We start from the raw sequence: 56,085 nt of genomic DNA, 5'->3' as shown, positions 1-56,085 counted from the left end.
GTGTGTCTGAGGCAGACTTTTATTCATTGAAAACATCATCTACTTTTGAAGTCGTGCCAGAGAAATCTAAAAGCAAAATTTCTCGCATTGCCAGTCTTAGCTTTCCATGCATGTAACAAATTCCCCCCAGTCTTACTCACCTCTGCGTATTATCTATATAACACAGAACCATTTAAGAATTTCCTATCTTCAAATATATTTACAGTATTCTTGCTATTAGCAATAATGAAAATGATATAGAGCATTAAAAATGAGCACAGAGGTCCGATGAATATTAAGGTGAAGATATTTGCTTTTCGGCCAGAATGAAAGGAAAATGCAACCCATTTTGTATTCTGCGATTGCTCTATTGGAGAATTGCTCTTTGTGGGTCACTTAGTTGATGTAGACGCGACAAGAATGTGGTCATCTGTGGGTAGAGGTCAAATGTCTAATCACTGGAAAGGGCAGAGCATGTGCTCTATCTCATTCTGGCATCTGGACTTGGCTGTATCGCGAAGTCAGTATAAATAAGGAAATAAAAGCCGTCTGGAGCTCAAATCCAATTCAACAAAAGTTTATGGTACACTTTCCTAGTGCAGGGCAGAGGAACGACAACAGAGGATGAAGAATGAATTACACCATCCTAGCCTTCGAGATGCTTCCAATTTAGTAACAGAAGTAGCATATTTGTTCTAGTTCCTGAAGACATGAATAAACGTCAGTGCAATAAGATAGATGAAGTTTTCAGTCGGAGTTCAGAGAAGGAAAGGATGGCAATGAGCAGAAGAACAGTGGTTGGGAAGCCCAGATATGGGGGCGGTGACGAGTCTTTACTGTCGAGTATATGCAGGCGGATAGTGAATAATTAGGTTGGGAAGTTCCACCGGGCCCTGGTTGCAGGGCGAGTTTGGACAGAAATGTTTTAAAAACTTTGTTTTTTAATGTTTCTTATTTTTTTTTAACGTTTATTTATTTTTGAGACAGAGACAGAGTATGAACGGGGGAGGGCCAGAGACAGAGGGAGACACAGAATCCGAAGCAGGCTCCGGGCTCTGTGCTGAGCTGTCAGCACAGAGCCCGACGCGGGGCTTGAACTCACCAACCGCGAGATCATGACCTGAGCTGAAGTCGGACGCTTAACCGACTGAGCCACCCAGGCGCCCCTGTTTATTTTTGAGAGAGAGACAGGATGTGGGCAGGGGGAGGGGCAGAGAGAGAGGGAGACACGGAATCTGAAGTCAGTTCCAGGCTCTGAGCTGTCAGCACAGAACCCAATGGGGGGCCCCTGAGCGCATGAACTGTGAGATCATGACGTGAGCCAAAGTTGGATGCTTAACCGACTGAACCACCCAGGAGCCCCTGGACAGAAATGTTTTGAAATCAGGAGTGAATGATGAGGACAGGACTTGAAGATAAGCAATATGGTTGTAGTGCGTGGGATGGATCACAGGAGACAGAGACCGGAGGCAGAGGAACTGTCAGAAGGGTAATAGGAGTGTGCAAGGAGAGAGGCCGCAATTGAAATTGAGTAACAGACTAGACGGGATGGGGAGACGTGATAAGTAGAATCCATGTGGCTTGGGATGGATTCCATATGCAACGGAAGCAAAGAAGATGAGAGGTGACATTTCCTGAGCCCCTTCTGTGCCAGACTATGCCAGTGCTTTATATAGACTGTATTGTTAAATTCTTATAACGACCTGAGAAGTAGCTATAATTATCCCCATTCTCCTGAATTAGTAACTAAGTAATTTGTACAAAGTTCCCTAGCACTGGGATTGAAATACTAAGTTTCATTCACTTATTAATTAATTTTTTTAAGTTTATTTATTTTTTAGAGAGAGAGAGTGCAAGCGCGATCAGGGAGGGGCAGAGAGAGAGGGAGACACCGAATCTGAAGTAGGCTCCAGGCTCTGAGCTGTCAGCACAGAGCACGATGCAGGGCTTGAACCCACGAATGGTGAGATCATGACCTGAGTCGAAGTTGGACGCTCAACTGACCAAGCCACCGAGGCGCCCCAAATTCATTAATTTTTAAAACTATTTCCTGAATGCTTGTACTTTGCTAGGCATCCTGGAAGGTGCCAGGGACACAACAGTGAACAATAAAAAAAATGGGTGCCATTCTTAAGGTACCCTTAGTCTAGTAAGGGAGGTAGACATTTACCCAAATACCCACTTGGGGTAGTCTTTTTTTGTTGTTTCTTTTAAGAGAGAGACAGAGAGAGAGAAAAAGAATGAGTGAAGGAGACGGGCAGAGGTAGAGAAAGAGAATCCTAAGTAGGCTCCACGTTCAGGACAGAGCCTGACGCAGGGCTCCATCCCACGACCCCGGGATCATAACTTGAGCCGAAATCAAGAGCTAGACTGTCAACCGACTGAGCCACCCAGGCGCCCTGGGGTCATCTTAAAATATATCCAAAAATCCCCTCCAAAGGTAGAGCGTAAGTTCCCTGCCGTGTACTGTGGATTGGACTAAAAGACCTATTTTTAACAAACAGAATAGAGAAGAAGTGGCACTATGTGACTTCTAAGGCGAGGTCGTAAAAGACATAGTAGCTCCCTTCTCATCTGTTCTCTGGGATCACTTGCTCTGGGGAGAGCCACCTGCCTTGTTCTGAAGAGACTTAAGCAGGCCTTGGAGAGGCCACATGGTAAGGAACTGAGGCTCTACAAATGAACTTGGAAGCAGACCTTCTAGCACCAGGCAAGACTTCAAATGGCTGCAGCCTGGCTGACATCTTGAGGCCATGTCACGAGACTCTGAGCCACAGCCACACCACCAGTCTGCTCCTGGTTCTTGATTAGCAGGAACCAAGAGATGATAAATGTTTACTGTTTTAAGCTAATAAATTTCGAGGTGATATTTAGCAGTAGATAACAAATACATCATGTAAATGAGGTAAGTGCCAAGCAGAAAAGAAACCTAGTTTATGAAAGCGAATCTAACTGAGATAAGGAGGCTGGGATGGTTTCCGTGAGGTGGTAACTCCTGAGGTAAGATCTGGTAGATGAGTAAGAGCTCAAGAGGCAAAGAAGGTGGGTGGAGGAAGGCATCTAGACAGAATGAAAACACGTACAAAGGCCCTGTGACATGTTCAAAGACTTGAAGGAAGACCAGTGTGGCTGAGCATGAAGATATAGGGAGAATGTGATACAAGATGAAGTTGTAGAATAAGGCAGAAACTTGAAGATCACATTAAGAATTTTGGCCTTAATCCTAAAAGCAATAGGAAGCCACTGAATTTAAACATAGGGCGTACCATGTGAACACATTATCTTCTATAGTGACATGTTTTAAGAGTTTTCTTTTTAAAGTTACTTCACTTTAAATTACTGAGAGTGTTGGGGCGTCTGGGTGGCTCAGTCGGTTAAGCGTCCGACTTTGGCTCAGGTTATGATCTCGCGGTCCATGAGTTCGAGCCCTGCATCGGGCTCTGTGCTGACAGCTCAGAGCCTGGAGCCTGTTTCAGATTCTGTGTCTCCCTCTCTCTATGACCCTCCCCCGTTCATGCTCTGTCTCTCTCTGTCTCAAAAATAAATAAACGTTAAAAAAAATTTTTTTTTAATTGCTGAGAGTGCAATATAGGAATATTTATATTGTATATATTTAGCTAGTGGGCTAGATAGATGATAAGTTAGTTAGACAGGGTTATTATATACATTTGATTTGATAAGTCACTTAATGAATATTTTTCTCCTTAGAGAATAATAAACGCTTGGTCAGACTGAATCTACCTTCACAGTCACCATTAATATATTTAAATAGGTGACGCTTATAATAATCCTTCTTTTTAATGAATATTTCTACTATCCACCTGTTTTTATTTTTAAAATTTTTTTATTTAAAAAATTAAAAAAAAATTTTAATGTTTATTTTTTGAGAGACAGGGAGAGACAGAGTGTGAGTGGGGGAGGGGCAGAGAGAGAGAGAGGGAGTCACAGATTCCAAAGCAGGCCTCAGGCTCTGAGCTGTCAGCACAGATCCTGAGGCTGGGCTCGAACTCTCAGACCACGAGATCGTGAGCTGAGCCAAAGTCGGACGCTTCACCGGCTGAGCCACGCAGGCACCCCTAGCAACCTGTTTTTAAATGTTTATTTCATGTTTCAAAATTGCCAAACCTAGAACTGGCAAGAGAATATTCTTAAGCAATTAGAACTTCTAAGACAATATTTTTCAGCCATCTTGTTATTTTTAAAGAATGATAATCAGAGAAGAGAGAGTGAAATCATCTCACACATGAACATAGAAACTTGAAATGCACATAGGTCAAGATTAAATAACCCATGAAGCTGATAGCATGAACCTTTAGATTCTTTGAATACCCTTCCAATTCTAACAGTCTGTGTTTTAAATAACTGGGAATATATGATTTCTCAGGGTTACCAACAAAAGTTCCCTGAAAGAAAAATGTCTTCTACTCAAAAGAGTTTTAAGTTATACTGTTAAAATCATGTCTATTTCATTCTGCTCCCTGAAACCTTGAAAATGTTCCTTCCTATCCAGTCCTTGTGTGTGGGTGGCTTTTAAGAGTGCAGATAATGTGATAATGATAGTGAGGTGATGGCCTGAGTCATACAAGACAGAAAACAGAGTGGGTCCCTGAAGATTTTGTCTTTTAAAAACTTTTTAGTGGCTGCTTTTGCACTAAGGAGTTTAGGATGAGAATTCTGAGCAGAAGGACTGAGCCAGTGTGAATAGAGGAGGAACCAAGTTTTTCAACAGCCAATGAGGGAGAAATTGCATTTGCAACCAGCTGATCTCAACCTATTTTGTCTGTCACTGAACATGTCTGGGCAGTAGCTGTTCTCTCAGATCTGAGCCTTGGAAAGGGAAAGATAAAGAGATAGTAGGATGAGGTAAAGTTATGTGTGAGACAGACTGCCCCCTCCACCCCCCTGCTTCTTAATTGCCTGCTCACTTCTCAAAAATGAAGTAAATACTGAACATGCTGACTTTCCCTATCATTCCTGTAAATAAGGATATGACTCACAAATCCTGCAATCTCCAGAATGCCATAGATTCTATGGTGATTTGATTTAAAAATAGCTGGGAAAAAGCAAGAAATCATGTGTAAGTTGGGATGGTTTTTCTTTTCTTTCTCTTTCCTTTTCTTTCTTTCTTTCTTTCTTTCTTCCTTCCTTCTTTATTTCCTCCTTTCTTTCTTTCCCTTTCTTCTTTCTTTCTTCCTTCTTTGTTTCTTTCTATTTTTTAAACTTAATTTAAAATGTTTATTTATTTTGAGAGAAAGAGTGTGTGAGGGGCAGAGAGAAAGAATCCCAAGCAAGCTCCGCACTGTCAGTGCAGAGCCTGATGGGGGGCTTGATCCCATGAACCGTGAGACCATGACATGAGCCGAAAGCAACAGCCAGATGCTTAACTGACTGAAGCATCGAGATGCCCCTGTTTTTGTTTTTCATTTAACTTGTTGTTGTGTCAAGCCCTATTCAGTCACAATATATATTCTGAGAATATCTGGTTTCCCGACCAAATTTTAGGGATTTCTGCCTTCTGGGAACTAGCATAGTGAACACAGGGGTCAGATCTCAGATCCCAGGTGAGAAGACTCAAGACTCGGGAGTCACTGTGCTCTACATGCAAATCTCCATCTGGTTGTACGTTCTTCTTTTCACAGAGAGAGATGAATGTTGATGGCATTTGAATACACTGACCCCCACCCCCAAACTGTTACAAAACCATTGCAATATTATAAATACAGATATGCAGGGTGCTAATTATAATAATAGTGGTTCAAGTAGCAGTGACTATAAAAGCCTACTGAGCGGCATTCACTGACCTTTAGCTGGCTGACCCAGAGATGGGAAGCAAGGAGTCTCTTTATTATTGGTGCTAAAACCCCCAAAGCGAGACTTTCTGCAAACCTAGTTTGAGTTTGAGATTGAGGATTAAGGTGCAGGTGAGGAGTTTGTATATCCCCCCAAATCTCAGTCCTTCTCTCTGTAATCAATGTCCCTGTAGGGAACAAGAGCGCATTCAAAAGGGGCCAATGAAAGGAGACCTAATGAAGGGAATATTTACCAAGTTGGGGACAGAGTTAAGGGAAGCTGGGAGGATTGGTGAAGCCGTTGGGACTGGCAGCCTCAGGGAAGTCTCTCCTACGCCTTGGAAGATGAAGGAAGGAAGAAGCAGTACTAGGACCTGGCAGGGACTGTTCTGGAGAGGAGGCTCTGCCCCATCACATTCCCAAGAATTTGTGCTTTGGTGGGGAGGTGAGGCCACAGCTTACCCAGGGCTTAGGTGGGAGTAGCCTAGAGGATAGATACTTCGGTCTTTCCCTCCTCCTGTCCTTCTCTCTTCTGCTGGTGGCTCCCACTGGGAAAACCCAATCACAAGTCAGAGGGCAAGGGAACTTTGTTGCTGTGGTCCCTCTAACCAGGCTCCTGGGGCACATACCAGGGTGGAAAAGTGGGGAGAGTGATCCATCTACAGAGGTGCATGGAGAGTCTTTTTTTTAACTTTTTATATTTTTCAAAGAGAGAGAGAGAGAGACAGAGTGCGAACAGGGGAGGAACAGAGAGAGAGGGAGACACAGAATCCGAAGCAGGTTCCAGGCTCTAAGCTCTCAGCACAGAGCCTGACGCGGGGCTTGAACTCATGAACTGTGAGATCATGACCTGAGCCGAAGTCAGACACTCGACCAACTGAGCCACCCAGGCATCCCTGAGAGTCTTTTGCACAGATGACCATCAAGGTAAAAAGGTAGAAATACCTCAGTAGCTAATTAATAACAAACAAACAAAAAAACCCCAAGATGGCCAGGATGGCCAAGTTTGTGATTTTAACCCTGTGTCCTTCCTAGTTTGTCCATTAAATGTCTGGATATATGAGCCAGGAGGACCATCAGCCCCTCCCTTCCTGAGGATGGGTCAGGGGCAGGGTTGTCAGACAAAATATGAGATGTGTATATATATACATATATATATATATGGCATAAGTATGTCCCAATCATTGTGTAAAAAAAAAAAAAAGCTATTTATCTGAAGTTTAATTTTAACTGGGAACTCTGTATTTTAAATTTTTTTTTAATTTTTTTAAAGTTTATTTATTTATTTTGACGGGGGGGGGAGGGGCACAGAGAGAGGGAGAGAGAATCTCAAGGAGGCTCCACACTGTCAGTGCAGAGCCCAACATGGAGACTGAACTCACAAACCATGAAATCAGGACCTGAGCCAAGATCAAGTGTTGGTCGCTGAACCCACTGAGCCACCCAGATGCCTCTGTATTTTGTTTTAAATGGTTTATTTAGTTTTGAGAGGTGGGGGAGAGGAGCAGAGAGACAGACAGAAAATCTAAAGCAGGCTGAGCACTGTCAGCACAGAGCCCGACACGGGGTTCGATCCCCTGAACCAGGGGGATCATGACCTGAGCTGAAATCTAGAGTAAGAGGCTCAACTGAACCCCCCAGGTGCGCTGGGAGCTCTGTATTTTTATTGGCTGAGTCTGGCAATCCTAATTTGGGAGGATGGTGGAGAGAAAGCTGGGCGCGGAGACCCTGCCCCCTCCCAACCTCATCCTTAACTGCTGTTTGTTTAGAAGAAAGTGCTCTGGAAGTTGAATGTGGTATCAGATTTCTGAAACCATGCTTTTGCAACATCAGTGTTTGAAATGTTAAGTATGTAATAAAAAAAAAAAAAGAAGAAAACACTGCTTCATGATCAAATAAATTGAGTAACACAGGGCTAAAAAAAGTTAAAGAGCTCTCAGCTTTAGGATTTCTCCTGGCCTTTATTTATTTATTTAAAGATTTTATTTTTAGGGGCACCTGGGTGGCTCAGTTGGTTAAACATCTGACTTTGGCTCAGGTCATGATCTCACAGTTTTTGAGTTCCAGCCCCGCGTTGGACCCTGTGCTGACAGCTCGGAGCCTGGAGTCTGTTTCGGATTCTGTGTCTCTCTCGCTCTCTGCCTCTCCTCTGCTCACACTCTGTCTCTCTCTGGCTTTCAAAAATAAATAAAGGTTTTTAAAAACTTTAAGATTTTATTTTTAAGTAATCTCTACATCCAACGTGGGGCTTGAACCCACAACCTCAAGATCAAAAGCTGCACACTTCACTAAACTAAGCCAGCCAGGCGCCCCTCCCCTGGCCTTTAATGCTAACATGCATTTGACACCAATAATAGCGTTTTCTTGTTTAATTGAAAACCCAAGACAACGAACAAATGACAAGCCCAAGTTCCTTCTGTTCTACAGTGACCAGAGTTTTCCATTGAAAGGCAATTAAATTTAGCAGTCATTTTGATGTCGATCATGTTAAAACAGAATGTTACTATTATTTCAGCATATTGCTTTAAGGCTTAATTTGCATTTATAAAGGCCGTTTTAAAGCTCCCCATAAACATTTGCAAAGTGATAGTGTTCTATTTAATAAGATATTAGATTGCCCACTTGATTCTGCATGGTTTTGCTTAGCTTCATATGAGGAATCAATTAAAACCAAATTATCATCCAAGCAGGGCAATCCTAGATTTTTCAGAGAGAAACATGAGGGTGAAAATATCAGCTTTCTCTGCTTCACAAGGTTACTTTTGGAAAGAAATGAATTGTTGTGAAAGGTGCACGAAAGATCACTGTGCTGTAGAAGTCTTATTATCACCCTCACTGTAGAGTTGGTGAGCTACACAGGTCTTATAGCTTTCTTTCTTTCTAGTCATAAGTATTTTAGCTAATTTGTTGTCCAATGTGTGATCCTGTTCTGTAATGTGCAATGGGAGAATAAGGGAGGTGTATTGGGATTAGAATCAGTGGCAAAGGGGCAGATTCCATGCTTGTGCCCCGGACCCAATCACCACCCCCTAGTAACAGTGGAAAGATTCTTCTATAATGTGAAAAAGCATTTTTTTTTTTCCACATCATAGAGTAGGTGTGAACATAGAGTCCTGGGTTGGTTTGGAGGTTCTGCTCCATAAAATCTTCAGAGCCTCAAATTTATCTGCTCTTATTAAGGGATGTCCCTCATTATTATATTAAAATTTTTTTTAACGTTAATTTATTTTTGAGACAATGCGGGAGACAGAGTGCAAGCAGTGGAGGGGCAGACCAGAGCCTGATGCGGGACTCGAACTCACAAACCATGAGATCATGACCTGAGCCGAAGTCGGACGCTTAACCTATAGAGCCACTCAGGTGCCCCTAGGGATGTCCCTCGTTATTATAATCTGAGATGCCAGCTGCTCATTGTTAGGGTTCAAGATGGCTACAGGGAGTAGGGACAAGAAGAAGAGAGGCCAACTTGGTGGGCTGGCTATCCTGGAAGCTGCCATGAGATGCTTCTGGGCCATGGGGTCCCCAGATGTTTGGTCAAACATTATTCTGGGTGTCTCTGTGAGGGTGTTTTTGCATGAGATTTACTTTTTTGTTTGTTTTTATTTTGCGAGATAGAAAGAGAGAGAGAGAATGAGCGAGGGAGGGGCAGAGAGAGGGAGTGAGACAGAATCCCAGGTAGGCTCTGTACTGTCAGCAAAGAAGCTCAAACTCATGAATCATGAGATCATGACCTGAGTCAAAATCAAGAGTCTGAGGCTTAACCGACTGAGCCACCCAGGCTTTCTGGGATTTACTTTTTAATTAGTAAAATGAGTAAAGCAGATTGGCCTCCCTAATGTGGGTGGAGCTTGTCTGATCAGTTGAAGTACTGAATAGAACAAAAAGGCTATGAGTAAGAGAGATCTCCTCCTGCCTGCCTCCCTTGAGTTGGGATGTTGGCTCTTTCCTGCCTTTAGACCAGATAAGAGACATTGGCTCTTTCTGGGTCTCAAGCCTGTCCACCTTCACATGAGAACTGCACCATTGGCTTCCTAGGTCTCTAGCTAACAGATGACAAATCTTGGGACTTGTCAGCCTCCATAATCACATGCGCTAATTCCCTTTAATAAATCCCCCCCCCCTCTATCTCCTATTGGTTCTGTTTCTCTGGGGAACTCTGGCCAATACAATCCTATTGCTTGAAACTTAGTATGGAAGAAAAAGAACCAGTATATGGGGTGAAGTGTGTGGGGGCGGATGCAGAAGATTCTGCCACAAGAAGGAAACTCAAACCCTTGAGGGTAGTGGTGAATCAGCAGTGACGGGGCTACGTTGTTTTATTTTGGGAGCTGATTAAAAGCACTGCCATACCAGCAGGTCAGGCTCTCCATTTATCAATTTGGGCAGCAGTGTCCTCTGTCTTACCAGGTGAAAGTTCTTGGAAGATATTGATCATATCCAAATTCCTTCATTTTAAATATCTTTTCAGAGTATGTTAAAGAAATTTTTTACATCCTATTTTTTTTTTTTGAGAGAGAGAGGCAGAAAGAAATCCCAAGCAGGCTCCACGCTGTCAGTGCAGAGCCGTTGGCGGGGCTCTCGCTCATGAATCCTGAGATCATGACCTGAGCTGAAATCAAGAGTTGGGCGCTTAACTGGCTGAGCACCACCCCCCACCATGTGCCCCTCTATCCAGAGTATGTTAAATACAAATATGTCTACAAATAGAAAGCCCTGTCACTTCGTGCAGAGATGCACGTTTGTATTTATATGAATATGTGTGTATAGAATGTGGAAATAGGACATTTGTTCTGTTTCAATGCATGAAATGGAAGTAAGGGTAATTACTTTTCTACAGTGAGTAATACACGCTCAGCTTGTAGGCATTTTCTTTTTCTTACACTGGGTAACGTCTGTTAAGGGTGAAGGATGACAAAGGATGGTTTTGACAATGGTGACGAATTACTCAGTTCCTAGATTGGGGATTTTGAAGCCACTTCACTAGCTAGGGGCAGATGTCACCCATTACTAGAGGTCTAGCATTCGATTTTAGGAGCAGTTATCTAAGCTCGTGTAAGAACTCTTAATAGGAACACGCGTCTCTTCCTACGCTCTGCGCAAAGATCAATTGTACATGACTCCTGATGGTTGTTGCTCAGAGTCGTTTCTTGCCTCCTATTCTTTCCATCTGTGGGAAAAGCATGGGACTGTGAGATCTCAGTTTGGTTTGCTATTATTCTTGGATCCTAGTATAAGGCCATCAGAGTAATAAATAGGTGGAAATTTGAATAAATGCTTCCTTTTAATTTGTAATTGGTTCAAACTTAAAAAAAGCTTGATGTAGCATCAGGGTTTATTGCATAATTTGTGGACCAAGCGTGACATGAAAATTTGGACCCCTTGGTTCAAAAACTAAGAATCTCTGACACTGACAGTAAAGCATTTAAAGCCAGGGCAGGGCCCTTCTGAGTGCAGGTCCTGTGCAACTGCACATGTGGCACATCTATGAAGCCAGCCGTGCTTAGCTCTGTATGATCATCACTTTGATGCCCTTGAAGTCTCCACAAAACTCCCACTTTATCCTCTCCCTCCATGTCCTCGAATCTTCTCTTTCTTCCGAAATCTTTACTTTGTATAACATTATAGGAAATGAGAGAATCTAAAGAGAAAACATTAATTGATTTTAGACTCCCCCCCCCTTTCCTTCCTATCAGGGCTCACAGACATTTCCCTGTTTTCTGACTTCCTCTAAATCGATGCAGTACCCTAGGTTGCTTCCTTGTCATGTATACACACGTGGAGAACATTCGTGGGGCTGTATGTAGGGAATTGATTCCTATCATATAAACTAGGAATAGTCTTCAAAGGCCCTTGACATTTAATATGGAAAAGTGACCTATAAGAATCACGTCATGCACATGTAGTGAAAAGTGAACTAATTACCCAGGGAGATGGGATATACCTGGATCCTGAAAAGATTTATAAGGCAAATTAAAGGCACAACTTTTTTTCTTTTTTTTTTTTAAATATGAAGTTTATTGTCAAATTGGTTTCCATACAACACCCAGTGCTCATCCCAACAGGTGCCCTCCTCAATGCCCATCACTCACCCTCCCCTCCCTCCCACCCCCTATCAACCCCCAGTTTATTCTCAGTTTTTAAGAGTCTCTTATGGTTTGGCTCCCTCCCTCTCTAACTTTTTTTTCCTTCCCCTCCCCCATGGTCTTCTGTTAAGTTTCTCAGGATTCACATAAGAATGAAAACGTACAGTATCTGTCTTTCTCTGTATGACTTATTTCACTTAGCATTAACACTCTCCAGTTCCATCCACGTTGCTACAAAAGGCCACATCTCATTCATTCTCATTGCCAAGTAGTATTCCATTGTGTATGTAAACCACAATTTCTTTATCCATTCATCAGTTGATGGACATTTAGGGTCTTTCCATAATTGGCTATTGTTGAAAGTGCTGCTATAAACATTGGGGTACAAGTGCCCCTATGCATCAGCACTCCTGTATCCCTTGGGTAAATTCCTAGCTGTGCTATTGCTGGGTCATAGGGTAGTTCTATTTTTAATTTTTTGAGGAAACTCCACACTGTTTTCCAGAGTGGCTGCACCAGTTTGCATTCCCACCAACAGTGCCAGAGGGTTCCCATTTCTCCACATCCTCACCAACATCTACAGTCTCCTGATTTGTTCATTTTAGCCACTCTGACAGGCGTGAGGTGATATCTCAGTGTGGTTTTGATTTGTATTTCCCTGATGAGGAGTGACGTTGAGCATCTTTTCATGTGTCTGTTGGCCATCTGGATGTCTTCTTTGAAAAAGTGTCTGTTCCTGTCTTCTGCCCATTTCTTCACTGGATTATTTTTTTTTGGGTGTGGAGTTTGGTGAGTTCTTTATAGATTTTAGATACTAGCCCTTTATCTGATATGTCATTTGCAAATATCTTTTCCCATTACATCAGTTGCCTTTTAGTTTTGTCAATTGTTTCCTTTGCAGTGCAGAAGGTTTTTATGTTGATGAGGTCCCAATAGTTCACTCTCACCATTGTTATTTAACGTAGTGTTGGAAGTCCTAGTATACAGCTCTCTCAATTGTCTGTGTATGTGTATGTGTGTGTGTGTGTGTGTGTGTGTGTTCTTTCAATACTTTCTTGAATATATAACATCTTACTGTGTCCCACATTAAGTAATGAATTAAATAAAACCTTTGCCATGTGTTTATTTAATATTTGTATTGATTTATGTATCATGTTTTTACCTTTAAAAAATTATCTTTTAACTTAATAAAAAAAAAAGTGCTTCCTGAATGGCAGATAAGGATCTCCAAAAATCTGCTTCTCCATAAAGGCAATAAAAGCTGTGGCAAAAGTCAAAATCAAATTTTTCTGTATTCTGAAAATTAACTAAAGAATTACACAATTCCAAGTCGTGTTTATCAAGAAAAATGGCTGACTCTTGGTAAGAACCATCCTCCTCTCCCCTTGAGGACCAAAAGTTGCACAACGTGATAGCTGTGTGAACCAACAGTCTAACTGGAGAGGGTAGAATGGGTTTGGAACTTCCCCAAAGCCTGTCAACATTTGACCAATTGTCAACATTTGACCAGTAAAGCCTCTTATTGAAAATCCCCCTTCCCATGACCTGACTTTATTTGACCTGACTCAGAGCATGCTCTGTACCAACATCCCTGATTCTAGGGACTTGGGGAAAAAAAAATCAATGGCAATTGTTTAAGATTGCAGCTATCTGAGATGAGGTTACTGAGTGGGCCTAATCAAAACACTTAAAAAAGAACAACAGAGAAATGAGAGGTCCATAAGAGATTTTGAAAAGCTCACACACATTCTTGGAAATCTAGAAGACCATGTACATACACAGAAAAGGCCCCAGAAGGTCCTAATCTTTCCTCTCTAGCTTGCCTTGAGGCTCTGCACAAGCTAAGACAGAGGTGTAAGATCCCAACACACAAAGGCTGGGAGAGTTATTAGTCCAAAGCATTTATGGAAATCTCTAGGTAATCATTAGCTGACCACTAAGCTAACCAGGCAGAGACTTCAACAGCCACATATGACAAAGAACACAGACTTTACACAAAGACTGCAGAAAAGTCACTAAGCTGATAAATAAATAAAAAGCAACAATAATAACAAAAACAAAAAAAACAGCAACAAAAAAGCCTGGAGAGAGCATCTGATTTCCAGAGTTGCCACAATATATTGTTTAAAACAGAAAAATATTTTTTCAACAGAAAAATATAAGACACACAAAGAAACAAGAATGTGTAGCCCATGCAAAAGAAAACAACCAGACAATTCTCTCTAACAATGTCCAGACTTTGGACTTTTTAAACAAAGACTTTAAATCACCTAATGAACTAAAGGAAACCATGTTTAAAGAATTAAAGGAAAGTGTGAGAATAATCCAAAACTATAATCAACTATAATCACCTATAATCAATCTTGTAAATTCCATTTACAAGAGCAAAAAAAAAAATTTAGAAGTGAATTTATTTAAAGCACAAGATTTATATACAGAAAACACACAAAATGTCTGAAAAAAATTAAAGAATATCTACATAAATGGAAAAACATCCCATATTCGTGGATCAGAAGGCACTATTGTTAAGACGGCAATATTCTACAAATTGATCTATGTGTTCAACTCAATCCCTCTCAAAGTCCCAGCTGCTATTTTTTTTTTTTTGCAGAAACTGACAGGTTAATATTTATATGGAAACTCATGGAAACAGAATATTCAAAGCAATCTTCTAAAAGATTAAGAAGCTTGTAGGATGTAGACTTCCCAGTTTCAAAACTTATTACGAAGCTACAGTAATAAAGTGGTAAAGACAATGTGGTACTGGCATAATTCAATGGATAAACCATAATCTTTTCACTCTCTCGAGTCCTCGCTTCGAAGATGACCAGGAAAAGAAGGAATAATGGTCATGCCAGAAAGGGCCACGGCCAAGTGCAGCCTGTTTGCTCCACCAACTTCTCCCACTGCATGCCCAAGGAAAAGGCCATTAGGAAGTTCATTATTCTGAACATAGTGGAGGCTGCCACCATCAAGGACATTTCTGAAGCAAGTGTCTTGGACGCCTAGATGCTTCTCAAGCTGTATACAAAACTACATTGCTGTGTGAGTTGTGCCATTCACAGCAAAGTAGTTAGGAATCACCCTCGTGAAGCACAGAAGGACCCCACTCTGATTTAGACCCACAGGTGCTGCCTCATGACCTCCATCAAAGCCCATGTAAGGAGATAAGTCTTTAAGGACTGAAGAAAAACTGCTTTGTGCAAAAAATAAAATAAAATGGAGATTATACTTTAAACACACACACACACACACACACACACACACAAACAACAAATATTTTATCTTTTCAACAAATAGTGTTGGAACAACTGGATGCAAAAGAATAAAGTTGAACCCCTTACCTCACACCATGTATAAAATTAACTATATGGTCTGCAAATATTTTCTCTCATTCCGTAGGTTGTCTTTTCATTTTGTTGAACATGTCCTTGGTAATCAAACTGGAAAGCTGAATGTGTCTTCCCCATAGAAACAATCCTGTGTATACGTCAGCCACTTAGGGGTGGGATATGCTTGGGTGACCTGATCTAGGAGTGGTCCTAGTTATTTTAGAGGATGTGTAAGAAACGGACACAGCATTCCCACTTCCAAACAACTAGCCTCTCAACAAATTTAGATCAGACTCATTCTTCTCTTCTTCAAAGATTTTTTATGTCTGTCCTTCTTTTTATTGTTTTTAATCAAATTGATGCTGCATTCTTACAGAAAACTCCTGAATATATGTTCTGAAAATTTACCTCCTGTCATACACAGGGTAGAGAGGAAGACTGAGCAGGGGTTTTCCTGAATGTGTGGCAATAGTAATGACTCATGCTACTTCCTTTTTCTAACACTTTCTATCGGTGGGGAGGAGAAAGCTCACAGTCAGGCCTGGGATAAACCATCTTTATTTAGAGGGTGTCCTTGGCATAGTGATTGCTTTTTTTCTCCTTTTGCCACAATGCAAAGTGAGGAATTAAAAACGCAGAGCAAGTTGGAGAGAGTTTAGAACTGTAACTCTAGGAAAACAAGAAAAAGTCATCTGTAAAATAAATGCAACATATATTAAAATGAATTCCTTTGCATATGTCATAGAGAAAGTCAAACTTCGCCTATTTCTTTATTCTTTTGTGTGGTCAGAGGTACTAAATGACTCTTTAATCATACAAAGCCAATAAAGAGAACAGAGATGGAGAAAAAAAGGAGGAAGGAGTGCAAAGAAGATGGTAAGTGTGAACACAGTTTTCCAACGTGGGCAGTCCAGAGAGTATCTCAGTTCCCCAAAAGATGTTTGTTTTGTAATTTTATTGCATTATTCTTTTAGATGTTTTCTCTCTGAATGGCTAGAAGTCAACAATTCCAGACTCTAAATCTGTCTGTTGAAAGCAAGGCACTCAAGTCCTTTCCAATTCTCTCCACTCATAAAAAGAGGAATAATTGAGGGTTTTAGACCTTAAGAGATGTCTCGAAGCATTGCCCAGAGATTAAACATCAGCAATTATATAATGCTATTCATAACTTAAAACTGAGGGGAAAGAAGCCAAGTCATTGAGGAAACCAGAGCCAAAAAAAGGATTGCTATTTAGTTCACCCAACCGTGCTGCTTTTGAAATACTATAATTCAGATCATTCAATGAAACTTGTTTGCTTAAAATGTCCTGTTCTTTATTTAAAAAGAAGGGCTTAGAGTAAGGAAGGCATGAACTGCTTTTCCATAAATAGGTATAATTATACCCCACTGTATGTGGTATTATGAAAATTAAACATTTATCGGTGAAAGACCTAACACGGTCTGGCACATGTTAAGGGATTGGTAAGAATTGGCTGCCATAGTTTTTATTATTACTGCTGGTATTATTGTTATTATGATAGAGGTAGATCTGTGAGTGGCATGGAAATTGCTTGTAGTTAGATAACTGATCCGAATCATTCAGAATGTTTATATTGTATTTCACGGACATGGACAGAAAATAGAATAACATTTCAGCTTTGGTGTCAGCGTAGAATTAGTCAGTGCCAGATTCTCAAAAGAATGCTTACGTTTTATGTTATTGTCCAAAATGAATTTCAGTACTGGACTCCTGCATGTGAGACTTTGACTGCAACAACTAATTTATTTACCAGTTAATTTCTAAATCTTGAGCTATTTATCATTAATACGATGTCACATGCATTAAAAGCACCCTTTATTTATTTAAAAAATTTTTTTTCTATTTGTTTTTGAAAGAAAGAGAGTGAGAGAGAGGGAGGGACAAAGAGAGAGGGGGACAGAAGATCTGAAGAGGGCTCTGCGTGGACAACAGTGAGCCCGCCCCATGCAGGACTGGAACTCACAAACCATGAGATCATGACCCGAGTTGAAGTCAGACACTCAACCGACTGAGCCACCCAGACGCCCCCAAAAGCACCGTTTAAATAAAGAATACATGAGAAAAAATGGGACAGACTTTGAAATTTACTAATTGCCTTCTACCTCATCCATCTGGGTTATCTATATCTTTACTTTCAACGAGGCTATTTCATAACCTGTTATTTATTTTTTAATATTTAAAAAAATGTTTTTATTTATTTTTGAGAGAGAGAGAGAGAGAAGGGGACAGAGGATCCAAAGCCAGTTCTATGCTGACAGTGAAGAGCCCGATGCAGGGTTTGAACTCAAGAACTGCAAGATCATGACCTGAACCAAAGTCAGCTGCTTCACAGACTGAGCCACCCAGGCATCCCTCCCTTCACAACCTTTTAGATACAGAAGTTAACTTGTGGAAAATTTATTGTAATGCAAACACTTCCTGTCCGCAAAAATGCAAATTGTATTCCAGTGGATATTGACCAGTTTTGCCAGTTTTGCATCTGTTTGCAAATTCATTTCACATTCTTTATCTGACTACAAACTTGTGGTTCTCTTTTAAACTGGCTACAACATCTGTTGGCCCCTCATTAATTCCTGAGGTAAATAAAATCTTCTATACATGGTTATTTTATGTTGTGTGAAAGTCATAATTTTCTCTTCATTTAAATTTATCCTTTAATAAAAAAAGATTTCTTCTTTAATGAGTATAAGCATCAAATTTATATGACTCCCTGAGGAACACATCTGAAATTCAAGCACATAACCTTCCTCACCAGTGTTCTTGTCAAGGTCAGAATTACACGCTTCTTCCTGCAGCTTCTGGACGGTCATTGTCAGAAAGTCAGTCAAAGACGGCCAAGATTACTAAGTGAAGAATAGAGTCCTGGGAATTTTTTAATAGCCTTTTCTATGGGAGAAAAATCTGCAAAAGTTTCTAAGGCAATGGGCAATGAGTTGCCAGGAAAAATAGGTATTAACCAGAGTAAGTGAAATCCCTCTAGAGGGCTTCCTTGAAAGAGAATTTGGAAGCCAGGTTTGGGTTCAGAGAGGATTCAACCCACAAGAATATATTCATAACTAACACTCTTTGAGGTTTTAAACTAAAATTTGGTTAATGTCTTTTAAGAAAGCAAAACATTGGAAAACATTTTGCTTTCATATTTTATCACTATAGGTGCATCGTTTAAAGTATAGAAATAGAGGGGCACTTAGCTGGCTCAGTCGGAGGGGCATGTGACTCTTGATCTCAGGGTCATGGGTTCACACCCCATGTTGGGTATAGAGATTACTTAAATAAACTTTAGGGGCGCCTGGGTGGCTCAGTCGGTTAAGCGCCCGACTTCAGCTCAGGTCACGATCTCGAGGTCCGTGAGTTCGAGCCCCACGTGGGGCTCTGGGCTGATGCCCCAGAGCCTGGAGCCTGCTTCCGGTTCTGTGTCTCCCTCTCTCTCTGCCCCTCCCCCGTTCATGCTCTGTCTCTCTCTGTCTCAAAAATAAATAAACGTTAAAAAAAAAAAAAAACTTTAGAGGCAACTAGGTGGCTCAGTCCATTAAGCCTCTGAATCTTGATTTCGGCTCAGGTCATGATCTCGCAGTTCATGAGTTCTAGACTCGGACTTAGTCCTGGCAGTGCTGAGCCTGCTTGGGATTCTTTCTCTCTCTCCTGTTCTCTCTGCCCCTCCCCTACTCCCATTCACTCTCTGTCTCTCTCAAAATAAATAAATGAACTTAAAAAAAGTAATGAGTGTAACCTTTAAAATAAATAAATAAATAGACGTTAAAAAAACAAATAAATAAAATAAAATATAGGAATAGAACCATTCAAATGTTCTCTAAGTAGTATGCTGCTAAAATTTCAGTCCTTCTTACTTAATTTAATCTCACATAATTGGAGAATTGAATATTTTACAACTATAATACCATTCTACTTATGTAAGTAATATTTTATATAATTGAAATAATTATGTGGGAGGAATTTAGTCAACCCAACTATGTAACCATTCATGTAGGTCATAGAATTATAAAGATATTTAAAATATATTTCTATGTGAATGCGTAGTGCTTCTAACAAAAGAGGTATCAAACTATAATCATATAAGTAGCTGAAGATTATAAATAATGACCATTTAATGAATATGACTAATTACATTAGTGGGTGTTTAATAAAAAAGGAAGCAAGTATGACAATGTAAGTGTGTGTCACCATGTGGAACATTTAATAAAAGATTACAAAGACCTAATGAGAGCTTTTTTGAATTAATACAGTATCTGTTTTTAAAACTAGTAATAATTAAAAAAAACTAGTAATAATCTTTTATTGTGAGTATGCTTCATATATTGCCTATTATTAATCTGATCAGAAGATGAGATAATTTTGTCAATCACTACTCAAGCATCACTTCCCTTGTGAAGCCATTCCTGATGCCCATAAGGCAAAATGAGATGTTCTTTCCTTTCTGTTCCCACAATGTGTATGCCATAAGGCTCAACAATTGTTATTTATCCATGGATCTATATCTATAGGTGTGATATAATAGAAACAATATAGACGTTGGAGTCAAATCAGATTTGAATCCTAAAATCACCAAATTGTTGGTTGAGTGATCATAGATGAGCAAATTAACCTGAACTTCACTCAGCAAGAGGCACATAACAATCATTATAGCATTATTGTATATGCTTATGTACACAATAGTGTTATATTATTATTGCATATGTTTATATGTACAATAACATTTAGTAATGTTGTGATTAAGACTAAGGGAAATTATTGGGGTGCCTGGCTGGCTTGGTCAGTGGAGCGATGACTCTTGATCTCGAAGTTCTGATTTCGAGCCCCGTGTTGGGTGTAGAGATTGCTTAAAAAGAGTAAAATATTAAAAAAAAAAAAAAGATTAAAAAATTGTATATGTTGCCACCTGGAGCATAGCAGGTGCTCAAAAAAGTTTACATAAACATTTCCACCTCTTACCTAGATGGTAAGTAAACTATTTTATCAATTTCATTATATATTTGCCATATAATGCTAAATAAATGTTGTAAGAGAGAAGTGTAAAAGACTAAATTATAAATGCCTTAGAAGTTGTTAGTATTTCCCATCTTGTTTTGATAAGTCATTGTTAATATTCACTTTCTCCTCAACTTGGTTAGAGGTGCTATTTTGACACCCATATTTGAAAAAAAATGCAAACAATTGAGCAATTTATCACCCTTGCGAAATATCCCTGGTGTTCCTTCTTCATTATTGACGGGGAGAGACTAATGTCCAATGCTACTCAACTGGGTAAAGATGAAACATTTCCCAGGCAGAAAGATCCCATCTTGCCTGCTCATGAAGTCTGGCCTAGGCGAGTGGGGCAGGGGTGCTGGGGGTGCCGGGGCTCTGACACAAGTGGAGTGACCAGACCCTGCCCAACCATCTAGCTGGGTTGCTCACCATTCATTTCCTACCTTCTCACACTAGCCAAACCAGATTTCAGCCAGTCTCTGGACCTGCCACTGACTTTTCACCAGAAAGGTCTTCTGCTTGAACTACATTTCCTCACGTTGTGGTTTGCGTCCTTTGCAACTCAACTCAGTTCCCATTTTGCCTAGAAAATCTTTTTGGGGGGCGCCTGGGCGGCTCAGCCAGCCAAGCGTCCGACTTTGGCTCAGGTTTGTGAGTTCGAGCCCCACATCGGGCTCTGTGCTGACAGCAGGCCTGGAACCTGCTTCAGATTCTGTGTCTCCCTTTCTCTCTGCCCTTCTTCCACTTGCTCACTCTCTCCCTCTCAAAAATAAATAAACATTAAAAATATTTTTAAAAAAAGGAATAAAAAGAAAGTCTTTCCGGAATCATCTTTATTTCTCTTCTATCCCCATTATGCCCCCTATAAGACAGAAGTTATAGTATCTCTTATAGGCCATGTTCCTCTCTTTTAGGATTAATAAATTACAGGCCAAGTCAAACCTTTATTTTAACAAGCAATGCATATATCAGCATTAGTATGCCCCCAATACCCCATGAGATTTATATGTACTATTAGTTGCTTATCTGAAGTTCAAATTTAACCAGGCACCCTGTGTTTTTAAAAAAAAAAAATTTTAATGTTCATTTATTTCAGAGAGAGAGAGACACACAGAGCATGAAGGGGGAGGGACAGAGAGAGGGAGACACAGAATCTGAATGAAACAGGCTCCAGGCTCTGAGCTGTCAGCACAGAGCCCGACACGGGGCTCAAACCCACAAACCGTGAGATCATGACGTGAGCCAAAATTGGACACTTAACCAGCTGAGCCACCCGGGTGCCCAGGCACCCTGTATTTTTCTTTACTAGATCTGGCACTCCTACTCTCCTGTCCTGTGCTACCGTAGTGTATTGTTTCACTTGTCTTGTCCCACACCATGAGTCACAGCTGTTATCAGGCTCCTTTGGGGCTCAGCAGAGTGTCCAGACGCTTTGCTTTATCTACCTCACTCTTCCTGATGCTCCACCACCAAACGCCCAGCACAGGGCCTTAAATGCCATTGAGAAAGCAGAAGCAGTGTCCTCAGGCATCCTTTCATTAGCCCAGTTTAGTAGCAAATATCTGTTAAACTCCTGTACAGTGCTGGGCACGGAAGGATGTTCTGGAGATACAACTTCAAACAAGCCACGGCCATTGCCGTAAAGGAGCTCCCAGCTCACTCAGGAAAACAGGCAGGGCGGAAAGCAATCTCAATGGGTGCAATAAGTTCCAGAATAGGGTGAGGCAAGAACACGGGGGAGGGCACCAAACCCAGTCTCCGGGGGTTAGAGGAGTCTTCTAGGAGAACGAGCAGGTAGGTGGAGACCTAATAATTAATAAGAGTGAACAGGTGATAGCAGAGAGAGAGAAGGCATTCCAGGCAGAGGGAATAGCATGCATAAAACCCGAAGGTAAGAAAGAACCTGGCAGTCATGCTTAATGATTCAATCAAATCTGCCCTTTATTTCAAGCTTGTTTGACCCGTGGATGCCACTGTCCTTTAAGGCATCAGGCTTCTTCTTAACAGTTTTTTCTCAAGGAATTCAGTGATAACAGCTCTTTTTTCTCTCTCACCACTTGAGCCTTCTCTGAACTCCAGGTTGGTTTCTCTCTTCTTGGTGTAATCTGAGCATCGTCTTCAAGGATGTAGAGCTGACTGTGACCGGTCTGCTCTGCTCACCTCACTTTCTCCCATCCAGTCTCACCCCCTCTGCTCCATTCAGCCTTCTTTCCTATCTTTCCTTCTGTTTACTCCTTCCAGCTCTTGCTGCCCCATGGCGATGGATGCCTGTACCCACAGCTACCTTCTAATCCACTTTGAGTTATTTACCCTCATTCTGTGTCTCCTACCAAACCCAACCTATTCCATAAGGTAGCGCTAGGAACACTCGCAGGATTCTAGCTCTAAAAGGGCAATCACGAGAGAAAATAAAATCACATCCCTGATGAGAGGGGCAAAAAGGGAAAGAAGGAGGTTCTTAGGTAAAACCCATTTAAATCAAGCTGCCTCTTCACCAATATTCTTCATATTAGTCAGCTATTTTTGGTCATTTTTTTCATCCCTGGCTTGTGCCTCACACCTAGCAAACTGACGATGGAAGAATTTACCTTTTGTTCTTTTTTTTTTTTTTAACGTTTATTTATTTTTGAGAGGGAGAGAGAGAGAGGGAGAGAGAGTCCAGGTGGGGGAGCGGCAAAGAGAGAGGGAGACACAGAATCCAAAACAGGCTCCAGGATCTGAGCTATCAGCACAGAGCCCCACACAGGGGTCAAACCCACGAACTGTGGGATCATGACCTGAGCCAAAGTCGGATGCTCAACCGACTGAGCCACCCAAGCACCCCAAGAATTTACCTTTTGTCCTAAGTAAATCTTCAGTTATGGCCAGGTGGTAGAACTGAACAAATATGATGAACAGTAACTAGCTTTCTGTGCTAAGTGTGAAGTCAGGAATTTTTAGGGCTTATACAGAGTTTGTGACAACAGGGTATCTGTGTTGGTTAACTTTACGAATGCCCAGGATGCCCAGATATTTTGTCAAAAAGCAGCTTGGGCGCTTCTGGAGGGGTGTTTTGGGATGAGATGAACTTTGAAGCTGATAGACTGAATAAAGCAGATTGCCCTCCCCAGTGTGGGTGGGCCTTACATTCTACCGAAGGCCTGAATAGAACAAAGAGGCTGACCCTCCACCAAGTACAAGACATCTTCCTGCCTGAAAGCCATTCAGTTGGGTTATCAGTTCCTCCTATGGTCCCCAATGCTCCTGTCTTCAGACAGGAACCCACCACTGGCTCTCCTGATTCTCAGGCTTTCACCCTTGGACTGGAAATCTACTGTCAGCTTTCCTGAGTCTCCAGCTTACTGACTCACCCTGAGATTTGGGAACTTTCCTGCCTTTATAATTGCATGAGCTAGTTCCTTGTACTGGTTTTGTTTCTCTGGAGAACGCTGACAAATACAGTGTCACAGGAAACAAAGCAATCAGAAATTATTTTGATTAAAAGATGTGCCTTTACAAGGAAATTAAAAGCAAAAATGAACTATTGGGACCTCATGAAAATAAAAAGCTTCTGCACTGCAAAGGAAACAATCAACAAAACCAAAAGGCAACCAACGGAATGGGAAAAGATATTTGCAAATGACATATCAGACAAAGGGCTAGGATCCAAAATCTATAAAGACCTCACCAAACTCCACATCCGAGAAACAAATATTCCAGTGAAGAAATGGGCAGAAAACATGAATAGACATTTCTCTAAAGAAGACATCCAGATGGCCAATAGGCACATGAAAAGATGCTCAACATCACTCCTCATCAGGGAAATACAAATCAAAACCACACAGGGGTGCCTGGGGGGCTCAGTCGGTTGAGCTTTCTACTTCAGCTCAGGTCATGATCTCGCGGGTTGTGGGTTCGAGGCTTGTGTCGGGCTCTGTGCTGACAGCTCAGAGCCTGGAGCCTGCTTAGGATTCTATGTCTCCCTCTCTCTCCCTGCCCCTCCCCCTGGTCTCTGTCTCTCAAAAATAAACATTAAAAAAAAAAAACCACTGAGATACCACTTCACGCTGGTCAGAGTGTTTAAAATGAACAAATCAGGAGACTATAGATGCTGAAGAGGATGTGGAGAAATGGGAACCCTCTTGCATTGCTGGTGGGAATGCAAACTGGTGCAGCCATTCTGGAAAGCAGTGTGGAGGTTCCTCAAAAAATTAAAAATAGGCCTACCCTATGACACAGCAATAGCACTGCTAGGAATTTACCCAAGGGATACAGGAGTGCTGATGCATAGGGGCACTTGTACCCCAATGTTTACAGCAGCACTTTCAACAATAGCCAAATTATGGAAAGAGCCTAAATGTCCATCAACTGATGAGTGGATAAAGAAGATGTGGTTTATATGTACAATGGAATACTACTTGGCAATAAGAAAGAATGAAATCTGGCCATTTACAGCAACGTGGATGGAACTGGAGGGTATTATGGTAAGTGAAATAAGTCAGGCAGAGAAAGACAGATACCATACGTTTTCACTCATATGTGGATCCTGAGAAACTTAACAGAAGACCATGGGGGAGGGGAAGGGGGAAAAAAGTTACAGAGAGGGAGGGAGGCAAACCATAAATACTGAGACTGAGACTCTTAAATACTGAGAATAAACTGAGGGTTGATGGGGGCTGGGGGAGAGGGGAAAGTGGGTGATGGCCATGGAAGAGGGCACTTGTTGGGATGAGCACTGGGTGTTGTATGGAAACCAATTTGACAATAAATTATATTAAAAAAAAGAGACTGCTGTATAGTTTCACACTTGATGTATATTTGGTTAATACTGACAGCCCAACAATTATACTTCACAGATATCAATTCACTGGCATTTCCTCAGAATATAATCCTTTGCACTTTGATCGTTTTTCTACAACTTTCAGAGTTATAAAATAGCTGAAAGACAGTGAAAGGCAAAGACACAGTAGAAGGGTAGATGGGCAAGACCCAAGGTAATATGTTTCGGTCCCTATCCCAGTGTTTCACAACTTTTCCTGATACAGGAGTGGGCAGGAGAGCACAGAGATGCCACACCGGAATGTGGTCAAGGGGGCTGTTCATGGCCCCACCCTAGGGGGTAAGTTCTTTCGTGCCCCAGACTCTTCATCTGTGGGGAAAGGGGGTGCTTCAGGCGATCACTAAGGCTCCTTCCATTTCAGCAGTCTTCTTCAAAGTGTGGGTCTTGGACCAGCAGTGGCAGCATCACCTGAAAACTTGATAGAAATGCAAATTCTCAGACTCCATCCCAGGCCAACTGAATCAGAAGCTCTAGGGTGGGTTCCAAGAATCTGTGTTTTTACAAGCTCTCCAGGTGATTCTGATACAGTTACATTTTGGGAACCATTACATCCCAGTTTCCTAGGAGATAAGTCTTTGTTATCAGGGGACTCAGTTATCATAACAGTATATTTTCTACTTCCTCCTGAAGTTGGAAAGCATACAATTCTATGTGTAAAAGAGAAAGTCAGTTTGGTTGGAGCTTCTTTGCTCTAAGCAAAACTTCAATCTACTATTTATTTCAACAAAACTAGTTTATTTATTTTTTAAATGCTGGTTTATTTTTGAGAGAGAGGAAGAGACAGCATGAGCTGGGGAAGAGCAGAGAGAGAGGGAGACAGAGGATCTGAAGCAGGCTCTTTGCTAACAGCAGAGGGGGCTTGAACCCATAAACCGTGAGATCATGACCTGAGTTGAAGTCCAGTGCTCAACCGACTGAGCCACCCAGGTGCCCCTCAGCACAACCAGTTTAAAGGGAGGTCAGAGAAGTATTTCTCGAAGCTTTGGGTTTCACGTATTTTGTAGTTAGAAGCTTCTCTCCCAGTTGTCTTGGTGGGTAGAGATGAGACCAGTCTTCCCAAATCTTATTCTGGAAAACATTTCCTCTTTCTCTTCGCTTGCAAAGGCAATGATCACAAGGCTCTGTGTGGCACGATTGGAAAACTTTCTTTAAACCGTTTCCCTGGGTGGGGCACTTCCGTTCTTACATCTGATGAGCCATTCTGTTTCTGTTTGGTTCACAGAGGACTGCTTTGTCCTGTTTGCCACTATCATTTCCTTACAGGTTACAGCTCTCCTGTGCCATATGAAATGGTGGTTTTGGGGGCGCCTGGGTGGCTCAGTTGGTTAAGCATTTAACTTCGGCTCAGGTCACGATCTCACAGTTCATGAGTTTGAGCCCCGCATCAGGCTCTGTGCTGACAGCTCAGAGCTGGGACCCTGTTTCTGATTCTGTCTCCTTCTCTCTTTCCCTCCCCCACCCACACTCTGTCTCTGTCTCTCTCTCAAAAAAACAATAAAATAAAATAAATAAAATAAACATTAAAAAAAAAGAAATGGTGTTTTTCAACATCCTAATTCTATAACATGCCTTCTGCACATCCTCAGCATCGTGTGCTTTCCAGTGTTTTCTATACTAGCATGCTCTGCTCAGCTCCATCTGATTGACTGGGACAAAGGTGATCATTATTTGTAACCTGGTGCCTTGACCATCTTTGAAAACTCTTTTATTAGTGACTTAGCCTTTTTCTTTTTTCTTTTTTAAAGTTTACTATTTTGAGAGAGGGATAGAGAGAGAGAGAGAGAGAGAGAAAGTGAGTGGGGGTAGGGGCGGAGAGAGAGGCAGAGAGAAGATCCCAAGCAGGCTCCGCACTGTCAGCAAGGAGCCTGCTGTGGGGCTCAAACCCACAAACCATGAGATCATGACCTGAGTCGAAATCAAGAGTCTGATGCTCAATGGACTGAGCCACCCAGGCACCCCAATCAGTGACTTACCCTTAAGTATAGGTCAGCAATTACACTGACCAAAGAAGTATCTATGAACTTAACCACTGAGACTTCAGAACTTGTCAATATGTCACTGTTCACAGTGTAGAGAAGTTTCTCCAGGAGGTATAAACAGGTGTACTAGGAAGAAAGCATTGTGTGTGGTCAATTCTCTCTCTTGAAGATTCGTAATGGACATTGTGCTAAAGGCTCCGAGAGTCTTACCGTAAAGAAACTTATCTGTGTTTAACGCAATATTTTCCAAACTTCTTTGAGCATGGAACATTTGTACAACAGGCATATCTAATTATATCCAGCTTGGGAAAGGCAGGTGTAGAAGATTTGAGTTGATGTACAAGACATTTCACAGAATCCAATTTCATTCATTTATAGTCAAATGAGGTAAGATATTTCAGCACCAGTCTTAGATAACAAAACATCAATGCAAATGTGAGTTATATGCTGATTATGGTAACTGAGTCTACCATAGCTTTGTTACTCAAAACCTGGGAGCCTTTTAGAATCTCAGGTCCTGGGGCGCCTGGGTGGCTCGGTCGGTTAAGCGTCCGACTTCGGCTCAGGTCATGATCTCACGGCCCGTGAGTTCGAGCCCTACGTCAGGCTCTGTGCTGACCGCTCAGAGCCTGGAGCCTGTTTCAGATTCTGTGTCTCCCTCTCTCTCTGCCCCTCCCCTGTTCATGCTCTGTCTCTCTCTGTCTCAAAAATAAATAAACGTTAAAAAAAAAAAAAAGAATCTCAGGTCCTAATCTAGATTTATTTATCAAATGCTTCATTTGAGTAAGCTGTGATTTCCATGCCCTTTAAAGTCTCAGAAGCACTGATGGCAGCATTTTTCCTGTTATTTCCTTTTCTTACTGCCTACTCTATCTGGAATTCCTTGGGATACTTCCCTTCCTGGAAATTCAAAATCTTTGCCATCATTTAAACTTTTTTTAAAGTTTATTTATTTTGAGAGAGAGAGAGAGAGAGAGAGAGAGAGAGAGCGCATGTGTGTGGGGGAGGGAGAGAAAGAGAGAGAGAATCCCAAGCAGGCTCTGTGCACAGAGGCTGATTTGGGGCTTGAACTCACAAACAGTGAGGTCATGACCTGAGCCGATATCAAGAGTCAGATGCTCAACTGACTGAGCCACGCAGGTGCTCCTTTGCCATCATTTTAATGCAAACTTTCATTTCTCTTTCCCTTCTCTGAATTCTAATATCCTATGTGATTTGTTTTATACCAGTATTGTGGCGGGGCCTGGGAAAATTCTGTGAGGATTGTAGTAAACTTTTGAAAATTAATAGCATTCCCTAAACTGTTGAACAATATTAATTAGTTTTCTAAAGTCAGTGTCTCTTTCTTTAATTGTAGGAAAGGGTGGGGAGTGTATTAATTATCTCTTTCCATTTAGAAGAGTTCCTAAGAGTTAAGAATATAAATTCTGCATCTATTAAAAATAACAATCCTTGGGGCGCCTGGGTGGCTCAGTCGGTTAAGCGTCCGACTTCGGCTCAGGTCACGATCTCACGGTCCGTGAGTTCGAGCCCCTTGTCGGGCTCTGGGCTGATGGCTCAGAGCCTGGAGCCTGCTTCCCATTCTGTTTCTCCCTCTCTCTCTGCCCCTCCCCCATTCATGCTCTGTCTCTCTCTGTCTCAAAAATAAATAAACGTTAAAAAAAAATAAAAAAAAAATAAAAATAACAATCCTTATCATGATAATTTATTTCCAGATGTCTGCCTGTCAGAACCATGCAGTGGAAGCCACAATAAGCATGATACAGGCGCATATATAGAATTCTCTAGAAAGATTCCTTCACTATGGGCTTCGCTGATCCAGGATGCTGTTGAGGGGTCGCCCTGCATTGGTGGCCATGTTGCTTGTAAAGGAACGATGTGTTTTCAGTCACCCTGTCATCCACTGAAAGTTAAAAAAAAGTCACAGTGAGAATCTATGGGTTACATATCAATTTTTTCACTGCAGGCAGATTAAATAACATGTTCAGGCTGGGCATTAACTAAAATGTCTGAGATTTGACCATGTCTTCAATAGACAATGAATTTGGGTTTTGGTGACCCAGTCCTCCAAGTATTTCCAGAAGAAGCAGTGAGAGGAAATTTTAAATTCTGACAAAGATTTATTAAGTTTCCTCTTTGGTGGGGAAGAAGAGCTGTCTAGTGATATCTAAGACATTCAGAGCTTGTAATCATTCTTGTTCCAAGAAAACACCGGTTCTCTAGGTTTATTAGCCTATAAGATCACAGAATTCCAAGAATATTCCTGAAAGTTCTCTCTTCTTCAACACTTGCACTCATATCTATTCATGTCAGTAAATAAGGTAGCCTTAATATATTAAAATATGTATCATGTAAAAAGGAAGTGAAAGTTACAAATATGGGAAAAGAATGTGATACAAAGAAGTGCATTCTGTATTTAGCAAGGAAACCATGAAAACTTCTGAGAAAAAGTTAAATGTATGAGGTCACTAACTCAACATTTTAAATTCCCCAGTGCTGAATTTTTATGGCTTACAAGCAATCTGAAAGGCATTAAGTTTCTAGGAAAAAGTGTTGCAATTCTGGATTTTTGCCTGTCTTTTGACCCTAATAAGGCTGTTTAAAAATAAAGTTATCAACGGAACTTGGTCTGTGTCTAAAATGAGGAATAATACTCTGTCCTTACAAGCCTCTGATATCATATACCTTCATACTTTACAAAAACTCAGATTCGCTGAGGATTAAAATATTAAGATTCTAGTCATGCAGAGAAAACAGGAGTTGTTTTCTTTGTCAAAAATGATTGGCTCTGAAACTTTAGAATAGTGTTGTCCAATATTACTTTCTGTAATGATGACAGTGTTCCATATTTACACAGTTCAATATGGTAGCCATTAGCCACATGGGGCTAATGTGGGTGCCTGGGTGGCTCAGTTGGTTAAGCATCTGACTTCGGCACAGGTCATGATCTCACGGTTTGTGAGCCTGATCCCCACTTTGGGTGAGCTCGAGCCCTGCTTCAGGTGAACATGATCCTTGCTTTGGGTGAGCCCCACTTTTCTCTTTCTCTCTCTTACCCACTCTCTCTCTGCCTTTCGCTCACCTGCAACCTCTCTTTCTCTCTCTCTCTCTCTCTCCAAAAATGAAAAAAAAAAAAAAAGGAAATATGGTTAATGTGATGGAGAAACTGAATATTTATTTATTTTTATTTTTATTTCATTTTTTAATATTTATTTACTTTTAAGAGAGAGACAGAGTATGAGCAGGGGAGGTGCAGAGAGAGAGGGAGACACAGAATCTGAAGCAGGCTCCAGGCTCTGAGCCGTCAGCACAGAGCCAGATGCGTGGCTCAAACTCACGAACCTCGAGATCATAACCTGAGCCAAAGTCAGATGCTTAACCGACTGAGCCACCCAGGTGCCCCTTTATTTTTATTTTAACTTAAATTTAAATAGCAACAATGGCCAGTGACGACTGTGTTAGACAATTCAGCACTAAGAATATTTTCTTTCCAGTATGAATTTAAAATTTACAGCAATATTTTTATTTCTTAATGTTGTTTTCTAGTTTATGGATTTAGAAAAAAAATGATTTGGGGGCACCTGAGTGGCTCAGTCAGTTAAGCATCTGACTCTTGACTTCGGTTCAGGTGACTATCTCACAGTTTGTGGGTTCGAGCCCCCGCATCGGGCTCTGCACTGGCAGTGCAGAGCCTGCTTGGGATCCCCACTCTTTCTACTTCTCCCCAACTCATGTTCTCTCTCTCTAAGAGATATTTTTTTTTTTTGAAAATAATGACATGAAGTGGTCCACCAGACAATGTTGTGTAAGTGATAGACATGCTTAACCTGAAGTCTGAGATCCCCTCACATCTGTAGTCTATGGGGAGGCTTCACTGGTGTAGAGAAAAAGCACCAAGGAAAACCTGAGCATGATGATGACAAATCACTGCTGGTCCTGTAGGTCTGCCATTTTCTATTTTTATTTATATTACTTTTGAGTGAATTTACCAAATCATTTGATTTATCTTTTTCTTTTTTGAATTAAAGAAAAAACTTTTTAAATGTTTTTATTTTATTTTTGTGAGAGAAAAGACAGAGTGCAAATGGGGGAGGGGCATAGAGAGAGGGAGACACAGAATCTGAAGAAGTTTCCAGGCTCTGAGCTGTTGGCACGGACTGTGAGATCATGACCTGAGCTGAAGTTGGACGCTTAACTGGCTGAGCCACCCAGGCGCCCCTTAAATTTTTTTAATGTTTATTTATTTTTGAGAAAGAGAGAGAGAGAGAGAGAGAGAGAGAGAGAAAGAGAGAGAGCATGAGCGGGGGAGGGGCAGAGAGAGGGAGACACAGAGTCTGAAACAGGCTCCAGGCTCTGAGCTGTCAGCACAGAGCCTGACCCAGAGCTCGAACCCATGAACTGTGAGATCATGGCCTGAATCTAAGGCTCAACCGATTGAGTCACCCAGGTGCCCCATTCTTTCCTTATTTTAAATGTAATGTTAATGATGTTTCTTAAAACATCATCTTTTTGTTAGTTCTTTCCTTCAGAATTGAATTACAGACCACATAGGAAAAACCAATTTCATTACTTACTAATTACGCTTTAGATGTAGAATCAGCTTTTGAATGGGCTGGACTTCTTAGGGAGCAAAGTGGGAAACAGTCTTCTTTCCAGCCCTCTGTCAGATCGCCTTTCCTGCCTCTGGATACTATCTGTCTCACAGATCTCCTTTGCAGGTACTAGAAAGCCCAGAGTACTACCAAACTTCCAATCATGCATCCAATGCAAACCTTCTCCCATCCACCATAGCTCAGGTGTGTGGGTCTGGGAGTCTGCAGTGGGGAAGGGCTATCCAGTCAGCTTCTCTACTCTTCCCTGCACTTTCTCTTCCACCAGCTACCTGCTGCTTCTTGTGCCTCCAGGGCAGGATGCAGGAGGGTGGGGAGTGTCCAAGGAGTGGAGGGGTCTTAGTTGGCTGCCACTGTTGCAATTTGGTGTTTTGGGCCCTCTGGGGAAAGATGCCCAAAGGAACGTTCGACGCTTTCTTTCACGGAGTGCTTGTGAGAATGTCCAAAAGGTCCTCACGCGGCCTCATTCTCTGACTCTGAGTACCAAAACCCTTCTAATTATGAAGTAAGACATGTGCCCAGATGACTGCTTATGAGTCCTGCTTAGCAACCTCCGCTGATGGGGCATCTCCCACAGATTCTTCTCCAAGTGTGGCTTTGCCCTGTCAAGCAGACCCCTTCCACAGTGTCTTTTCAAGACTTCTAAAGATAGCTACCTTCCATAGTGCCCATTGAACCCACAGAACATTCAGCACCTAATTCCAGACAGTCTGAAGATGCAGGTCTTTCTTCCCTTTGCTTAGGAGGGAATTCTAGCCAGCTTCTCATCAGACGTCACTGGGTTAGGGTCAGGCATGTGGCCTATGTCGCTCCTGACAAATCTGGGAAACCCCAGCCCGACTTTCCCAAGAACCTTCAGTCAGGGACCATGTCACTGTGGGGCCCAGGAGTTCGGCATCCAGCTGTCTATGGATGATGGATAGCGGGGAGGGAACAGAGGTAGTGAGATGTGATACTCCTGCCTGCCAGACACCCCAGACCCTACAGTGGTTCTCTTGAAGAACTATTTGGTATGTGCTATGTACTAAATGTGTCTTCCCCCAAATTCATATGTTGAAGCCCCAATCCCCAGTGTGATGGTATTAGGAGGTAGGGCCTTTGGGAGGTGATAACATCATGAGGACAGAGCCATCAGGAATGGGATTAAGTGCCTTCTAGAAGAAGAGACAGGAGTGAATTTGTCCATGATAACAAATCCAAGAAGAGAGCTCTCATCAGGAACTGAATTGGCTGGCCACTCGATCTTGGACTTCACAGCCTCCGGAACTGTGAGAAATCAATGTCTGTTGTTTAAACCACTCGAGATTTTCGTTATAGCAGACTGAGCTAAGACAGCTTGAGAAAGGGAGAGAAGCCCCCCACCCACTTTCCCTTGGGGAGGCAGGCCTAACATACAAAGACATCCTAGATAATCTTCCTACTCAGACTGGATAGGAGCTGCAGGGAGGTGGTGTAGATAAGTTTTGAGCCACCCCTTAGAGAATCATGCACAGATGTTCTAATGCCTCCCTTTAGGACTTGAGATAAAGTGTACTGTGATAACCTCATGGAACTGAGAGAATTCATTGGCATCTGGTGGAAGCAATCTCAAAATTAGGAGGCACAAGAGTTATAAAGAGCAAGGAATATAAATACATTAAAAAATACCTTTTCTCACCCTCAGGGAATGATGGTCAAAGTAGAAAAATACCAATATTCACCTCTTGTTGACTACAAATCACCTTCAAATAGTCCACATTGTATACTGATATGTGGAAATAATGCCTTCACCAGGCTTAGTCTATATTTACACTTTATAGACTTAAGATGATTTAAATAAAAATGGCTAAGCAAAAATTAGAAGGTGGAAAGTTTATTATCTCTGATAAACTCTGCCCACCTGTTCTTTCCTCCTTTGGGTGCTATCGTGCCTTTCTTCCCTCTGAAACCCCCGCCCCTTCCAAACACAGAGACACAAATGCACGAACTCATAGACACACATTCATAGATCCTTCATGTGGAAAAACAAGCCCTCAATCTTTACACTTCCTATTTGTTCTCTGGCCCTCTTTCTATAATGTATAATCCATTTAAATCTTCCAGTGAACTGTCTCATGCTTGAGATCTTTCCTGCCTCCCAAACCCTGACAGGATTTGTGGTCTTTTGCCCTAGACCCTTAGGTTTTTGGCTTTTCTGTAATAAGTCAGAAAAAATAATTCACACTAGTGTTCTTGGTGAAAGGAAAGACATTAATATGTGGTACCTTTCAGGTACCAAATGCACGCCCTTGAACCTTACATGGCCTTTGCAAATTTACGGTGCCAGCCCACAAGAGTGTCTCAATGGCTGCAATGCAAGGCACTATGGGAGCTGGTGGAAGAGATATTGCTGGAGCTTAGGACCTTTTTTTGTTCTCTTCAATTCACACCATCTGGATAAATTTACAGAGAATTTTTTCTAGGGAGTTCTCGCTCATTGAATTGGTTTTGGAGGCGCAGCCAAAGATGAGACAGAAAAAGTTTTATTTTATCACCCGTTGCAATAGCGGCTATTCTCCAGATTTTTGCATGTTAAAAAAAATACGATGCTTATATTTTTTGCAAGTAGAATTATTATTTTTTTAAGATTTTATTTTAGTTTTCATTATTTTTTTAAATTTTAGTTTTTTAAATTTATTTTTAAGTAATGGCCGCATCCAATCTGGGGGTTCCAACTCATGACCCGAAGATCGAAAAGTCTCTCGCTGTACCGACTGAGCCGGCCAGGCACCCCACGAGTAGAATTATTTATCAGTAAGTTCTAAGCGGCTTTGAAAAATAAGAGTAGAATTTCAGGGAGACAAAAAACTTCACTTGACACAAGTTTAATATTAAAGCCTTTCATTGTTTCCTTCATTAGTCTTTGAGGAGCAAGTCCTTGTGAAGTAAACTGAGGGAATTTGGTAACGTATGTAACAACCCTGTCTCCCCGCCTGCTGGGTGCATTATCGTCCCAAAGATTGTTACTGCAGAAATGCAAAGAGAGAGCCAGCCACGTTCTGACTTTTGAGTGCCAGCACAGGCTCTTTAGTCTTTCTGGTTTCCTTTTAGTCGTTTCCATTGGCTGGCTCCTACTTGTTCTTTGTCACTTGGCTGCAGAATGCCTTTGTCACTTTACCAGAATGCCTTCTCTAGTTTCTGGTAAGTTCTATTTTGGCTTCATAATGTCAAGCACAATTTTATCTCAGTATTTAACACACCTTGAAATTACTTATGTTACCTCTTTCTCAGCCCTCAGAATGTTTTTGGCAGGAACCTTGTCTTACTCATCTTTGTACTTCCCCTGACCCCACCCCCTCCTAGTGTCTACTTCATGCCTACCACATAATAGGTGCTCAGTAAATTTTTATTAGCTAGAGGAAATTAGGTAGGATTGGGATGTATTTTTTTTTTATGAGAGAGAGAAAAAGAGAGAGAGAGAGAGAGAATGCAAGCAGGGGAGGGGCAGAGGGGGAAGGAGAGATAGAATCTCAAGCAGGCTCCATGCTCAGTGAAGAGTCTGATGCGGGGCTCGATCTCACCATCTCATGACTGTGAGATCATGACCTGAGCCAAAATCAAGAGTCAGATGCTTAACCAAGTAAGCCACCCAGGTGCCCTGGATTGGGGTGTATTCTTAATCACATTTTACAAGTAACAGAATTGAGACCAACCAGGAGTTGGCAAACTCTTTTGGTAGAAGGCCAGATAGTAAATATTTTATGCTTTGCAAGCCATCCGGTCTCTTTCACAATTTCTCAAGTCTGCCATGTAGCAAGGAAGTAGTTATAGATAATATATAAATGATTGGATGTGGCTGTGCTCCAATGCCACTCTATTTATAAAAACAGGTGGCACACAGATTTGGCCTCAGGGATCTAGTCTGCCAGCTCCTGCACTAAACTAAGACTGGTTTACTGACCTGACTTAATTCAACACATACGAGTTTACTTGTATGTGGCTGTTCTTCCCCAGAACTCAAACTATTTTTATATATTTGAATGATAGCATATTATGGTGGAATAGTAATCTTCTCAATAGTTTTCTAGTGGCATAAAGATTTAATGTCCAAGAAAAGATGTATAATTTACAACCAAGACGTTGCTTCCTCCTAAGAGAAAGCAATTTAAGTCCCACTAAGTCTAATGTACTTGTGAGTGGGAAGAAACAATTAATATTGGCTGTTCAAGCAAATAGTACATTTTTTTAAAGAACGATCTGTTCCCCTAGTGTCTCCCAGGTGATCAAGAGAATAGACTCTTTAACTGGTAGGAATTATGTACTTAATAAAATTGTAATACTGGCTCTACTTGTCAAAGGAAGCTCATTATTCACAGATTATGTTTCTCTGTGTCCTCCTGTTCTCCCACCGTTTCTTGACATTGATGATGTCCTCTGGTAGGACTGTCTCTCACAGGGGTCCACGTGGTCCAAGCTGGATCTTGACTTTTATGGATGTTTGCCAAGACTAAGCTGTGGGGGACAGGACGACAGACTCCAAGATCTCTAGGATCCCATTCAGTCCTCAAATGTATAAACTTCTTTGTCCTCTCTAAATTGCCTCTTTTCCATCCCAGCTCAGCTCTGGCCTTGGCACATTTTCTGATTAAATTAGCTGTTCCTTCTCTGAACTCCATTGCCTCTTTAGGCTACAGTTCATACAGCAGAGTTAGCTTGAATATTAATCTGATTTCTGTGTATTTCCCTTTCCTTCTGTGTCTTACCTTCACATGAACTCTGGGGAATCCCCAGACTTTAATCAAACACCAACGCAAGCGTTTTGAGATGCTTACTTGTCAACACATGATAAGTTTAGGGCTGAGACTGTGAGAAGGGCCATGGAAGGACATCTGGGCTATGAGAGGAAGGTGTGGAGGGCTAGACTCATTGAATGGAGTGAGGGAGGGGAAGGAAGGACCAGGATGTGGCGTGAGTCAATACCACACTGTGCTAGAGATCCATTTGCCCTCAGGAACCTACTGCCCATGGACAAGCCACGATCTGAAAGTACTGGGCCCTTATTTGTGCCTTGGACAAATGTGGAATACTTGCAGGGAAGAGGAAATATTTTTCCTGCTACTGTCCTAGGTTCTCTGGCTGAGGGCTTATACATTGGATAGACAAAAGACACATGAATAAGAGAAAAACAGCTATGGGGTGGCTCTTGGTCCTGGTGGTGGGTGGGGGGTGTCACAGGTCATCTGAGGCAGGTTCCCCTGGGGCTCCCCCATGGAGGAGACAGTGTGCACGGCTGCGGCCCCAAATGCTCTCACCTCGTACCACACATGATGAAGGTGCTGGTCACAGAAGCTCCAGAGGGGGCAGCCCATGTGGCCTGTGTGGGCTTGTGAGTGGAGGTGACCAGGGTCAGACAGTGGAGGGGAAGCCACTTGGCTGGCCTCCAACTGGGGCTGGAGCTACTCTGCCAGTGTTTAAAACTTTAAATGAGAATATAGAGTATTATTTACAAGGAAATGACAGTGAATAAGTCTTTCTAACCTCTTCCAGCCTTTCTTTTTCAGAAGAGAGACCATATTCAACTTACATATTTGAAGACTGCATATTCTAGTTTCCAACACCAGTGGTTTCTCTGTTTTGTCATTCACAAGAACTTCTTTACTAACAAATGAAATGATCCAGGGATATGGAACATATGATCTTTACATTGGTCTCAGATTGACTATGAGCTTCAGCATTTTCATTAAAGGGAGTTTCATTTTGGGGAAAAAAAAAGATCTTCTGCAACTTGCCAGGAAAGGCTCCATGAGAGCAGGTCAAGGTGGCCATGCACATCTTAAAGAATGGTTGTGGTGGCTGGACTGCTATCAAGTATGTATATAGAACATGTCAAAAAAATGTTATGGTTGTATATTAAAATATTTGCATATAGTAGTACAGCCTCATATTCCTAGTGCATTTACAAACTTTAAGCCCTTATTTTTTTCATGAACAAAATCAAAATATGTAAAATTTAAGCCAGTAAAAATGATTTAGCGTCTTAACAGTCTGTTTAATTTGAATGAGAAGACTTTCTTTTATCTGTCTGATTAGAGCATGTCTGACATTAAAAAAAAAGAAAAATAATCAAAAGTTTATTAACACGTGCCACATGCTTACATAAAGGAACACTCAGAGATGAGTAACTCAAAGGGTTGGTTAGAACTTGGGCTTATATACCATCTTAGCAAAGGAACAATATACTTTCAGAAAAGTGACAAGACAAAGGAAAAGAACTTTCAATTTTCATGGCAGCAAATTGTGGGAATGCAGATATATGAGAAACTAAGGGTCGATAAAGGGTAGCTCTAGTAAGGTTTGTTTCATAATTTCCTCTGGTGCCATCTCCAGGCCAATAAGGTCCAAAGTTGTCGCTAGTGATTAACTCTTGTTCTTTCTGGTGGAGAGGGGGGTCATCTTTGTAAGTTTATGTTCTGCTTACAGGCAAATAGGAGAGAGCAGAGAGCTTTTCTTATATCTGCTTCTTCTGATTTACCTTGACTCAAAATAATCCTTATGCCAAAGTGACATATTTGGGGGTGGCATATTCTGCCACCATACACTCACCTTGTCAAAGCAGGAAGTGTGAGAGAAAAACACATTGGCCTGGCCTAGATGGATCAGAACAGTTGGAAATTTCCCTGTGAGATGGAACAAATGTAGACTGTGAGTCAGTCTTGTGTTTAATTAGTTTTCTATTAACAAATTTCCTCATCCCAAAATGGGTAGAATAAGACCAACTTTGCAGAGTTACTTTAGGGATAAGAGAATGTGTTCCAGGCTTGTAAAATTATTCTCATATACCAAAGAATTATTATTACATTAAGCTCACTGAGGATCAAGCTTTATTCATCACTTATACCACATGATGACTCATACGTCAGAACATCATCAAGATTTGAAGTTTATGGAAAGTGTTTCCTGAATATTTATCATATTGATACTACATTCATGAGTCATTGCAGTTACAAAATTCCTCCTACATTGAATGTTCTCACTCTTCCCTCAGGGTTCAACTCAAATGTCCCTTTCCCTGTCATGCCTTTGTCAACGCTTATGCCCTAGCCTCCCCAGTTCTGTTCATTCTTCTCTTACATACATCAGATCGTGTAATGATTAGTTATTTATGTGTCTGGTTCTCCTGCTAGTTTACGAGCACTTGGAGGGAGAAAAACAGCCTGTGTTTTATGCATCTCTGTATCCCCAATATTTGCACCATCTGACAGCATAAATGTTCCATGCAGTCCTGCAGCTTCTTGAGTTGTGCTGATATTTGTGGGATGATCACAATTTGGAACTCTGATAAGAGCATTTGAATATTCCTTAGCCTGTAAACACAACTTGGAACTAAAGACATCTGGTCTACTGTGAAATATTCTTAGTGGTCTCCACTTTCCATTCTTGTCTCCTTTCACTCATTTTCCAAATACTGCCAAAGAGAACATCTTGAAATAAATCTATTCATCACTTTATTGATTAAAGTTCTTTAAAGTCTTCTCTTTGCTGAGGGACTTAAACTTTTCAAGATGGCACAAGACCCTACATAACTTGATCCTGTCTACCTCTCAGGTCTTATCTCTTGATGCATCTTTTCCATTCTCTCCTCATTTTCCACCCCCCCCCCCAGCCCCTCCTGCCACTGTAGAGATGCTGAGCTCCAAATAATTATCTAAGTGGGCAATGCTACATTAACCTTTGCATTAACCCTTATCTTTTCTCATCATCACACAGTTCTTTCATTGTTATCTCGATTCCTGATTTTGTCTCCTTGATTATTTAAACGTCACTTATTTTATAGTCTTATTCAGTCAGATCTATTATATCTAGTTTTCTAAATGTTTTATTCATTTATTTAAATTAGATTTTTTAATGTTTATTTATGTGTCTGTGTGTGTGTGTGAGAGAGAGAGAGAGAGAGAGAGAGAGCAAGCACATGAGCAAGCGGGGGAGGGACAGAGAGAGAGGGAGACACAGAAACTGAAGCAGGCTGCAGGCTCTGAGCTGTCAGCACAGAGCCCAATGTGGGGCTTGAACTCACGGACCGTGAGATCATGACCTGAGCTGAAGTCGGACGCTTAACCGACCAAGCCACCCAGGTGCCCCTAATGTTTTATTTATTTTTGAGAGAGAGCGTGCCAGTAGGGGGAAGGGGCAGAGAGAGAGGGGGACAGAGGATCTGAAATGGGCTCTGTGCTGACAGCAGTGAACCTGATGTGGGACTCGAACTCATGAACTGTGAGATCATGACCTGACCACCCAGGTGCCCCAATTATATCTGGTTTTTCTAATGTGAATTTTCTATTTGGAATGGAACAGAATCTCTCTCGTGATGATGGATTGTTTCTAAGAGTCTGTGTGTGTGTGTGTGTGTGTGTGTGTGTGTGTGTGTGTTTTAATTTTTTTCACTGTGAGATCATCTTCATTAGGGGTTGGTTTTCCCCACTGTGGGAGTAGTGCCCTGGGTAGTGGCCATACCAACTTTGCTAGCTTTCTAGTTTCATGGCTCTCATACCAGTATAATACTAACATCTTAGCTTGGGATTTTGATGGGGAAAATATAAATTGGACCCTCATATGCAAATGTGCCTTCGGTGTGGGGTTTTCAATTTTTTCCCCACTCTGAGTTCCAGGCAGATGGCAAGTTTCCTTGCTACCTCTTTAGGTTGGTAGGGGGAATATTTCTAGTTCCTTTTTCCTAGATGGGCCCAGCTAAGTGCGGAGGTCTCAGTTCCAGCTCTCTACCTCACACAGGCTGCTTCCTTTTCTTTTTCCTGCCTGGATATTAACACTCAGCCTTCACTCTAAGGAGGGCTGACAACCCCGGGGAGGCTGCTACATCAGTTAGATTTACTACTCAGCATTTGATTGTCTCCTTCATTTTTTGAAATTATGGGTTGTTTTCCTTTCCCTTCTTTCAAGCTTGGCTATTTTGTCTTATGCTATTTTATCCAGTATGTGGAAGAATCTGTGTTAGTTTTGCCTACTAGGTTGCTGGAGGGCCTCTGATTTACCCACTGAGGTTGTCTTCATATCTTTTTTACATATAATGTCCTGCCCTCACGCTAACTCAGACCCCAGGAGAAACTTGCTTATGTCTCAGTACTTAGGTCAAGCACCCCTTTCTCAGTGGAGATTTTCCTAACCCTTCTTTGGGGTGAAATTTGTCTTTCCCTCACTCAGACCTCCACTGCGCACTTTATTCTCCTACTGTAGACCTGGGACATTAATGTGCTTAGCAGTATATGTGACTCTCTCTTCTTCCCTGAAGATTATATTTTATTTACCTTTGTGTCCCCAGGGTCTTGCTCTATACAGAGTCCATACTATGTGTTCAACACATGCCAGGTGAATGGATGAATAAATGAATGAATACATAAAGTGAATGGGTAAGGAATAACAAAATTCAACCTGCCTCTTTCATGCCATGTTAAGATAATCAAATTCAAACAAAGTATTTTGTCCAGATTAGAAGTGAAATATCAGATATGCAAAGAAAATCATGGCAGAAATCATAGGTACTGCTCACCGTGTGCCAGGCGCATTAAATTAACACATTTAATTTTTATAACAACTTTTTTGAGGCAGATACTTTTACAGACAAGGAAACTAAGTCACCAAAAGGTTAACTTGACCAAACTCATAAATAATATGACCAAGCTCATAAGTAGCAGATCTAGGATTTGCACTCAGGTAGTCTGGTTCCAGAGGCCCTGCTTATAACTAGAATATTAGAAAGACTGTTAATACCAATGAAGGAGACATATTGAAATTTCTGGATCCAAGATTTTTTTAAAAGCCATTATTTGTAAGTCCAAAGTAAATAGTTGTTTTCTAATGATGGCTCAGGATGTTAAAACCCTGGTATGTGGGAAGTTTACAACCTCACCCAGTAAGTTATTTTTCTATTTAACTTCTCAGTCTTAAAATCCTTCCAGAATTGAATTTAGATCTCAGATATTGCTGTTTAAACACCTGCTTCCTTATTCATAGGTAAGAGAGAGAGAGAGAGGAAAAAAAGAACAAATATAGCAACCTTCTCCTTGTGTTTCTGGAATGAAAGTTGAGGCTTGATTAAAGATTATTTAGTGGTGGTACATCCTTTTGTTTTTGGAATGCAGAAAGCACCTAAACATTTTGGATATACTGATACAAATTCACCATGGCTCTTACTCTTCTCCTTATCACTGAGCAAGATGTAAGAATCAAGACACGCTGTAGGAGAGCAACGCGTTCCGCTGGCCCAGCCATTCTGATTCTCATTTGTTTCGTGTGGTTACTACCATGCTTATCCTTGTGGATGCAGACACTGGTGATTCCTACATTGCTAATATTATCTCATCTCTCATCTAAACTCCTTTAATGGAAATGTGTGGATAAATGATGACTTCCCCACTGACTATAAGCAAAATGGGAATAAATTTTTAGAGCAGCAGAAGTTTCTTAGGGTTATTAAAGAATACGCTAAAGAAAGAGAAGCAACTTGAGTGGTTACTAAATATACCAAGCACGCATGGGGCTGAGATATATGAGGTTACGCGCAGCTGAAAAAACAAAATGACTATTTCGGTAGGGACCCTGCGTGTTTGGTGCTTTGGTTTTGATGACGCACCTTACTATTTAAGGAGTGCAGGAGAATTATCCTATCTGAAGTCCAGAATAGATTTTTCTCTTCAAGAGAAATTTATTTTTACATATTTGAATGGCCTTTGAGTAAAATATATTTATCATAAAATTATCCAACAATTTACATTGCCACCAAGGTGACACAGTCTCAGAGCCGCGATGAAAATCGATGTAGTAAGTCCAGTGCAAGGAATTCATTTTTCTTTTTCTTCATGAAACTGGCTCTATTACAGCGATAGTGATTTCCAGAAAATGGATGGTTATTGAGATGAGATTACTTATGAGGAATGATTTGGATTATTTAGGTGAAAAGCTTTTCTTTCCTTCTTTTTAGGCCTAATCTATTATATTTAGATTTAATGTTCAAACACAAGTTATTACAAGTATTAAAATTTAAATGGCTGCCATTTAATTAATGAGTGGCAACCTTGTTTAAGGTGTTCTAGTCATGCATGGCACCGGAGTAAGATTTTTCAAATATTAAGAGAGAAATCATACTGAAAGACAATATCTGATAAAGGACTCAGACAGTTTGAGTTCATGTTTGAACAAGCATCCGCGAAAGATTTATTGTTTTAGAAATGATCTCCCTGTAAGAGATATCTGAGTTGTTTATGAGTTACTGGCACTTTCGTACAAAGCTCCAGTTGTTGCTTTTCTCCGAGAACTGGGAAGTCCCTTTTTTTTTTAAACGTTTATTTATTTTTGAGACAGAGAGAGACAGAGCATGAATGGGGGAGGGTCAGAGAGAGAGGGAGACACAGAATCTGAAACAGGCTCCAGGCTCTGAGCTGTCAGCACAGAGCCCAACGCCGGGCTCGAACCTACGGACTGCGAGATCATGACCTGAGTCGAAGTCGGACACTTAACCGACTGAGCCACCCAGGGGCCCCTGGGAAGTCCCTTTTGATTTTAGTTGTGTCCAATGGGTGGCACTCCATCTCTAAAGACTGGATGATCTCTCTTTTCTCACTAAAGAACACAATCAGAAGCATACACGGTGATTAGACACAGGGGCCTCCATGCAAGGATTTTCTCGCACCAGTGATCTCCATGCCTGAAATCAGTTACAATTCTTTAGTTTGGGAACTAGATACCTGTCAAGATGACTTGGAAAGAAAAACACATTCTTTAATTTTGCAAAGATGTATTTTTAGGCTCAGATGATATGAGAGGGGATCACACAGTATCAGGATAGTTGACCTGAGTTGACCAAAGAGCACAAGCTGAAAAAACAAAAACAGCGGCTTATTTTAAAGGGTAGCTGACACGATACAGAAAAATAGTGGGTAACTCAGGGAAAAAGACTCTGAGGAGTCGAACCTGGAGGACATGGAAGCTGATGTGACATATCGTGATGGTAACACAGTCGCTTATTTTGTACTCTGAAGTTTTTCAGCTCCAAGAAGATGGGTAAGAATATTTTCCAGCGGCTGCTTTAAAGCAATGTGATCACACTCGGTTTTTTGGGTGTGTGGTTATTAAAGGGTTAAAAAGCGACGGTGAAGGCATATATTGATCCAGCAGCATAGAAAATAATCGACGAGTAGTTTTATAAGTAAAAATATCTTTTCAATGTTATTTGAATTGAACTGATAGAGAAACAAGTGAAACAGAAATAAATGAATTTTAGATTCATTTCTTTCTTTTTTTTTTATATTAAGTTTTTATTTTAATTCCCGTGTAGTTAACATACAGTGTAACATTTGCTTCAGGCATACCATCTAGTGATTCAACACTTTCATTCAACACCCAGTGCCCGTCATAACAGGGTACTCCTTTATCCCCCAAACCCATTTCCCCCATCCGCCCACCCCCTCCCTCTGGTAACCATCAATTTGTTCTCTATAGTTAGGAGTTTTGTTTCTTTGCTACTCTTTTTTTTTTCCTTTTGCCTGTTTGTTTTGTTTCTTAAATTCCACGTATTAGTGAAATCATATGGGATCTGTTTTTCTTTGACTTATTTCACTTAAGATTATACTCTCTAGCTCCATCAACATCGTTGCAAATGGCAAGATTTAATTCTTTTTGATGGCTGAGTAATATTCCTAGACTGATTTCTTAATCCCCAAAGATATTCATTTCATTTCATTTCATTTCATTTCATTTCATTTCATTTCATTTCATTATTTTTTCATTTCATTTCATTATTTCATCTTATCTTTTTAAAACAATTTTTTAATGTTTATTTTTGAGAGAGAGAGAGAGAGGGACAGAGACACAGCACAAGCAGGGGAGGGGCAGAGAGAGAGGGACACAGAATCTGAAACAGGCTCCAGCATTGAGCGGTCAGCACAGAGCTTGACGTGGGGCTCGAACCCACAAACCGTGAGATCATGACCTGAGCCGAAGTCAGTTGTTTGACTGAGCCACCCAGGAACCCGCAAGATATTATTTTCTGTAAAAACTCCTCTTTAAAGGGAATATATATTAAGCAAATTTTGAAAAGGGATTTTATGTTTTTTTAAAAAAACTGTATACTTCAATTTTAGATAGTAGTTTTAAAATACCCACTAAGAAGATGGGGGTTTTTATCATCGTACATTTCTTTTCCCTCCTCTCTGTTATAGGGTTAGGAGACTACAACCAAATAGGGCCTGCTACCTGTTTTTGTAAATAAAGTTTTATTGTAACTTGCTCAGTTGCCCATGCCCCTTTGTTTATGTATTGTCTATTCTAACTTTTGAGTTACAGCAGTGTAAGTTGTAGCCCTGATGGGAACAATATGGTCCTGTTTTGGTAAACAAAGTCTTAGTATTAACAAAGCCACATTGTTATACATATACATTGTTTATGTATGGTCTATTCCTGCTTTTGAACTGTAGCAGGAAAACTAAATAGTTTTGACAGAGACCATATGGCCCACAGCCTAAATTATTTACTATCTTGCTCTTTTTAGGAAAGGTTTGCTAACCTCTATTATATTGTTACTTTTATATTATCAAGATGTATAATACAATCTCCTTTGCAATCCTAGTTCCACAGTTTTTGGCATATTTAAATGGATACAGTGCTCCTCACTAGTCCTCTTTACCATGACTTCTCCAATTTTGAGTTTTTTATTTTGATTCTTTTCTGGATTTCATCAAGCAGTTTCTTCAGTAAAAGTTTAAGTTTCCTTTTTTTTTTTTACATTAAAAAATGTATACCTGTTACAAATTACTTTAAAATAACTTGAATAGCTATTATATATTTTTTGGATATATGTTATGTTATATTATATGATATGATATTATAATTATAATTATATTCTTTTGGAGCTATTATATTCTTTCCTAAAATACTATGTAGATCAATGCTATCTGATAGAATTATAATTCTAGTAGCCACATTAAAAATATTGTGTGTAACAGAGGCACCTGGGTGGCTTAGTCATTTGAGTATCCAACTCTTGATTTCAGCTCAGGTCATGATCCCAGAGGTCACGGATTGAGCCTTATGTGGGACTCCACACTGAGCACGGAGCCTGCTTGAGATTCTCTTTCTCTCTCTCTCCTTCTGCCCCTCTCTCCCGCTCATGCTCTTTCTCTGTAAAATAAATAAGTAAACAAACAAATAAATAAAAAATATCGTGTAGAATAGATAAAATTAATTTCAATAGTATATTTTATTTAACCCACTGTGTCAAAATATCATTTTAACATGTAGTCAACATAAAACCTTATTAATGAGATTTAAAAAAACTTTTTATAGTAAGTTGTCAAAACCCAGCATGTATTTGACACTTAGAACACAACTCACTTTGAATTAGCCGCATTTTAAGTGTTAAACAGCCTTATGTTGCTAGTGACTGTCATATTGGACATCACACTGCACAGAATTCTTATTTATAATTGAGCATGAATGTTGCTATGCAGAAGTCTGAGATCTGTCTGATTTTTTTTTCTCCTTGGAGGTAATTAACTTTTTCTGATGCCTGAAAAATTATTTCTTCATTATTTCTTGAAATTCACTAACTTAACATGGACATATATTTTTTAAAAAATTTTTTTAACGTTTATTTATTTTTGAGAAAGAGAGAGATAGAGCATGAATGGGGGAGGGGCAGAGAGAGGGAGACACAGAATCGGAAGCAGGCTCCAGGCTCAGAGCCGTCAGCCCAGAGCCCGATGCGGGGCTCGAACTCATGGACCGTGAGATCATGACCTGAGTTGAAGTCGGTCGCTTAACCGACTGAGCCACCCAGGCGCCCCAACACGGACATATATTAATGTAAAGAGTTCCATACCTAATTTTCATGTTTATTCACTGTGCAGATTTAATTTTTAATGTCAGGTATATTTTCTTACAATATATTTTTGTAATACTTTGCTTATTTCATTTGTTATTTTTCTTCTAGATACCAATTATGCATTTGTTGGAGGCCTATTTTGGTAGTTTATGATTCTTTGAGTACCCATGTTTATTTACATTACTAGGATGTTCATAATCCTTTTCTAAATGTAAGTAAGTGGATTTTGTTTTTTGCTCTTTCAATCTTATTTATTTGTTTCTTACTGTTCTAACTTGATTAATTTTAGTGACATTGTTTGGCTCTCTTTTTATTTTATGAGAAATACTTTCCCTTTTCTTATAGTGTTCTTTATATTCTAATTGTTTGCGCTTATTTTGTCAAAGTCAAGTGGTTGTTGTTGACTATTCAAAGCTCTTCTGAAAAATTTCCTTCAGTTTCTTGTTTGCTTTGTTTTTCTTCTACATTAATTTCTTTATTAATTATACACTGTATTTTCTTTGTTCTTCTCCTATTTGTCCACAGTTTCTTTTCACTATTGTCATTCCAGTTAGTATTGTTAAAAATCTCATTCACTCTTATTGTTGGCCATGGTTCTTTCCTCCTCTAGCGAGAAGATTCCTTTCTTTCTTTAAGATACTGATACCATTGGATATTAGGTGACTCTGAGGAGCAAAGGGAGGCATTAGGATATATTCCCATCCACTTGAAACCTTGACCTTTTGCACTTTTTGCTGATTTGATAGTGAAACAAGTGAAAGTGACTTACACAGAGTCTGAATAGTCATTCTTACCAGTACCCGGATCTGGACTAGACTTTGTGTCTAGCCTAGCTTTAGTGTTACTCCATCACTACCACAAGCTAGCTTGCCAGAAGTATAGTGTAGCCTAAGTGTATGGTGTGTGTGTGTGTGTGTGTGTGTGTGTGTGTGTGTGTGTTTAGGCTCTGCTTTCACTTTTGAGGCTCTCTTTAATATTGGGCACCTGAATTCTCGCTATCTGGTCAGGATATATTCCGTGGGTAGACCTTAAATTCACATTGGTTCTCAATTTACAAACATCTTAGGCACTTTATCTTCTCCACAGAGAATCAGCTGTGTTGTTTATACATCTGAAGATAAGCAACATACCATCCTTCTTTTCAAATGTGTGTGTGAGGGTATGTTAGTGAGAATTCTTGGGATTTTGTTTATGGACCAATGTGGCTTCTGGGGGAGGGTAGGAGTGAAATTAGGAAATGTGCCATACTCTTCTCTGTGATATGTGTCTTCTCCTTTTTAAAATTCTTTTTAGGGGCACCTGGATAGTAAGTAGCTCAGTTAGTTAAGCCTCCAACTCTTGGTTTTGGCTCAGGTCATGACCTCATGGTTCGTGGGATTGATTCCTGCATTGGGATCTGTGCTGGCAGCATGGAGCCTGCTTGGGATTCTTTTTCTCCCTCCCTCTCTCTCTCTCTCTCTCTCTCAAAATAAATAAGTGAACATTAAACAAAATGAGGTTCATTGTAAGCCAGTTCTCATGGGGGCCTGCATCTTTAATTAAATTTGTAAAGTTAAATACATGCGCTTATCTTTGTTTTATACTTAATGCCTGAGGATGCTTGGCTACTTGCAGAACCTTATTACCGTCAGTTGTTTTATTGTGTCCCGTAAAGTACTTTTAAAGCTCCTGTTTTATAGATGAGGAAACAGGAATGAAACATCTTTGAGTATTGTCTTTTTATTTTAGCACCGAGACATTTTAAATTAGTATAAAGTAAAGTTGACTTCGGTCTTTTGGTATACAGTTCTATGAATTTAAATACAGGTACTGTTTCACTACAACAGTAAAAATACAGAATAGTTCTCTAACCCACTGACATTTCTCAGTGCTGTCTTGGTTTTGGAACTGGCTTCTTTGACCTGCCTTTGACATTCATCCAGGTTGTTGCAGGGATTGTGAGTTTGTTCCTCTTCACTGCTCAGTGCTTTGTCTTTTTATGTTTGCTTACCCATAGTTTGTTTCATCGTTCAGAACACCTGTTGTTCTTTTCAGTTTGGGATAGGTATGAATACAGCAGCTGTAAACATCCATGTAAGGATTTTTGACTGAACCTAAGTGTCCAAATACCTAGGAGTGGGATTACTGGGTTGTATGGTAAGTCTGTATTTCACTTTAGAAGAGCCTCCCCAACTGTTTTCCAGAGTATCTCTATTTTTCATTCTGCCAGCAATATGTGAATGTTTCAGTTGCTCTGAATCCTAGCCAGAACTTGGTATTGTCAGTATTTTTTATTTTAGTCATTCTAATAGGTGTGCAGAATTCTCTCATCCTGGTGTTAGTTTGTATTTCTCTAATGGAAAATAATTTTGAACATCTTTTCATGTCTTTAGTTGACATCCTCTTATCCTCTGATAAGGTGTGTGAGTCTTTTGCCTTCTTTTTTTTTTTGAATAATTTTAATGGACTCAAGTTGAAAATCATCCTTTATGGAATCTAATATCTGGTAAAAAAAAAAAAAACACTGGGAAAACTCAGAGATAAAAGGAATTGGAGGCACCAAGGACAGTGATAAATATAGGAGTCTTGAGCCATAATAGAGCATGCCTTAGCAGATTTCAAGTATACAAAACCATATTATTAGCCATAGTAACCATGCTGTATATTAAATCCTCAGAAATTATCTTCTAACTGATTGTTTGTACCCTTTGACATATATTCCCACATTTTCCCCCTCCCTTCAGTCTCTGGCAACCTACATTATATAACCTCCATTAAATTCTCTGTTTATTTATTTTTTTCTTAAAAAAATTTTTTTTGCATTTATTTATTTTTGAGAGACAGAGACAGCATGAGCAGGGGAGGGGCAGAGAGAGAGGGAGACACAGAATCTGAAGCAGGCTCCAGGCTCCGAGCTGTCAGCACAGAGCCCAATGTGGGGCTCAAACCCATGGACCATGAGATCATGAAATGAGCTGAAGTTGGATGCTGACCGACTGAGCCACCCAGGTGCCCCTAAATTCTCTGTTTCTATGAAGTTGACTTTTTTTTTAATTTAAAGGTTTCATGTATAAGTGAGATCATACAGTATTTGTCTTTCTCTGTCTGGCTTATTTCACTTAGCATAATGCCCTCCAGGCTCATCCACGTTGTCACAAATGGCAGGATTACCTTCTTTTGTGTGGCCTGATAATATAGTGTTGTTTATATATTGATATTTTGTTTATCCATTCATCCATTGAAAAGCATTTAGATTGTTTCCATACCTTGGCTGTTTTGAATAATGCTGCAGTGAACTTGGGAGTGCAGATTTCTCCTAGAGACACCGATTTTGTTTCCTTTGGTTATATACCAAGGTGTGAGATTGCTGGGTCTTATGGTGGTTCTAATTTTATTTTTTGAGGAACCTCCATACTGCTTTCCGTAGTGGCTGCACCAACTTAGATTCCCACAATATACTAGAGTTCCCTTTTCCTCACACTCTTGCCAGCACTTGTTATCTCTTGTCTTTTTCTTAATTTAAATTTTAATTAGTTAATATACAGTGCAATATTGGTTTCAGAAGTAGACTTCAGTGATTCAGCACTTACATACAACATACAGTGCTCATCACAAGTGCCCTCCTTATACATATCTAGCCCATTTCCCACCCACCTTGCTCCAACAGCCCTCAGGTTGTTCTCTATCATTTCTGCACAGTGAAGGAAACAATCAACAAAACTAAAGGCCTATGGAATGGGAGAAGATATCTGCAAATGCCATATCTGATAAAGGGTTAGTATCCAAAATCTGTAAAGAACTTATGAAACTCAACACCCAAAAAACCCAAGCAACCCAGTTAAGAAATGGGCAGAAGACATGAACAGATACTTTTCCAAAGAAGACAACCATCTGGCTAACAGACACATGAAAAGATGCCCAACATCACTCATCATCAGGGAAATACAAATCAAAACCTGTCAGAATGGCTAAGATTAACAACATAAGAAACAACAGGTTTTGGCAAGGATGCAGAGAAAGGGGAACCCTCTTGTACTGTTGGTGGGAATGAAAACGGGTGCAACCACTCTGGAGAACAGTATGGAGGTTCTTCGAAAAGCTGAAAATAGAATTAGCCTACAATCCAGCAATTGCACTATTGGTATTTACCCAAAGGATACAAAAATACAGATTTGAAGGGTACATGAACCCCAATGTTTATGGCAGCATTATCAGCAATAGCAAAACTATGGAGAGAACCCAAATGTCCATCGACTGATGAATGGATAAAGAAGATGTGGTGTATATATATAATGGAATATTACTCACCATCAAAAAGAACGAAATCTTGCCATTTGCAATGACATGGATGGAGCCAGAATGTATTATGCTAAGCAAAATAAGTCAATCAGAGAAAGACAAATGTCATATGATTTAACTCATATGTGGAATTCAAGAAACAAAACAGACGAACATATGGGAAGGGGGAAAGAGTAAAAAGGGAAACAAACCACAAAAGACTCTTTTGCCTATTTTTGAATTGGGTTATTTGATTTTCTACTGTTAGATTTTGAGAGATTTTTATACGTTCTGGATCCAAGTACTATGTCCAATATATGATTTTCAAATATTTTCTCTCAGTCAATAGCTTATCTTTTCATTATCTTAATGGTATCTTCCAGAGAGTAGAAGGTTTTAATTTTGATGCAGTACAGTTATTATTGTTTTCCTTTTATGGATGTGCTTTTCTTGCCATGTCCAAGAACACTTTGTCTACTCTTGATACTGAAGATTTCCTCCCATGTTTTCATACAAAAGTTTAATCACTGTATGTTTTACATTTAAATCTATGATCCATTTTGAGTTATTTTTTGTGAAGGTGTGAAGTTTAGGTTGACGTTCATGTTTTTGCATATAAATGTCCAGTTATTCCAATACCATCTATTGAAAAGATTACCTCTCTACATTTAATTTTCTTTGGAACTTTGTCAAAACTAATTGGCCATATTTGTGTAGTCTAATTTTGGACCTTCTCTTCAAATCTGCCCATTATCATGTCCAAACTTTCACTAATACCACATTGTCATGTTTACTGTAACTTTGTAGTAAATCCTTGAAAAAGATAGTGTGACTCCTTCAACTTTATTCTTCTTTTTCAAAATTGTTTTGGCGATTTCAGTTCTTTTGGTATTTCACATAAATTTTAAAATAAGTTGGTGTGTATTGACAAAAATGTTATTGGATTTTGAGATGTTATTGGACCTGCTGATCAATTACAGAGAATTTACATCTTCAGTGTTAAGTCTTCCAGTCCATACACATGGTATGTCTTTCTATTTATTTAGGCCTTTGATTATTTTCATCAATATTTTGTAGTTTTCAGCATACAGACCTGTGCATGTTTTGTTAGATATGTACCTAAGTGTTTTCTATTTTTAGAGTGATTGTAAGCAGTAGTATGATTGTAAATTTGGTTTTTAATTGTTTATTGCCAGCAGGTAGACATACAATCAATTTTTGTGTGGTGACCTTGTTTCATGTGAACATGATACTAGGAGATTTTTTGTTTCGTTTTTGTTTCTTTTTTGTAGAAACCTTGGGACTTTCTATGTAGGTATTTGTACTGCAGATAGGGACAGTTTTATTCACTTGTTTCTAATCTGTATGCCTTTTATTTCTGTTTCTTGCCTTCTTTTATTGGCTAAAACTTCTGGTATAATGTTGAATAGGAATGGTGAGAGTGGATATCCTTGGCTTGTTCCTATCTTAGGGGGAAAGCACTCAATCTTTTGCCATTAAGTATGAAATTATCAGAAGGGTTTTTTTTTTTTTTTTTCTGATTCTCTTTATCAAGTTTAGGAAGTTTGCTTCTATTCTTGGTTTCCAGAGAGTTTTATTTTTGCTTTAAATTTAGAATGGATATTGAATTTTGTCAAATGTCTTTCTGCATTAGTTGATATGACAATACAGTTTTTCTTCTGTAGGCACTCAATATGATGGATTGCACTGATTGGCCCAGATTTGCATTTCTAGGATAAATCCCACTTGGTCATATTGTATAATTATTTTATATATTGTTAGATTTTATTTGTTAATATTTTGTTATCTATTTGGTTTACTTGCATATTTTCATTTAATTCTAATAGTAATCCTGTGAATTAAGAGATATTCCCAATTTATTTTATTATTGTTATCTTTTTTTGAGAGAGAGTGCACACAAGCAGGGGAGGGACAGAGGAAAAGGGGGGAGACAGAGAAAATATTTTTATTTTATTTTATTTTATTTTATTTTTTATTTAAATCCAAGTTAGTTAGCATATAATATAAAAACGTTTTCACAAGTAGAATTTAGTGATTCATCACTTACATCATTCAGTGCTCATCCCAACAAGTGCCCTCCTTAATGCCCATCACCCATTTAGGCCATGCTCCCACCCAACACCCCTCCAGCAACCCTCAGAGAGAGAGAATCTTAAACAGGCTCCAGGCCTAGCGCAGAGCTTGATGCTGGGTTTGATCTCATGGCAGTGAGATCATGACCTGAGCCGAAATCAAGAATTGGATGCTTAATCGACTAAGCCATCCAGGCTCCCTGAGGTACCCCAATTCATAGAGAAATATAATGAAGGCTGAGAGTGTTGGCAATTTGCCCAAAGTTACACAGTGAATAAGTAGTAGAGCCAGGAGTTTGATAAATGGATTTCTGAATCCAAAGTTATTCTTTCCACTCTATCACCAAGCCTGGGGTTTGGAAAAAGAGAGTAGGAGAGCCTCAAGAGATCTTAAATGTTGCCATGCCTTCAGGATTAGATAAATTACTTCTCAGAGTGTAAAGGTCTTCTGGATTTGTTGTCTGAGACATTAGGGAATTGGAGAAGTGAAAGAAGCGTAACAACATGCAAAGGTTTTAAAAGTGGATTTAAGAAATTCTAGAATCTTTTATTAGATAGATGGTTGAGGAACACTTGGAACAGAAGATGATAATCAATAGGAACTGACTGACGTACATTTACTAAGAAAAGGTCAAAAGTAACTCTCATTTTTTTAAGTCATAGACTTCCTAGATTGTATGATCACCATAGAATAGTAGACAAAGCACATATCTTATGGGTTCTGGGACCCGCAGTTGTCATCGTCGGACCAAAGTCCACATGGAAGAAGATAAAGTAAGAAACAACTTCAAATTAAAACTAACTTTTATAACCAATAAGGAACAGTCTTAACATTACCTGGAAGAAGACTTACCGAGTCTCAAGTCAAAGTCCACGACGTCATCTTCCATGACTCAGGTAGGTGTCCTCCACGTCTGTTATCATTGCTGCCTACTGCGTCCTATAATGTACAGCGTGTCGTCTTCACACACCCTCAATTATTCCACAATATTCCTAGGGGGGTGGGTGAAGAGGCGTATTTCCTAGAAATATCCCCTTAGGGTTTCCTAAGGGGATAAGGATTTCCGCATTTTCATGACCATTGGCACATGATTTGATGCTGTGCCCCCTCATCTGAGCTGTGTGGCTTCTTCACAGTTTCTGCTGTTGTTTTTGCGATTGGTTCCTCCTTTGGCTTTTTTAAAACCACTTAGCCATCGGTTCAGTTCTTCTTTTGTCTTTTTGTGTACAGAAGTGACTAAAAAGGGCACAACTACCCACCCCCACCCCAGCAATCTTTCTTCTGGTCTTCCCTTGGATAAAGCCGATCTAAATGATCTTGTGAACACGAGAGAGGCGTGTGGTATGGCTGGTACTACAAACATGACTTTTCAGGTAGTTGGACAATCACACGAAAGGATGTAAATCGAGGGAGGTCAACCCGGAAGGAAATGTCTCCAGGCACACCACAGTTCTTCATTCTTGGACTTTTCCTGTGCGAATTTTTATCAGTGACTTGGACATAAACATAAAAGCCATGTTTATCACACTTACAAATTTACAGTTAAAATTTTTACATTTTACATTTATTCGTTTTTGAGAGACAGAGAGAGAAAGAGCACAAGCAAGGGAGGGACACAGAGAGAGGGAGACACAGAATCCGAAGCAGGCTCCAGGCTCTGAGCCGTCAGCGTGGAGCCCGACCCGGGACTCGAACCCACGAGCTGTGAGATCATGACCTGAGCCGAAGTGGACACTCAACCTACCGAGCCACCCAGGTGCCCCACGAATTTACAGTTTATAAAGCTGAGGGTAAAAGATGAAAAGATCTCACCAGGCTGGACAACTGGCTACAAAATGGTGTGAAAGGTGTTCGTTTGTATTGTCAACTTCAAAAGGTCAATTTTATAATGATAAGATCTAATATCACAGACCTTTTTGATGGCAGCTTTTTGTGATAACAAAAATAAAACGTGAACACATTAACTATGAGTTTCCAGTGGGACCAAAACACTACACAGCTCTGCCGAAACCTTAACTCAGTCTTATGCTGCAGATATTGACCATGAAATCTAAGTTCTAAACACCACGTTTTATGTCTCTTTATATCCCCAGTGTCTTGCACTCAATAGATTCTCAGTTACAGTTAGTTTAGTAACAGCTATCATAGTCAAGCTGTAGCTGGAGTATTGTATTGAAACTTGATTGTCACATTCTAAGGGTGTGTTGGTAAAATGGAGTGCACATAAATAATAATGGTTCAACAGAGAGGGTCTGAAAACTACATTCTAGGAGATCCAATGGGAAAATTAGGAACGTGCAGAGGAGATCAACGAGAGACAGGCTAGTTATTTTGATCCAGACTCATTTTATCCTGTCCCAAGGGAAGAATTTGCTTGAGCCTAAGGGGAGATAGCTGTAAACTCAATATTAAGAAGAACTTTCCATAATTAATGGAAAGAGTGGTGTGGACTATTGAATGATCATCGGTTAGGAATATTGCAAAGGGAATTCTTGCCTGTGAATATGGTGTGGTGATTTGTCTTGGCCTTTCCAACTCAAAGATTTTAGGTGGTAAGTGGTAAGGTTTAATTTAATTTTTGAAACATGATAATAAATGTGAGTGACGTGCTATTTTCCATGAATGACAATACTTCATTAAAAGACCTTTCCTTTATGATGATTCAGCCAAGAAATAGCGTTTCTTTTTCAAACATTTTTCGAGAAATAAGGTTTCTACTTCTTTTTTTACTATAGTTTTATTGTTTCAATTTGTTCCAGGTTAGGTATCACTAGACATTTGAATTACTAATATCTATTATTTTCTCAAGATGTAGTTATCTCTGTTGGTTTTTTAAGTCCTTAACATATTTTTCTGAATTCAAGTGTTAATTTTATAGCACTTTTCATAGTTAGATCATTGTAATAATTTTCAAAGCCAATGATATGTTTGTAGTTTCATGCATTTTACATTTTCCCCCACAGTTAAATAAATGAAGAACAGTAAAAATTTTTAATTACTGATTTTTATTCTATCGTGACCCACATACGTCAATAATGAAAAGTTGAGCCAAACTATTTGCCTTCTCTCAAAACAGTTCAGTGTAACACTATTTTCTATTTGCTAACAACACAAGTCAGCAGTGTACTATTTAGTGGATTTACCACCACATTCTTAACATTATTTTACCCTGGATCCTTGGAACACTGTGTTTTCTGGTTCTGTTCTGCCCTCTGGCTTCTTCACAGCTGCGTCTCCCTCATTCTCTTCTCAATTGTTGTTCTACTCAAACAAAGTCCTTGACACTCT

At 40.2% G+C, this 56,085-nt stretch overlaps 1 long non-coding RNA gene and 1 pseudogene across 1 annotated transcript; one reads left to right on the top strand and one right to left on the bottom strand.

Annotated features, from left to right (window-relative positions):
• The first annotated feature begins 14,674 nt into the window (after positions 1–14,674).
• On the top strand, positions 14,675–15,014 carry LOC102966119 (annotated as a pseudogene).
• Positions 15,015–25,390: 10,376 nt separating this feature from the next.
• LOC107180876 lies at positions 25,391–53,971 on the bottom strand. The gene is made up of 3 exons (XR_001511633.2): positions 53,650–53,971; positions 38,160–38,233; positions 25,391–25,424 (listed from the first exon to the last, which is right to left on the bottom strand). It is a non-coding gene; the product is annotated as an uncharacterized LOC107180876 (long non-coding RNA).
• Between the last annotated feature and the right edge of the window lie 2,114 nt (positions 53,972–56,085).

The sequence above is a fragment of the Panthera tigris genome, chromosome C2, assembly GCF_018350195.1.
Source record: "Panthera tigris isolate Pti1 chromosome C2, P.tigris_Pti1_mat1.1, whole genome shotgun sequence".
NCBI classification, from domain to species: domain Eukaryota; kingdom Metazoa; phylum Chordata; class Mammalia; order Carnivora; family Felidae; genus Panthera; species Panthera tigris.
Note: the sequence above shows the minus strand (reverse complement) of the source record. Positions and strands in the feature narration are given on the sequence as shown.